This window comes from Haliotis asinina, chromosome 8 (genome assembly GCF_037392515.1).
Source record: "Haliotis asinina isolate JCU_RB_2024 chromosome 8, JCU_Hal_asi_v2, whole genome shotgun sequence".
In the NCBI taxonomy this organism is placed as follows: domain Eukaryota; kingdom Metazoa; phylum Mollusca; class Gastropoda; order Lepetellida; family Haliotidae; genus Haliotis; species Haliotis asinina.
The window spans coordinates 59,384,481-59,444,584 of NC_090287.1; the positions used below are offsets into that span (position 1 = coordinate 59,384,481).

General features: G+C 39.3%; 4 protein-coding genes across 4 annotated transcripts; 2 read left to right on the forward strand and 2 right to left on the reverse strand.

Annotated features, from left to right (window-relative positions):
• Nucleotides 1-5,349: 5,349 nt before the first annotated feature.
• On the forward strand, nt 5,350-11,465 carry LOC137293967 (leucine-rich repeat-containing protein 73-like). The gene is made up of 4 exons (XM_067824869.1): nt 5,350-5,742; nt 6,595-6,755; nt 7,467-7,690; nt 9,587-11,465. The coding sequence occupies exons 1-4, from the start codon at nt 5,471-5,473 to the stop codon at nt 10,031-10,033; spliced, it is 1,104 nt and encodes a 367-aa protein (XP_067680970.1). The 5' UTR covers nt 5,350-5,470; the 3' UTR covers nt 10,034-11,465.
• LOC137293966 (tryptophan--tRNA ligase, cytoplasmic-like) lies at nt 11,413-30,732 on the reverse strand. Its single transcript, XM_067824868.1, has 8 exons — nt 30,365-30,732; nt 26,063-26,171; nt 23,878-23,997; nt 19,001-19,183; nt 17,501-17,714; nt 16,535-16,708; nt 15,294-15,434; nt 11,413-12,878 (listed from the first exon to the last, which is right to left on the reverse strand). The coding sequence occupies exons 1-8, from the start codon at nt 30,501-30,503 to the stop codon at nt 12,720-12,722; spliced, it is 1,239 nt and encodes a 412-aa protein (XP_067680969.1). The 5' UTR covers nt 30,504-30,732; the 3' UTR covers nt 11,413-12,719.
• Nucleotides 30,733-32,247: 1,515 nt separating this feature from the next.
• LOC137294862 (WD repeat-containing protein 25-like) lies at nt 32,248-44,731 on the forward strand. The gene is made up of 5 exons (XM_067826001.1): nt 32,248-33,059; nt 34,399-34,568; nt 37,029-37,166; nt 42,712-42,852; nt 43,630-44,731. The coding sequence occupies exons 1-5, from the start codon at nt 32,279-32,281 to the stop codon at nt 43,849-43,851; spliced, it is 1,452 nt and encodes a 483-aa protein (XP_067682102.1). The 5' UTR covers nt 32,248-32,278; the 3' UTR covers nt 43,852-44,731.
• Nucleotides 44,732-52,138: 7,407 nt separating this feature from the next.
• Nucleotides 52,139-52,690, reverse strand: LOC137295322 (protein FAM133-like). The gene has a single exon (XM_067826638.1). It carries the CDS (start codon nt 52,688-52,690, stop codon nt 52,139-52,141), a length of 552 nt encoding a protein of 183 aa, XP_067682739.1.
• Between the last annotated feature and the right edge of the window lie 7,414 nt (nt 52,691-60,104).

Sequence of the window (60,104 nt, forward strand, 5' to 3'; positions counted from 1 at the left end):
CATCATTAACTGTTTCCTAACGCAGGTACAATGGCAGTTTAACTCTGCACAATACTATATAAAACCGCCCTGATTTATTTGATCCATTAATATGTGCACGTATAGCATACATACCGACTATATGTCTTACTTAGACACACATTCAACGCCATCTGGGTCTAACACTCTTAGCAACGACCGTTCAGCATCCTGTTTCACCCCACACTGTGAAAATGACTGTTTATATGTTATACACAAAATTAAACGCAATTTTTCCCTACGTTTTTGAAAAACGTTATGTGTTTATATCTAAACGCTTTTACGTTTTAATAGTTTATTTTCTAAAGGGTACTGGGGTTTACAATTTAATCACCTAGTGGCTGTTTAAAAAAGATTAATGTCTCACCATTTGAAACACAGAAAACTGTTTATATTAAAGCTAGTGTTCTGGGATTAAACAACTTGCGATTAAACACATCTAAAGAATAACTGACAAGATTCCTGCATATGCATATGGCAGTCTAAGGGTTAAGGTAAAGTGTGATTTAGAAGTTTGTATTTATTGAATATCTGTAGGTTGGTCTTTCAACATAAAACAATGAAACAAAGGTCAAGGTGACGTTTAATGAAAAAGACATTAATTCAAATGTCATTATGAGGATATCTATTCATAATCTATCATTATCGTTGGTGAGATATATTGCAGAATAATTACATCCCATTAGCTTAAAGGTCACATGCAACGCAAAACACAAATATGCAGATTATGATACCTTTCCATATGGCGCCCATAGAGCATACCAGAGATTAGGTTCCCCTGCTTGGACCAGAAAGGAAAGGTGACTCGTCAAAACACAGCAAGTGATATGTGCAAGGTTTATCCCTGTGGTCGAAGATGAGAACAAAAGATATTTCTTGTGATTACAAGCATCTTTGGCCTGCAGTAATCAAAATACATGTACACTGGTCCCCTACTTGGAAACGAAGTTTTCAAGAAACTGCAGCATTAGAAATACAGTACTAATTTCATTGTTAAATATTAGATATTTAAATACATTTCTTTGGAAACATAGAAAGATTTGTTGATTGGCAGTCTCAGACAAGCATGACTACTGACTCTTTGTCTTTGATAAGTTCTGGTCCTAAGTTACACAGGACTACACGCACTTTAACTGTCTTATCCAACTCTTGACCGGCATAAAGAGGTAGCGAAGAGTAAATCTAAAAACTCGTGTTTAATATAAGCACAGTTTATGTTAATAGTTACTTTTAATGGCTATATAAGTCCATAAGCAGTAAGTCTGCAGAAATATTTATTACTTTGAGATATATGTAAAACTTCGTGAAATGTTTTGACGTGTAAGTACAAATTTCATCGATTAGCAGAACAATGACATTAAACAGATACGTTGCTTATAATAATATAGTGCGTCATCAAAAGTTAAAATCATTGCTCCAAGACCTATTTGGCCTAGCAGGCTCCTCGCATAATGTTTTAGTCATCGGTGTGCTAGTTATCGGTGTTTAAAGGTTAAACACGGAGCCGGAGTTAATAAACAGATGTACGCGATCTAACTAAACGCATGTCGTAAATTTCATGAACAGAGTTGTGTTTAAAATTTTAACACGACACATTTAAAACATTAAAACCCTAAACACCTATTTTTTCAGTGCATTGGATACTTTTGTATATATGCAACGATGACCATGTTGTCCGCAGTGAAGTCTGAGACCAAATCTGGTATCTGTTACGAAAAGAGGACGTGCACATAACAATGCGCTTCAAGTAGCGTACAAGCAAATATTTGATAAAAATATGACTTTTGACAAGGAGCATTACAGCGCGGTGGGCGAGTTGGCTAAAGCGCAAGGCTAGTGATCCAGCGAGGTGGCGGTGTCGGGATCGAGGCCGCCTGTGACTGGGTGTAAAAACCTTGAAGTCAGCTTTGTGTGCAAACTCTTTCAGTGTTGTCACGACAAGTTAACTAACTTCAGCGCTTAATATATTAACTTGTGCAATGAACATCTGTGTTTATACTCTTATTCACATAAACACGTCATCAGTTTAATTCAGTTTGTCGATTCATGTACAAATGATACAATATAAATATAATCATATAACATTAAAGGTCGATTTCATTGCCCCATGCAGTGCAAGGGCACAATGACATACACAGATGTTTCACGAAAATCGCTTAATACTGATCCAATAATACCTATTGCAGTGCGCGTGGATAGAAGCTAAAGCTCATTGATAGTATGTGCTACAACCTTCCCAATCTTAGCATGCGATCTTCGCAAACATGTATTGACAGGACCAAGGGTGGTGATATCGGGCGAAAATGGTTGATATCATTGTTTGGGTTTGAGTGAGTGAGTGAGTTTAGTTTTACGTTTCACTCAGCAATATTCCAGCTATATGGCGGCGGTCTGTAAGTAATCGAGTCTGGACAAGACAATCAAGTGATCAACAGCATGAGCATCGATATGCGCAATTGGGAACCAGTGACATGTCAACCAAATCAGCGAGTCTGACCATCCGATCCCGTTAGTCGGCTCATATGACAGTACAGTTGCATTTTGTGGCAAACATTGGTTGCTGAAGACCTATTCTATCCCGGATCTTCACTGGCTTTGGGGGTCTGGTGCTGATCATGGTTATGCTGTTGTTGTTGTTGTTGCTGCTGCTGCTGCTGATGATGATGATGATAAAATACAGACTTCATTGACATAGAACATGTGGTCAAGAAGAGCAAGCGTTGTTTCTCGCCTGTACTGATTCATAAATATATCTACTTAACTCGTAGTGTCTGTTTTGGAGCATTTTTTGTGTTGAGTGAGGGAATTTAGTTGAACGACGCACACAGCAACATTCCATTTATGTGGTTGCTGTTTGTAAATAATCGAGTCTGAATCAGACAATCCAGTGATCCGCAGCATGAGCAATTGGGAAACGATGACATGTGTCAACAAAGTCAGCGATCCTGACCACCCGATCCCGTTAGTCGTTTTTTTCTTGAAATCAGCTGTACAAAGTTCCATATTTGGTCTTCTGTATAATGATATGGCTCGATATAACGAGATCATATAAGGAAATATGGGAATTAAATGACAAAATAAGACTGATCTTCTATCATGATCATGACACTCCATGAATAATGTTGCTTCCCATTGGATTCTCTCACTACAAAGGCAACTAGTAACTGTAAATAGTGAGATAGAATTACATCTTAATCTACTAATAGCACATCTAGTGAGAGATATATAGATCCCGTTCCTGTTATTTTGAAAAAAAACATGAAGTATGGAATCCTGGAAATGACATTGTCCTGTTGTCCAAAAAACCCCCAAATGGCAAAATTAACCGGACTAAGACATAACGCCATTGCAGTAGATCCAGTGCTGCTTTTAATATAGGTCTGTTGTTCAAATTCCACTTCAAGGATGTAAATGGTTAATCGTTTTTACCATTGTACAGTGTTAAGGGGTTGTGGCAGAATCCCACTAATATCTGCTTATATGAGTAAAACTATCACGTATTCATTTATTCATTTCCATTTTCTACATAACATCTGTCAACCTCAAGTTTGCTATGTACCAGCCTCGTGATTCCCATTTTGTTTCACTCCATCTTGCACCCTTCCACCAAATCAAGCAATCCAAATCGTTGACTGTTGATTATGACAGGAATACATCCAATACCATTATGAACATATTTTATATGATATTATCTGAGGACATACCATTATGAAAGAGATACCAAATGAGATATCAATACAGAACAAATTTTATGGATTGCAACTTCTTGAGTTTATTTTCATGACGTTTCGGAGATTATCCTAGTGAAAATAAACTCAAGAAGTTGCTATCCATAAAATTTGTCCTGTATTACTACGCCAGCTTCTAAATGCCTTTGAAGAATCAAATGCCATATCGTTCTCATTTTCGACAGAAAGTTTCACAGATTTTACATTTCAATGTGTTGTGATGACATATCTCATGAACCACATTTTTCACAAGTATTTTACACCTTTGTTTAATCAGAGACTCTGTAATAACCTCCAGTAAGAACGGTTGAGTGATTTATCAAATTCCACAAACGGTATGTACTATAAACAATTCATTTCATCATTGAACGTTGAATCGTATCTCACATGTAATATTCCATGAAGACTCGGATCCACCTTATCAAGCTATCGATGTAGTAATTTTGTTTTGACAGTAGAAATTGGGACGTATTGTGATACTTTGTTCCCTGAAAGGCATTGCCCAGTTTGTAAACTGAATAACAAATAAATTTTATATAAAAAATGAATACCATGTAATGTGTATCTATAAAAGTTACACTTCACTTAGAAAGACTTACTTTTGTAAATTTACGCTTAAAGATTATCAGTCGGTACAACACTTTGTAAAGTTAATGTCCTCAACAAATAATAACGTTATTTATAATTTTTATATATGTCATTGTGTGGCGATATTTTATCTTGACATGAAAAATATTTTTCGATCCGAAGCGAGGAAAGTACTTTGCCAACCTTTGCTTGCTTCCCTCGCATATAAGAAGACTTGTCATACTCTCTATGCTGCGCAACCTCATTTGCGCTACAGCACCAAAGGCTGATGAGAAAGGTTACAACTACATTATTGCCATAACATCCTGTAAAGACTGTGTTTTGGGCCTGTGGTCTTTGACTGAAATAAATCTGTCTTTATTTTCAATTTCATGGAATGGGACTATGGAGCCCGTAAGCAGGGCTGTCTTAACGCATAGGCTCGCTGGGTGGGCAGTTGCCCAGGGACACCAAGAACATAGCGCACCATGCTGATATTTTTATGACATACCTATGGGAGGCTGTGCAGATACGTGCATGATTATAGCTGTAAGCCGCTTTTAGCAATATTCCAACAATATCACGACGGGGGACACGAGAAATGGGCAGCACACACTGTACCCATGTGGGGAATCGAACACGGGTCTTCGACGTGACGAACGAGGCCCCTAGGCCACGGCTGTGCCCATTGTTAAAATGCAAAAATCACTATCTCCCCTATATCATGTATAAGTACAAGTACAGACCCCCTAATCATAAATTATGAACAAACGGTCCCTACAATGCAGGTTGTTTGTACTTCTTTGGTTCAGAGAACGTCAAATAGTTCCAGCTCTCAAAGTCAGCAATAAAACCCACCCAGACACACTGTTCATACAGTCGCTCTAAAACAATGCGATGAACTGGAAAATTTACCTCACTCACTCTCGTTAGATCTTGTCAAAAGTAATCAATACACTGTGGGGAAGGTTTTCATGAAGCTCCACACAAAACCACCCCAACGCAATCGATGTATGGAGCTTCGGTAATTTTAACCAATCCAGGATAGGCCATGACTTTGCTGCAAGTCTGTATTGTTGTAGAAACGAAAAGATGGCGGCAGGTGCCTGTCAATAACTTCATTCATAATATTGCTTTCTTGCTATCACTCAAACACAATGCTTGTGAACGCTGCAGAACATTCAGATGTGGAACTGACTAAAGAACGCATCAAGGAAATGAGTGATTTGCTGGAGAGCAATCAGCTCAGAGTATTGTCCTTGAGAAATTGTAAGATGTCAGATGTGAACTTTAAACGACTAATGAAAAGTTGCGGCAGCAGTAAATCTTTGCTACAGATGTCCCTCAGTGTTGGAGTCATCTCCGACCAACAAAGAATAGAACTGCTTGCACAGGTTTTGAGGAAAAACAAGCTGCTGAAATCGTTACAGTACGTAACCAACAGTCTCTGCAGACAACAGTCCGTAGTCTTCTTACTCTTAGTTTCTTAAAAGAGCACTTATATTGGAAGCGTTTTTTGTGTGTCTAACGTCACAATCAACGATGTTGGAGCGACACGAAATTTGTCTATCTGTAATGAAGTCTTGATCAGACCAACCAGTGACTGATATTATGAGTGTAGATCATGAGGATTAGATTATATGCATCCACCAAATTCACTTTGACAACCCAATCCATTAATTACCACTCACAAGCACTGGTCGCCCATTCTGAACCATACCTTCATGAATTGTTCACCGCCCATGTTAATCAGATTCAACATGGTTGTCAAACTGATATGCTAATTAAACGTTCTTTTCCGTATAAAGGCATAAACTATTTAAAACAAAAAGGCAATGTGCAAACTGAATCAGGACAGTATGCAGATGAATATGCAATCCATAAAAACAAACACACATTCATGTTAATTCCTATGAATGTAGGAGTAAACATGAACTTCAGAACTTCTTTTATCATTACAACAGAAACGCTGCATATTACAAAATCAGTGAGACCTTTCAGCACAGTAATGCATCCCAATCACATCTCTCTGTTATCAACCTCTCAAAATTTAGTATAGATCTGCCTGCCTGCTATCATTCTAAAGCGTGAGACTGGAGCAATTTTCTTCTAGTCTTGCATCACCCATTAAATTCCCCCCAAAATACATTTCCAAATAGGTCAACTTGAAAGGCTAAGTGGTTTTTCCATCACTGTTTTGTTGTACTGTTAACTACTTTGTCAGTCGTACATTCATGTCAGTATTGAAGTATTTCTTGAGTTTAATGCCTGTTTGCTCTAGTATCCATGGTAACCCTATCGGTGATGAAGGACTGAAGGTGATAGCAGAGGCACTGTCATACAACTCTCATGTAACAACCCTGGATGTTGGTGACTGTGACTTGGGAGATCCTTCTATACAACATCTAAGGCTTTTGCTGTTGCCAACAGCAGAGCAAGAAGGTGGGTCAGCCTAAAAGCAGAAACCTGTTTGCCAGGGCGACATAAACATAATTCACACCTGGGTGTTCATTAAATTATATATATGTGTTATGTTAAACAACAAACATACATGAAATAGGTCCTTGAATGACATTTAGAAGTGGTGATTTCGATGCTTCTAAAGCATGGAATATAACTGATTTACCAGCAGTTTCTTTGGTAAAGCTGCCTCCATATAGCTGGACTATTGCTGAATGTGGCGTAAAACTCACTCACTGACTCTGGTATAAGGGCAGATGTTAAAATACTACATGAAAACACAGGATTACATCAATATACATTGTATTTTTTGTAACAGCAAATGCTGATAACAAAAATAACAAATTAGTTATCTATTAAATTGATCTAAAATCTCCTGTGTATACTATATATATATGCTAAACATAGCATCTTCCACAAATACTAGTATTTGCAAGATGTCAGCTTCCCTGATATTTGGTAAACCTACATTCATCTGGATGTCAGTAGAAGACACAGGACCCTTTGACAGAACCAGTTTTTACAATTCACTTGTGCCCATGGATTGCACTTAATTCATAATTGTGGATTTCATTCCACAAAGGAAAAACTGTACAAAGCTACAATCACTCACAAACAAGCTACATTCATTTGACCACCCACCCGCCCCCCTGCCCACCCAAAGTCACTCACTTGCTCCCTTTTCTACTGAAGGTTTGTCTGAACTGGGCCTGAGCGCCAACACAAGGATCACTGAAGCAGGATGGGCAAGCCTTGCCATGACAGTTGCCCACTCTCCAAACCTGAGGCGTATCTACCTCGACTACAACAATTTGGGAAATATTGGAGCCAGCAGCCTGTTGGTAGGAGTGGCAGCCAACCAGCAGATTGAGGTCCTCGATCTTGAGGGCACTGGATTCACAGAGGTGACAGCGCAGGTACACTAGTGCATGTTAACCTCCAATAAGCATTTTTGCTCCAAGGTCAAAGGAACAATTGAAAAATTTTTTGATCCGACTCCTCAATTGCTTACCAAGCAGTAAGAAGACCAGCTGTTGGTGAAGTAAATCCTCTAATTTCAAGAACTTTGTTCACCTAAAATATTTCCAGGTCTCCTATGCCAAAATAACTACATCAGTTTAGGCTGCAACTGAATCGAAAATTCTGTTCCAGATAGTTCCAAAAATATTTGCCATCTACTAATTCCAAAATAACAGCTACCTTAAATTATGGAAACATACTGACCCACTATGAAAACACATTTTTAACTGATTTTGATATGGAATAAAGTGACAAAAAACAAAGGTTTAGATGCAAAATCACTTTCAGTTTATGACATGGGTAATGGGCAATTATTATGGTTTTGAAAAAGTTGGATATAAGCAGATGCAAGTGGTACAGATATGGTCTAACAAGGTCGCCCCTTTAGGCACTGCCAGTATGTTGTGTGCCCTCCATTCGTAAAACACGGCATTGAGATGATGGAGCAGTGTAGCCATGGAAACCTTCCTCCATTCTTCTGCAAGGCCAATTTGAGATCTGCCACGTTGGCTGGCGGTAGCTGATATCAATGAAAATAAGGTGAAGAAGAGCACTGTTGCCAGTTCATCCCACAAATGCTCAATAGTGTTAACATCTGGTGAATATGCTGGCCAGTACATCACATTAAGTCCAGCTTGTTGAATGAATGCTTGTGTCAACCCAGTGGCATGAGGACGGGTGTTGTCATGTTGGAATGCTAGTGGACATGGTGACAGCGCAGCAAAGGAACCACTACGAGCCTCAGGATGCTGTGAAGTCAGATTACCATGTAGGACAGGCAGATCACACCTGCAACGTGCATTCATGACCACCACCCCACCCTTCTCCCAAACCATCACACTACCACCCCAATACCCCAAGTCATTTTCTCTGTCTGACACAGGATCCAGTGTTCCCCACAACATCTGTAAACATGCTGTCTTCCATCCACAAATGACACACAATGCCGTGACCTGTCTGATTATACAAGCCTACGGAAATAGATTGGTTGTTGTTGCACTGACATAGGGTTTGACAGTATTGGGGCTGAAGAAATAGGGTGTCTATAGTTCAGTCCGGCCTGTCTCAGGTGTCCAATGACTGTTGATGGGTGGATCCTTCTCCCATAGCTACCAATCTTTGCTGCTGGTGCTGTTCTGAAGTGATCTCGAAGGTGCGACAGTCACGTCTGTCAGTCTTGTCCAGCCATCGTAACCCTGGTCATCTGGTGACAACTGACAAGACGCTGGACTAATGGTGGACTGGTTGGCATTAAGGCACCTAGCAACAACATTTTGTGAAATACTGGCTTCAGGGAGTCCCCAAGCATGTGCACGTTGCTATAGATTGAGTTGTACCATGTTCAAATCTGGCTACTGAGCTTTCTATACATGTGCACCATGTGGGAAAGACCTAACAAGGTGCTCGAGCATTTGTTTTGTCCAGATGGCCTTGCTGTGTTTCAATGAACGGTAAAACATGCATTTTCACAACGGTTTCATTATCCAGAGGCATGAAGTGGACTTGAACTGGAACAACTGTTCCGAATCAAGTCTTGAACATTCGTTTCAAATATTCTGTGTATCATTAGTACTTTCCATGTTTAAAAAAACGATGTGAAAAAAACCTCGTGCATTTTCCATTATGGGTCTGTATATATTTTCACTGTCAGTACTGCCTTAAAATAGACTCTTTCAAATGTGATTTAAGTAGCATAATATTCCTGTAAGCTGTATTGGACCTTCTCATTATTGCCAAGTGAACCTAATAAAACCTGTTATATATCACTTGTATCAAATAATTTGTGTTTTCAGCTTCTGTTGGATCTGATGCAAAACTACCCAGGTAAATTACGAAAAATAACCCTCCGTGAAAATAAGGTGAAGAAGAGCACTGTTGCAGCGATCAAATCCATCCTGCGTATTAATGTTCCTGATGGTGCCAGTACTGATGCCAGTGAGGACGACTTCCTGTCAACCACTGCCAGTGTTACCTCCTCACAGGGGCCCCCTTCCTGTACCAGTGATGCAATGAGTGAGACGAGCACCTCTGCAACTGAAGTTACCGATACTGAGGACAGTGTACGAAGTGAGACGAGTACTGTGAAAGACCTGGTGTTGACTGATATCGAAGAGCCAATCGAGAAAACACAGGTGGAGAAAGTTGATGCTTCTAAGAAGAACAAGCAGAAGAAGAAAGTGAAAGAGGAAGAAGATGAGGATCTTGGTGAGGAGCTGAAGGAGGTGCCAGTATTTTGGTGATTTTCCTCTCAGGATTTGGGGAAGTTGGGTACTCTTTGTCAAAACATTAGCTGCTCAAACCAAACACCTAGGGTGATTGCCCACGTGCGTGCAGCCAATTTCTAGCATTTCCCACCATGATGCTACTTGAATGTTGCTATAAATCAGGCAACCATATTGTAAAAGCCAGCTCACACACTCACCTGGATTCAACCAGGGTTTGAATTTACTTCAGCTGATACATGCATTATCAGTGTCCTGGAGCAAAGCATTTCCTCACAGACATTTATTTGTCTGATGATGACATTTGAACATGATGTCTGAAAATTCACCTCACTGCCATGCTGTCTTCATGTAAGATTCTGTTCAGTCAAAAAAGAGGCTGATACTTCCAGCGTTCACAGTACATATTTTCACCAGTATTTGCCAATTATCAGAGGTGACTTTAAATGTTGACTTACACAGTTGTCATAAAATATTTGAAACATCACTATGACATCAGCACACTATTTAACCTAGCTGTGTCCCATGGGTGTTGCTATTATTCAGCAATTCTTGTGAAACAATCAGAGTTTAAAACATGGGTCCTTATGATATTTACACTTAATGTGATGACTGTTGTTTAATACATGCTTGAGGAGCATGGTTGTCCACCCCACTGTTTTTCTGTCATGTCACAGAGACCTGCATTATGCAACAGCTAAAAATCAAATATAGCTTCTCTCCCATGCATGCTGTCACAGTGACCTGCATTATGCAACAGCTAAAAATCAAATATAGCTCCTCTCCCATACATGCTGTCACAGTGACCTGCATTATGCAACAGCTAAAAATCAAATAGAGCTCTTCTCCCATACATGCTGTCACAGTGACCTGCATATGCAACAGCTAAAAATCAAATATAGCTCCTCTCCCATACATGCAAAATGTTATTAGAATGTCTGAATGCATGTAGTATTTGCTAATGTTTATTTCCTTTAGTTGTGCCAAATTATTGTTATTTCTTACGTTTTTTGTTTAAATGCCTTTGTACATGTATGTTAAGATATATCAGTGAGAAGAATAGAATAATCTTGTTCATACATCTTCTCTCAAGTACACTGTAGTCTTTCTGCAGGTACAACTGTTTTCTGAAATGTTTAATCTACACATTGGCACATTGTGTGAAGCCCATTTTTGGTGGTCCCCACTGTGATATTGCTGTAATATTGCTAAACGAGTGCTAAATTAACTCAATTTTTGTCATTATTTACATCAAGAATTCACTTACCATGAATCTTTTATGGTTCCCACTGACTCCTAAAATTTAAAATGGGACGAAAATGTTATAAACCGTATCACTTGTAGTTAAATTAGCCAATTCTTTAACTACCTGTATACTTTATGTACTTCAGTTGTAAGAATTTTAGTTTCCTTTGTTTCTGAGATGTAATAAATGCTCATGTTGCAGCAAGTATTTGTTGATTTGATATCAGTGTAACAGATGATGAAAATGTCATGGCTTGCTATACATCAGCTGCTTAATGTTCAAGATTCTTGCACTTAAAAACGTGCATGCGTTTTTACACTAGTCCATACCATGACTAGTCCACTAGAAAAATCCATACCACAGTTTGACATAGATAATCCACACACATACTGTATATTGATTTCCAGCAGACTAGTCTTTGTTTTGATCACTGGGTTGTCTGGTCCTGACCTATTATTTATAGACCACTGCCATATAGTGGAATATTGCTAAGCAGCGAAAAAGCCATGATTACAAAATGACAGAGCACTGGTTGGTATTTATTTTGTTTAAATTTGGAGTGACTAATAATGTGGAGAATCATCATTTTGGTGTACCCTCCATGTTGCCTGCAGCTGTTAGGTCTATAGTTCCCATAAATCAAAGGTGCTTGGCCATGTGTCTTGGAGAAGATGGTGCTGGGCCTACAGTTCCAGATGCGTCTGATGTTAGGCCAATAGTTCAAGAAGAGGCTGGAATTGCGCCTATATTCCCAGAAAAGACTGTTGTTGGAACTATAGATCCAGAAGAGCTTGGTGTTGGACCTTTAGTTACTGAAAAGACTGGCACTGTCAGAAAAGTGCAAACATCACTTCCCCCCTTGTGCTCAGTGAAAGTCTTGTCACCAGTTATCAGAAGAGTTATCTCCCATTTGTTAGTTGCCACACTTGTAACAACAGGTAACACATACATAACAGGACAGTGTGAGGTTGAGTATGCTATTGCGACAACTGTCATTGATATTTCACAGATGATCTGATTGACAATGTCATTGTTCCCCATGAACTGCCCCTCAAAGGTATGTACAAACAACCTTGAACAGTAAAATGATCTCCCACAAACAACAAACCTTCCCACTTCACTGGTTATTCTCTGATGCTGACGTAAAATGTTAATGAAAACTGATTCAGCTCAATATCGTAGCATGGTGAAAAATGTTCCCTAGCATCTGACATAGCCTTAACCTTCTTTGAGCATACCATTCCAAAATACAGGACAGACAGCATTCTACATAGGTAATCAATTTTGCAATGACAGGTTGATATCAACTTACTGACAATGGCATGACTAACATATGGGAAGATACCATCCCTAATAAATATTATTAAAATAATCACATTTTCAATTTTTGTCATCAATATCCAATGACAATTTCAATCAGTTCATGTTTGTGCAGGATAAAATTGCACAACTAAAGTGTCAATAATCATATTTGAGCTTCCGTGGTTTCATAAAGAGCTTAATGTCATCTTCTGTGATCTTGGCCCTTCTTTCTCGATGTTCTCCTATAAGCTTCTGTAAGAGTGTGATCAGTTCCTTTTTCAGTTCCCCTGTCAGAATCTGGCCACTGGAATAACCCTGAAAGATACAACACCATCGTCAAAGTCACTCACAAAGTCACTCACAAAGTCACTCACAAAGTCACTCACAAAGTCACATTCCAAAATTTACTTGATATATATATTTATGAAATACAATCAATCATACGATTCAGTAAACCTCATTATCAGTGTATGCCCCATCCCCAGCATCATACGATTCAGTAAACCTCATTATCAGTGTATGCCCCATCCCCAGCATCATACGATTCAGTAAACCTCATTATCAGTGTATGCCCCATCCCCAGCATCATACGATTCAGTAAACCTCATTATCAGTGTATGCCCCATCCCCAGCATCATACGATTCAGTAAACCTCATTATCAGTGTATGCCCCATCCCCAGCATCATACGATTCAGTAAACCTCATTATCAGTGTATGCCCCATCCCCAGCATCATACGATTCAGTAAACCTCATTATCAGTGTATGCCCCATCCCCAGCATCATACAATTCAGTGAACCTCATTATCTGTGTATGCCCCATCCCCAGCATCATACGATTCAGTAAACCTCATTATCAGTGTATGCCCCATCCCCAGCATCATACGATTCAGTGAACCTCATTATCTGTGTATGCCCCATCCCCAGCATCATACGATTCAGTAAACCTCATTATCTGTGTATGCCCCATCCCCAGCATCATACGATTCAGTGAACCTCATTATCTGTGTATGCCCCATCCCCAGCATCATACGATTCAGTAAACCTCATTATCAGTGTATGCCCCATCCCCAGCATCATACGATTCAGTGAACCTCATTATCTGTGTATGCCCCATCCCCAGCATCATACGATTCAGTGAACCTCATTATCTGTGTATGCCCCATCCCCAGCATCATACGATTCAGTAAACCTCATTATCAGTGTATGCCCCATCCCCAGCATCATACAATTCAGTGAACCTCATTATCTGTGTATGCCCCATCCCCAGCATCATACGATTCAGTAAACCTCATTATCAGTGTATGCCCCATCCCCAGCATCATACAATTCAGTGAACCTCATTATCAGTGTATGCCCCATCCCCAGCATCATACGATTCAGTAAACCTCATTATCAGTGTATGCCCCATCCCCAGCATCATACGATTCAGTGAACCTCATTATCAGTGTATGCCCCATCCCCAGCATCATACGATTCAGTAAACCTCATTATCTGTGTATGCCCCATCCCCAGCATCATACGATTCAGTAAACCTCATTATCAGTGTATGCCCCATCCCCAGCATCATACGATTCAGTAAACCTCATTATCAGTGTATGCCCCATCCCCAGCATCATACGATTCAGTGAACCTCATTATCTGTGTATGCCCCATCCCCAGCATCATACGATTCAGTGAACCTCATTATCAGTGTATGCCCCATCCCCAGCATCATACGATTCAGTAAACCTCATTATCAGTGTATGCCCCATCCCCAGCATCATACGATTCAGTAAACCTCATTATCAGTGTATGCCCCATCCCCAGCATCATACAATTCAGTGAACCTCATTATCTGTGTATGCCCCATCCCCAGCATCATACGATTCAGTAAACCTCATTATCAGTGTATGCCCCATCCCCAGCATCATACAATTCAGTAAACCTCATTATCAGTGTATGCCCCATCCCCAGCATCATACGATTCAGTAAACCTCATTATCAGTGTATGCCCCATCCCCAGCATCATACGATTCAGTAAACCTCATTATCTGTGTATGCCCCATCCCCAGCATCATACGATTCAGTAAACCTCATTATCAGTGTATGCCCCATCCCCAGCATCATACGATTCAGTAAACCTCATTATCTGTGTATGCCCCATCCCCAGCATCATACGATTCAGTAAACCTCATTATCAGTGTATGCCCCATCCCCAGCATCATACGATTCAGTAAACCTCATTATCAGTGTATGCCCCATCCCCAGCATCATACGATTCAGTAAACCTCATTATCAGTGTATGCCCCATCCCCAGCATCATACGATTCAGTAAACCTCATTATCAGTGTATGCCCCATCCCCAGCATCATACAATTCAGTGAACCTCATTATCTGTGTATTCCCCATCTACAGAATTACATGTGAATTTTATACCGAAAGGATACAACTCTGTATAGCCAAATGAAGGATCTTTGATGATAGGACAAGCCTAATTACTAAGCTTATGGAGTAATATATTGAACCACATTGATACAGTGGGGTAGCCTAGTGGTTATTGATTTGTTTGTGATGCCGGTTTGATTCCCAGCATAGTTACAATGTGTGAACCCCACTGCTGGTGTCCATGTCATGATACTGCTAAAAGCAACACAAAACAACACTCACTTTCTCACTTAAAACCATATCAGCATGTTGCATTTCAACAAACAAATTGACAAATATGCATGTCAAAACCATGGATACTTACTTGTCTTATTTCTTCTAGCCTAGCATCATCTTCTAGGAAGAATGTGAGGTACTGGTAGGACACATCAACACTGCAGTCGCCTCCCTTTTCTCGATGCTCCTCAACAGTAGCCTGACCTCCAGAGAATGCATACTTGTTGATCTATTCATGAGAAAAGAAAACCTCATATAAAACGTGATAGCAAATGCAACACATTACTGAAAATCTTTTTTAAATTAAAACCTACATCCATGAATATATATGCACATGATATGACAAGATGTTATATTGAACCACTGTTCTAAAGCAAGGAGTAAGTTCACAAAGGAAGACCTGGCTCTGATTTCTCGAAAGAAACTTAAGTTTTTACTCAAATTTCAAACTGAGTTTGACAATTTGAAACTGATTTATTTTTAACTTAAATGCATTTTTTAAAACAGAAAATGCCCAAACACCTTAAGCAATATAATCACAAAACTCAAACTGTCATTTTCAAATTCTGTACATTCTTGGAAATGTATTTTCTCAAATTTGAGTAAAAACTCGAACTTAAGTCAAAACTCAGACTTAAGTTTGTTTCGAGAAATGGGGGCCAGTTTCCACTACTATAGTCTGTTATCTCCCTTGCCTCAGGGATCTCGATCTAACCATGCTTACAGACATGATTTACATTCATTGCTTTTCTGGTATCAAAATTGTGATTTTAATCATTCATAAGTCAAACAGCTAGACATATCAATATAGATCATAGAAATCAATCAATGTTAGATGCATATCAATTGATTATCACTAAACCATGGAGAAGCAACTTTGAGTAAATCTGAAATAAATACAACACATTTCACATCAGTGGTAAGTGGTGACATATATTGGCTTGGATTACCAACATAATGCCATAATTTTAGAGCAGCGAATGGATAAAGACCTAACTTTGTGTAGTTTCTGAGTAAAATTTTAAAAACATTTCATTGCAATAGTTCATGTATGATGTGTTATTAACTACTAAATTTTCATATAGATAAACATTCCCATCAACAATATTTCCCATTAACTATCTTTCAGCGAGCCCTACAAACAGTAACAAAATTGTTCATCTGTGTCCTGCTGTATGAGAATCTCCAGCCATATTTAATGATATTTTCAAATAAGGAAACACAGAAATAATTTCATGAGGTTCTGCATTCTGTCAGGCAACAAAATGTAGGTAATCCTGTGATGTGAATAAGGACTTTAAGATGGACATTGCAACATCACAAAGTCACCTTTGTCTTGATCTGTTTATCTGTGTCAGTCAGGAATATCGATGAGTTGGTGTCACTGGCACTCATCTTGCTTTGAGCTCCTTGCAGAGCAGGGAAGAAAGTGGAGTGTATCAGAGCTGGCTTCATACATCCCATCCTTGGTGCAACATCTCTTGTCATTCGGAAATAGGGGTCCTGGCAAAAATTTAAAACACTCTGTACTTGAAAGGATGATGTTCACTTTGTATAATCAGAGATGTGTAAAACTGGAAATGTTGGAATAAAAATTGACTATTAATGATTGTTGACCTGTAAAGTTGAACATAAGTTGAACTGTTATATCTACATCTATGATATTGATAAATCAGTTTGGGTGAGAAACTTGGTTCAAACATGCACCTGGTCCACAGCCCTGGGTCAGACACAAAGAATTCACCTAGTCAACAGCCAGGTTAGATGTGATGAACATAGGTCAGACAGTGACCAACATATGGCGAATTCACCTAGTCGACAGCCAAGGTCAGATACAGAACTACCTGATCAACAGCCCAGGGTCAGAGAGAAAGATTTATCTTGGTCAGCTGCACAGGGTCAGGCAGTGAGAACTTACCTGGTCGACAGCCCTGGGTCAGAGCGTGAGAACTCACCTTGTCAAGAGCCCAGGGTCAGAAAGGGAGAATTCCCCTGGTCAACAGCCCAGGGTCAGATATGGAGAATTCACCTGGTCAACAGCCCAGGGTCAGAAAGGGAGAATTCCCCTGGTCAACAGCCCAGGGTCAGAAAGGGAGAATTCACCTGGTCAACAGCCCAGGGTCAGAAAGGGAGAATTCACCTGGTCAACAGCCCAGGGTCAGAAAGGGAGAATTCACCTGGTCAACAGCCCAGGGTCAGATATGGAGAATTCACCTGGTCAACAGCCCAGGGGATTAGACAAATGCTAAAGTCACCTGGACAATAGTGCAGGTTATCACACAACTGTCAACTCACCTGGTCAATAGCGCAGGGGATCAAACAGGGGATGTTGCTCCTCCCATTGAAGATGTCTGGGAATGAGGAGCTGAAGCTGGGTGCAGCCTGAATGGAAGGGAAGCAGATCTTCCCAATGCAGTCGCTGTCACCAAAACCAAAACAGCCCTTCACCTGGTTGAATGTCACCAACTTTTGAAACCGACACATGTTCTTGTAAAACCCTGTGCTGTTTCTGTTGAAGAGAAGTTACATACATCTGAAGTGGTTGATCAACTTAAAGTACAAAATATGAATAAATGGAAACGGAAATAACCTTGAAAAAAATTAGTAAAATTCATGTAACTACAAGACAAATTTCACAACTGAACAAACCCATCACACAGTAATTTCATTGGTTTCACTGTTAATATATCCTGTGTGCACTGTGCAGTCCTATATGTGCTTAATAATATGTAATAATATTCCTCTACAAAGGCAACATTGTATAGCCTAAACCTGTATAAATATCCATAGTTAAAATTCACTCACAATTCAGCAAATCAAACTATATTCTTTCATGAATCCAATTTGATATTCACAATCACTGGATTTGAACATTTATGAATTTTGTACAAAGAGTTTTTTCACTTCAATATGCTCAATTTGTCTGTCTTTTCTGAAAACCATATATGCAAAGTGTAACATATAAAAAATAGGCAGGAATAGTCAACACTCTTGTATATTTAATTTGAGAGAAACATGCCCAAAACATGCCATATACTTCATTTTGTTACTTTTTCATTCAATATGGTGCATAAACCATCAATTGGTTGCATGTTTTGGCAATAATGAAAAATATTTGCTTATTTTTTAAATGAATTTTATTTGCCTCATTGTGGCAGCTCAACATGGCAGTTGACAAACACATGGAGACTCTCTAAAGACAATTGATAAGTAGGTGAGTTGAGGTGAGGTAATGTGAGGTAAGATTATATGGTCTTTAACGCTGACTGAAGATTATTTGGCTCATATGACGACATGCATGTGTGTGCATGAGTGGCTGCTTGTACTAGGTCAGACTTGTGCTGGTTTCATAGTGCTAGCACTGGAATACCATGCTGTAGTTAAGCATGAATACTCCACTCAGACATATTATACCAAGCCGACCTGTCCTTGTACCCATTAATGCCGAGCACCAGGCAGGGACCATCCTCGATATCTCCAGGGTATACGTTCCGATAAGTCTCCACTATACCCTGGACGCATCTACGGCTCTGCCAGATAAATTTATTACCTCCCTTTGCTGGCTCCGCCTTCTCACAGATGCGTCCAGGGTATAGTGGAGACTTATCGGAGCGTATACCCTGGAGATATCGAGGATGGGCAGGGACCAACAAGGACCATATTTTAACATGTTTTGTTAAGATGCAGGCTGAGATCAAACCTGCGAAATTCCACTCTCCGAGGAGATGCTCCAACAACTCCACAACACAGGCAATCTATTATTATTACTAAGTAGTATGAGGTAAGCAGTATTACCCAATGTACTCAAAATCACTGAAGACAAACGTCTTCTCTGGGTCAAATCCACAAGCTATAATGTCCTTTGTGTTCTCATATGACAGCCTGATCGCCTCTTGAATTGAGAAGTCCTTCCACAAGAACTTCTCATCATCCGTCATCTGTATGACCAACGGGACATCGAAAGTCTCCTGTAGCCACCTAGATATACAGAAAAGGAAAGAATGATATTCAAGCTAATGTAAGGAGTGGGACATGAATATTGGGCTTGATACAAATAAATGAAAATGAAAGTGTAGATTTTCAATATATCACATGATAATTTGCTATCTCAGGTCATCAAATCCCAGGGTTCAATTTAAAAGACATTAACCTAATTGCACTAGGTGCAACCTATGATAAAAAAAACCCTAACTGCACCAGCCAAATTTCAGTTCCGCTTTTATCATTTTTTATTGCAATGTGCAGATGCAATTATTTAGATGTTTTATTCAGAAGTGTACCTGGTCAAAAATTGGCATGCACCTTGTTCAAGCTAGACTAATAACTACTTTGCACTAACGCAAGTAACAAAGCACTAAATCTGGCCCTGAATCAAGATTTAGCAATACAAAGCAAACATCTTAATAAACCACTATGCTACCACTATTTCTTTCCTTATCCTGACTCATGCTTAATTGTTTACAGAATCCAACGGAAATGGCGGTGGGTCAGCCTACGCTGGATTATGCTGGCTGTCAAAATTACGTCCAATAATCCCTCCCCTCCCCAACGGGAACTTGTAACGGCGATAATTTGGTCCTGCTCTTCTATTATTCATTGTAAACTCTGGGGGAATCACATCCAGTCAAACTTGTCTTCAAGCAGAAGGCTTTGTTGACTGGAATGTTGTGACATCGAAAGTAACTGGCATCCTGTTAGTTTCTGATGCAACTAAATGTCAAGATGTTGTGATCCAGACTAGTTGCAACACCTCTTCATGTACAAGTATCTTCATTATGAGTACAGGGTCATAATCACTCATGCTATTCTGTTTAAAACGTGTCCATGGACTTTCCACCATTATACTCCGCAGAGCTTCTGGCTTCCACAAGTCACATGATAAATCAGGTGAGTGAATTCAGCGCCTTTAGTGAACTGTTAGTTGCTGAGCAACGACAAGAGGCCCAAACTGATAAATGCCAATGTCGATTCTGGCAGGATCACATCCAGTTGAACTTGTCTTTGACTGGAACGTGATGATATCCAAAATAACTAGCGTTCTGCTAGTATCTGATGCATCTAAAAGTTAAGATATTCCTACCAAGACTAGTTGCGACCCTTCTTATGTACAAGTATCTTTACTATGAGTACAGGGTCATAATCACTCATGCTAGTCTGTTCAAGGCGTGTCCATGGTCTCTCCACCACTATACACCGCTGAGCGTCTGGTTTCCACAAGTCATGCGATCAAATGGGTGAGTGAGCTCAGCGCCTCTCGGGAGCTGTTAGTTGCTGCGCAACTATAAGAGGCCCAAATTGGTGAATGTCAGAGACTTCCTCCATGACTCTGTCTTGTAGGTAATTGTTGACAAACACCGCGTTTGATTCCCAAAAGCAGCCCTCCATTATAGTTGATAGCGAGCAATTTCCATGTAGCGCTAGTGTAGAGGCCAAGGCTCTGACTTCATGTGGGTTGGAGGCTTGCGAGGTTTCAATCCTACTGTTTGTAGGCTCCCCGTATTACAGCTCTGATCCACACTGAGATAGCGTTGCTGAATACTTCCGTAGGCATCTCAGTAGATATATGGATGAACAGGCGCTTGAAATGTTGTCTTCTAGACTTGTTACATGCAATGTATATCTTATATGCTCTGACTTGACATAATGATAGGTCTCGCATATCATGAGGTCCAAGGATTGAAGACAAGGCCGGTATACGGAACTGTCTGCTCAGTTGACTTGGCAGCTATCCGATTTTCTCGATGACTCTCGGTAGCAGCACTGGAGGGGGAAACACGAATGCATTTAGTCCTTCCCACGAGATACTGAGAGCGTCTGATGCTCAAGTTAACGGATCTGGTACCAGTGACACTAAGGTTGCTGTCTGTTAGTTGAACCTTGTTGCAAATAAGTCTATTTGCAGTGATCCGCACCTCCGACTGATTAGTTGAAACGTCTCTCAATGCAGCATATACTCTGTTGATGATGGATGAAGAGGACGAGAAAATATGTCTGCCATGATGTTGCAGGCTCCTGGTATGTGAGGTGCTTTTATTTGGAGATTCAGACTGTTGACCACGTCGAAGAGTAGAAACGTCAGATGAAGGTTTCGGCGACACTTTTTTACGTAAAAGGCTACTGTTGAGTTGTCTGTGTGGATCATCAGTAGCTTTTCTCTCAGTGTTGTTGACCAATGATGGATAACATGCATCACCATTTCACATCACCACTCCCACTTATATATACATATAAGTTGATGAGAAGAGCTCGATCTTCCTTCTTCCAGAATCCTGCTGCAAGCCCATTGTTTAGATGGGCAATCCATCCTTAGAGAGACATGACTACCTAAAGATGGTTGCTGAATGCTGGCTCTCACATGTAACTTCCTGCGCAGATACTGACTAGTGAGTCTACCATATCGGGTATGGTCTCAAGATGTCCAGCGTCGTAAACTGGTCAGGACGTGAAACCATGACTCAGGAACCACTGTGATAGACGCAGTAGCAGGCGTTTTCCTGTGGTCATATCCTGAGGTGACGTGAGCAGATTGTGTAGATATTGTCACTGACGTAGTGAAAATGGAGAGAGTAGAACTTGTTCTAATCATCGGCTTGAACTTTGACCCACCGATCCTCTGGGACAGCGATGTATTTCAATGTAGTGATGAATCAAATCCCAAGGAATTTAGATTTTTTTAGTCATCCGAGCTGAGTTAGTAGCCTGATAGTGAAGTCCAACTGTAGACTGAGTTGACTTTTCTCATGATGAGCTTGTATGCCGTGAAGATGCGTCATTCTTCGTCTTCAGATCATCAACATTGTTCATTATGAACAAGTTTTCAGGTAGTCTATTTATAGCTGTCTGTCTGTCCGATCAGAAACTGTCATTCATCGCTGCAAGTCTCCTGATAGGCAGTGTTGAGCCTGAAGAATCAAATGACGCTGTAGACTGCTAATCTTGTGTGTAAAGAACACCTTTCCCTCGTTGAAAAAACTTTAAGTCAAATGTAGACGACTTCTTGACACTGGAATAATAAAATCATATTATGCGTAGGGTGTTGTCTCTTGGGGACCAATCAGATTGTAGATGTAACGTCCCGGGCTTTCTTAGCAGGGCGTTGTCTCTCAGGGACCAATCAGATTGTAGACGTGACATCATCAGATTTGTTTGCTGGGCATTGTCTCTCGGGGACCAATCAGAGTGTAGCTATGACATCACTGCTGTAGCAGACAACTGATCATCGTGAAATCTTGTTCAAACAGTGATACCCTTGCTAGCATTTAGGCTTGTCCGTTACCATGCTGTTTGGTGAGCACGTGTCTAGATGAGTAAAGCGCGCGAAAAAACTTCTGCCACTTGAAGCTGATGTGGACAATTTGTCTTCCAGGTAGATGTGTTGGAATTTTTCCACTGAAGATAATACAATCAGCTCTTGTGATCAGAGGTGTAGTTTGCAGTAGTATGTTGCAGTCGTCTAGAAGAATCTTCGTGGCGTATTCATCTTGGTTGACAAAATACGAGCTGTATCAACACACAATAATCACAAATAACCAAATTGTTATACATATATCGCATACGACATAAATATAGTCAAAGGACCGAAATAGTTGAAAAACTTATCGTCATAGTGGGGACTCCAGGTAACTCCAGCGCCCTCGTCGGGCGATAAGGATCGAGTCAAGAGCATGGCTGGTCACATGACCATTTGCACAGGAAAAGGGAGGCTAGACATGGGTGAGTGTATTTCACATCTGCTTCTTTTTAGAAGGGAACTTCAAGGGATTTCAGGTATTCCACTACCTTTCGCCCGGGAAGAGGAGATAAACAATCAAGCATGAGTCACAATAAGGAAAAATTAATTATCTTACCAACAAATAGAAATTACTGGGTTTGGCATGATGAATGATTCCTGCCATCCTCAATTTATCTCCATACTTTCCGATGGATCTTCACTATACCCTGGATGAATGTATAACTGATAAATTTATTTCCTCCCTTGGCTGGCTTTTTATCCATACAGGGGTCTATGCTGGGAACCAATCACAACTCACAATAGCTTTTTAAATTATCTAGCCGATTACACTTGGCAATACAAATTGTGCAGAGGTTCCCTGAAACAGGTAGAAGGATTTCTTGCACATATTTTCTCCACGTTTCAGACCTATCAATTTCTTTGTATTGTTCCCCCAAATCTGAGTCACACTGTAAACAAACCTCTGCAGCTATGAAACGGCAGCTTTGCTGATTGCCTAATGTGAGAATGTGGAGCCAGCAAAGGGAAGTAAAAAAAAATCACTGGGCCAGCCGGTAGATGCATCCAGGGTATAGTGGAGACTTATCGGAACGTATACCCTGGAGATATCAAGGATGGATTCCTAAAGATACCAGCCAATAGTATTTGAGTATGTCATTAACCATATTTAGGCAGCCGATAGCAGTTGAATACATCTTTACAACAACAAAATCTTTGGAAATCTCTTGCTTTTTGATACACACAAAAAGATATTATACTAAATTTCCATGCTTCCCAAATATTGAAAATGATTAAAAAAATAAATACCGTGAGTCACCATGACTCCCATTTCTCAGAGTCTACGGTACACCCTGAAATTATTTACTTAGACTTATCTTGCTGCATGAGTGAGTGAGTACAGCTGTACACTGCTGAATGGAATGTACGAAGTTATACTTACTTTGTAATGACAAATGGTATAAGGTGTCCCAGATGCATGGCTTCTGATGAAGGTCCGCGGCCCGTGTACAGGTAGAAGGGCTGCTTCTTCTCATACATGTCTAGTATTTGGTGCAAGTCCCTGGAATTGTCAGATTCCACATTTTAAACCTACAAGAATACACTGAGACAAGTTGTTTGCTTTGTAGTATTTATAAAATCTAACAAAGAACAAATGAAAATCTATAAATAATTGATATATGCTGTCAGTATTTAAATGCGATATGCCTTATGAAGACTTGATCTTGCCACTATATGGGTGCAATAATGTAGATGTGACATTAGAGCTGTGATGATACATCGTAGTATCGATAATCGTGATACTTTATCGAACGATAAATATATCGATACTTTTTTTTTCGTATCATGATACGTATCGTTGACCTCAAAATTGTTAACTGATACTAGAAACTGATGGTTATGCCACAATTTACGCTGTTACTTGATATCACAATATAGGTTTCTAAAAAAAATAACTAACGACAGCAAATAATGATGTGTATCGAATCGTTCCAAGATATCGCGATACGTATTGTATCATGAATTTTCTGTATCGTCACACTCCTATGTGATGAAAAAAACCCAACTAAACTCAAATATGATATGATATGATATGATATGATATGATATGATATGATATGATATGATATGATATGATATGATTCAGATTTGATTTCTTCATAACAACAGTATTGTATGGTAAGACTAATTTTATTTTTATAACCGTTTTAAGCATATAATGATCATTGTGGTTCAAAAGAACTCCCTATCAGCTGACTGATTAACAGATATACACACAATTATGACGACATCAGTTGCCATTCACATTTTGTACATATGTAATTATAACCAAGAAAAAAACTGGAACAAAAAATGTGCCAATTTCATGTTATCTTTACGATTAAAAAAATAAACAACATTTTTCAGAGTGTGTGCAACTATGGACAGCACATATATTTATGAAAATCTATTATCAGCTGATCACATAACCTGAGATATCAGCCTTTATTACACTTGTGGTCAACGTATGAGTAGTAGCGCTCTAATCTTGTATGTCACATGAGTGCTGTATTGTGTTAACCTGTGTGGTAATGACAGAGAAGCCAACCCTGAATCAAATGAAAGTAGAGTCATGCCTTGCCCAAAGCAATTCTCGAGCCCTGAAGGTGCGAGTTGGGGGTGAGCGTGAGAGGGGGATAGGGACCTCTTTGACTTGCAGGGGGGGTGGGGAGGGACTGGCTCCCCAACAAAAATAGATTTAGTCTGCTGGAAATATGTAATTTCTGGGCATACTTAATCAGATAATACTTAACTCAAATGAACATCTTCAAATGGCTATTTACTAAAATTCTTTCAAACATTCTAAATTTATAAACATATTTTTATTTTCTATAAAAATTGGAGTTTTTTACAGACAAATCGGAGAGTAGATTTTGTGTTTGAAAATCAGAATCACTCCTCCAAAATCAGAGTAGTTGGCATCTCTGTAACGACCTGACCTGAGATTCTAGCGATTTGATTGGATAACCAATGACCTCACTATAAGGTCACGTTTTGACATAACTACTTTTTCATTCATAACAAACAACACATGAATTAATTCATTCTACAACATATATGCATTGTGGAAACGTAAACATTGCAAACGTTGCTGCATCGCTGTTGAATTGTGAGTCAAACTGCAACATTATATCCATGGGAAAACATAAACACAATGTTTCCACCAGTAATGTTATTCGAGTGAAGCAAGTGCAAACCAGGGAACGAGATGCTGCAGAGTAGTTTACTGTATGAGGCTGTATGATGCGATGACAACTGACAAGCATCGTGACATGGGTTATCAAGCTGGCCAATGTGAAACAGCGTATTGATGTCATTACAGTGTGACGTCATGCAAAAAAGTGTTCTACAGTACAACATTCTTCCGCAAAGTCTGTCTGAAACCAGTTTCGGTTTTAAGCTATAAAAATAACAAAGACGCTATTTCATCAGTTTAATGCATAAGAAATATGGGTAATAAACAAAATACCAAACTCAGTCTGATATCTGATATCTCAGTATCTGATGCTCGGTCAGATACCATAAGACGGACACTCTTTTCGTATAATTTGTATGTAATGAGACCTCATGTAGTATGCTCTGTTTACCTGTGCGAAAAGAAAATCCCCCTTCGTATAAAATGATGTACTGGCTTCCCTGTTACTCTCTCCATTCTGTCAATGAGTGCCTGGTCAATCTTGGAGCTTCCAAACCTTACTGCAAAAGGATTGTCATTGAAATAATCATTAAAATAATGAGAGGAATTCACTGAGTATATGAGAAATATTACAGATCTATAGCAAATATCATTACAACTGTCAAAGAAGGATTATAGAAAAACAATTCAATGGTAATATACCACACCAAAAAGGATTAGGAATAACAAAGTTTGAGGGAGGAAATGTTTTGCAGTGAAAATTTACTAAACAATTTCTTAGTACTACACTAAATGTTTGTAAAGAACTAACTTGTTATAAGACAAATTGTGCTAATAGCTAATACTATATGTAAACATAGGCTATATTGGTGAGAACATATGTATGACACAAGACAAATAAATGAGTTTTCATGATTCGTTACATGTTACTGCACTGAACGCAGAATGAGAATACAATCTTTGACCAGGGAGACCATATACAGAGGGAGAGGAAGCTCCTTGACAAGCCCTTAATGTATGCCGCAGGTCATTACGTAACCAGTGTAGACCATGGTAGACACTAGACAAATGGTGGCAGCTTAGTATATAAGATTGAGCACTGTTTATTTCCAACAGCTGTTTAAATTCGCTGCACAATGTTTCAGCTGAAATCCCAGAAGATAAGTTAACTGCTCTGTCACTTCAGTTAATGTCAAATAATTGCTATTAGTGTCAGAAATAGGACAGCAGATTTCTAGAAAAGTTTCAAGCCGGTATGTTAAGCTCACTGGCTTCCATTCTCGATTCACTGTGACTAAATTGTGCCAATAAAACTTCTTTCACACAATCATTTAATTTTTAGAAGGGAAACATGCCTTTACTTGAAAGATATTTGCATGTAATAGTGATAGTTTTATGACTTAAAAAAATTGTTAGGGTGATGGTTTCATAATCTTAAATAAGATGTTATGATGTATGTTATGTGTGTGAAAAAAATGATACATCACGAATCTGATCTGATCCACCTTTGATGCTTGTGATGCTTGAGAGCTATTGTTCCATAACTTCTTTTTAACTTGTTGATCTTATTATTTGAAAACATTGGAAAGGTGTTTCAGTACTTTCACACTTTCCGTTTTTGAAGGATGTGTGACAGTGTCAGTAATAACAAAACGTCTTGAAGTAGATATTTTGAAAAGGACAGCTGACAGCTGTTAATACATGTGTTCTTGCGATACTTCTGCACTCTTTAACATGTTTTGGGAGGGAAGGCTGTGGTGTATCATAAATTCTTTCATTCATTCACATGTTCTTCTTTCTTTTATTCTTATTCTTTCACTCATTCACATATAATTCTTGCTCTTAATTCTTACTATAATTCATTCATTCATTCATTCATTCATTCATTCATTCATTCATTCATTCATTGTAAAATTCTGACAGATACAATAAACTGGCTGAAGTTCTGTTAAACACAGCTGAAGTTGTTCTGGGAACGAGCAGAGTCACTGTGTGCATTGGGGCATGACAAGGCACGCGTTAATTAGTACAAATGGTAAAGAAAGCAAGCGAGTGACCTTTCCCTGTTGTAGATTATGCCTGGTTGAACATTGAACTTTAGAAAATAGAACTTTAATTTAATCCCCTTGTTAAACAAAATAATGACTGTTTTCAAACTTGTTTGCCAGGGGCTTTCAGTAAGACATCGAATACACCAAGAAAATATAGGGCATCAGTTGTAGACACCTCATTTCTCGTCAAACGACTTTTTGTCCACATGATCACTAAGTCTCTCATATCAGTTTCTCTTATTCTATCATGAATTCAGTAAACTGGGGATTATGATTGCTCAATGGAGGTAATTCAGAAGCATATAATCACATTATATACAGCTGATTTTCACAGCATGCATTGTGTTCAATGTTTAAACCATGGTTATACTTATAGTAGAATGAAGATAAACATACTGAGCTGAAAAAGGCAGTATATAATGAAATTATGATAGCTCCATGGGTTTGATTTTAAAGGGGCACTGATGCGGAGCGAATAATGTTTCTCGCCAACGGTCTAATTACGAAACCAAACCGCAAATTGGTCAGCGCCCGCTCCTTCGACCGTGACGGACAAAGGAACTGGGCTCCTGTCCATATTAGCAGAATTTCTTCACCTAAACAGTCGGGAGGCCGGATGCCCATCATATGCCATTTGTTTAAAAATATCCATGGTATTCCTTGTCTGATCGTAACCAAATATCCCAGCAGTGTAGTTCTTTTCGGATGCTTGGATGGTATAGTTACTGATCCAATTTGATCCTATTTTGAATGTTTTTAACCTCGATATTTAATCATTTTACATGAAAATATGATGTCTACAGGCACGTAGCCATTTGTTTAAGTACGGAAGATTGCAAAGCTTTATATTTAGGTAATTCTGAGTGTTGGTTCAGCTGTGAATAGCAAATATCTTACGAAAAATTTGATAGCTATGGTAGCTACAATGGTTTATTATTTATGACAATAAAAACACACAGTTGATTTTTTTGAATTCGTAAACAAACAACGATGATTTTGCCTTTGGTAGAGAAATCTGAAAATTTTCTTACGTCAAAAAACCTTATTTCACCTATTTACCAAAGTACACAGCAAATGCCCGTGTGTATTCCTTATGTAACGAAATTCCGTTGGTATCCTCAAAACAGTTTCGGCCCAATAGTGTTTTCAGGATGCATGCGACACAGAGATTACATCTTCCTTGCTGTAACTCGCGTTTGATGGTGTAAACCTACACGTGTTATTTGTCATCATTCTCTGGATGGTCAATAAATGAATTTATAACAGGTATAATTAGTAGTAACACAACTTCGGTTACTTAACAAAGGTTCCCATTTGGCATTTCTCCTGTCTGGAGTAAATACTCAACATTATAAATTAAGGTCTGTAATGGCAAATGTATTGTATGTTATGTAATATGTGCATGTAAGTGATGCAAGAGGGTTTATCAACTGAGTTACAAAAACAAACACCGATCAAAGGATTAACCGATAACTCACCGATTGATTAATTACTTTTATCTTCTAGCGGATTTGTCAAAAGGCAGTGTGTGTAGATGACTACACCCTGTCGTAAAGTGTAAGTGCAAAAACAACATCCTCCCTTCAAAGAATTAACCACCCTTGCGTCGATTGATTGATTGCTCATTATTGGTTAACTAAATTACTTAGAATAGTGGACATCATACAATTAGTTGCCAGGTGTGCTATCTTGGGAGACCAATGAGAGGTTTATCTGGTTTTCACCAACGAAAGAGGTGAAACGATGTGTTACTTTTTCGCAAATGAGACAGTTGTAAGACACGCGACACAGAGCAGGATTATTTACCAGCTGCAGATGAATGGAATACGATTTCTTTTACGTGGATATTGATGGATACATTCCTGAACAAGGTAGTAGCCTGACATCGTTGCTATAAAATTAGTCTGTTTTACATTCATTTTTTGCATTTTGTTTTAATTTATTTGTTGTAGCATTCAGCAGAATCTGTATGATAGAAAAAACACACTAGATCGCGTATGTGTGTGAAATAGGATCCACATTGGCATTCTATACAATGTATAAATGTTGCTGTTATGTTAGAAATTTACTATGAGTATAAGCAGATCGTGTGTTCTTTTATTTATTTTCAGAATCATACAAGTATGACAATAAACTAACTAGGGTTATGTGACAAAATATAGAGACTACATTGGCTTCGTTATTTTTCCGTCCTAATAGTTTTTTACCATTTCTACCACGGGCAGATGATTAACCTTCAAAGTGTTTCATTTGTTTTCATAATACATTTGTAATGAAGTGAAAATGACTTTACCTTAGTTGATCTATCTATAATTAAACTCTCAGTTGCGCCTACGGACTGCGCAGCAGAGGTCACGAACCAGTCACGAATTCTGGGATATCATCCGGGTACTCACGGGAGAAAAACAATAACAAAAGTTTACACCAGTCCACGGAAATTGCTCCGCATCAGTGCCCCTTTAAAGCAAATTTAGGGCTAAAATAATTTGGTTAAATACACTGGATTTTCCATCAGTTTAAACAGTATGTTTAGCTCCAAATAACTGGACCCATAACTCTTATGGATTCTAATAGTCATTTGGAGTACTTAACAATTTATCAGAACATGACAAATCCAACAGATCAATAATTTCATATTTTTTTTAACTGACAGTCTTCCTGATTCACTGTACTCGATGAAATAGTAGAAAATAATAACCCACCTATCAATTTATCATAATCGATACCCTTCGCAGATGAACTTGCAACATTCCACGGATCAACGAAATCTTCTTCTTGAGCCTTTTCCTGGCCATCACCGATAGTCATGTTCTGAACAGCTGCGGATTGTTCATCAGCCATATTGGCTTTTGCTCACGTAAACAAACTAAACAGTGTTTTTGGTATGAGATATAAAAATGTAGATCACTTTCTCTTCACGGCTGTTTCGACCATATACTGAACACCTCTCTGATCCTTTTATATCATTTCCAGTGTGGAAATATTGTAGGAAGTATACTCGGTGAACCGGTACCGACATACACGTGTTGCATCATTCGTGCAGACGATGGCGAAGCCTGTAACACGTACTGTGATTGGTTGGCCACGCCTATGTGATTTGCGAACTGTATCATCATTGGTTATTAATCGGCGGATTTGCAAAATGGCTGCGCCCATGTCCCTTATTGAATGATGTTTCTCACCTGCAATGCTCACGGTTTAGCATGGCAGTAGGTTGCAACAAAGACATGTATGCGTCTTTTGTTGTAGTAAATGATGAAACTCTCTGGCAATGTAAGAAAACCTCAATCGTAGGCAAAAGTTTCAAGTGATATCAGCCTTCTGTTTCGAGTGACCAGGAGGCTTTTTGGGTAGTGTATACGGTTATCAATATCATTGTCACCCGCGAAAGTCCGGGTTAGAACCAGTGTTCAGGATGGTGTTTCAAAGTAACAGAACATTGGGTCCTGTAAGTTTCAGATGTCTGTCTGACCCACTGAAAATTCACTGGACCCACAGAATAACATAAAAAACAAACATTTCAGATTTGACATTTCTTATAATTGGCATTGAAATTATTGACATTGTATGATAACAAACATAAGATTTTTCAAACAGCAAACAAGGGTCACATGCCGCAAATAACAACTTCACACAATGACATTGTGAAATATTCAGGCAGACACGGGGGCTGGTGGGTTGGTGATTTCTGCCTGACCACTGGTAAATCTGCCAGATTTGTCAGAGGGTCAGACGCTATTTGTGAACACTGTAGAACTGGCGTTCAGCATCCCACAATTGTCATATGACGCGACCAGCAGGATTGGGTTGTCAGAATCACTGACTTGGTTGACTCGTCATCAAATCGAAATTGTTTAGATCGATGATGATACTGTTAACCCTTGGGTTTGCTGGTCCACAATCTACTGTTTACTGACCTTCGTCATATAGCTACGGTAGCTGGCCATAAATACAGCTACAACAGTTGGCCTTTAGTGAGTCATCATTAATTAAATTCCATATACTTGCATGTTCAGAGACCTTAATAAATTTAGTTTTGGTCATATTGCTTTCAATACTTATCTGCCAGCAGGGAAATAATCTCAGCTATATAAACATAATTTCCATTCAATTTTCCGATGATTATTTTAAAAAACTGCAACTATTTAAGTAACATATATTAGACATACCAATCAAGCTTAACATGGCAGTCTATAGGATAGATTAAAAGTTGTACTTATATATGGGGCTTAGTCAGGTGTCATTCAATAGCTGATCAACGAAGAGAAGAAAGAAAATCATGTACACACAGCTGAAGATGATTTCCAAGTTTGCTAAATATGAAAACAAAATGACTTCTACTTGATCTATGAAAATCATTGTTGCAACAGTTCATTAACATGCATGTCTGCGGAAATTTCATGATTGATGACTTACTTATGGCCAGCTACTGTAGAATGCTGCTGAATGACCTATTAAACAACCCAAAAATTATTTACTTTTCACCCCTATGTAGCAGCTAGAAATATTGCTGAGCATGCCGTAAAACAGCAAACAAACAACACTACAAACAAAAATCATTAAGTGTCTCCATTCTCTTCCATAGGTGTTTGTGATAGAGGCATATCATCACCAGAATGGAACTTCTTCAGTCATATGATATTAGTTCTGGAGAGAGTGAGGAAGATAACGAAAATGCCAAAGATAATAAATTAATGAAGGACAATATACAAGATATTCAAAAGGAAACCAACTATTTTGGAATAGAATTAGAAGAGAATACCAGCTACAGCAATGACAGTTCATGTGATGACAGCAACAGCACGGACGAAATGTTGGAGATCGGTGGATCGAGAGTTGAAATACCGAATAGTTCTTTCTGGAGGGAATTTAAAGCTGAAGATGTCAAACAAATAACATCTGATACAAGCAAGAAATTGTCACATCTACCAGTTATAAAATCTCAAAGTTCTGTAAAACGGAAATATGATTGTTCGAATAACAGTCATACAGTACAACAACAATCTTCAAAGGAGACAAAGCTGGATTATTCCACCAAATCAAATGAAACTGTAAGCTTGCAAAGAAAAGTGTTTTATATTCATTCAAAAATCCAATCCAGAATGCATACCCTTTCCCATAATTTCCCCCCAGAAAAACTTGACAGACACATTGATGGTCACGGGGGTGTTGTAAACAAAGTGAAATGGAATGTTCCATCATTTAGTCACCTGTTCCTGTCAACAAGCATGGATTCCTGTCTGAAGATCTGGAATGCATTCTCTGCAGAAAGTGCCTGCATAAGGAATCTGATGCATCATGGGAAGGCTGTAAAAGATGCAGAATGGAGCCATGATGGTCGGAGCATACTCAGTTGTAGTTATGATAGAAGCGCCATCGTCACCGATGTTGAAAGTGGTAAAGATGAAACTTTTTGTTTATGATTATTAGTTCTCTTGGAGTATTTGTTGTCGTCTTTTTCTTTTGTCTTTTGGGGTTTTTTTTTGTCTTTATCTTCACTATTATTGGTGAAAATGATTGCTGCTGATGTATTCTCCTGAGGGAGCTGAGAATGTAATCTGGAATATAAATATAACATGAGCACCAGAAGTACATGAAAGGGGCGGTGGGGTGGCCTAGTGGATACAATGCTTACTCCTTCATCAGGTGACTGAGAATGGGGTACAGAGCTATATTTATGTGTACAGGTAAAGCAATAACAAAGTAACAAGTGGAATGACTTAACGAAAGCTGGAAGCCAGTATAAACAAGCGCTGATTGGAAACCGACAGTTATGATAACAATGATAGAAGCCAATGGTAATACATTACAGATGATGGGATATGTTTACATAACACAGGTAGGGGGTAAGGACGATGTACATGATAGGGGAAAAGGGTGGAAGCCAATGGTGGATGATGTTTACATAACACATGATTGGGGATAAGGATGATGTACATGACTGCATGAGGGTTGATGGGCATGTTTACATGGGGGTAGATGATGTACAAACACAAGTAGATAAGGATGTACACGGGTAGATTGGCTATACATGGATTACATAGATACATAGATAGAATGTACACAGATAGATGAGATTAATTTATCAATAAGTCCCAGGCACTTGGTAGGTACAATCCTTGGTCACGGTTGATTGCTGGTTTCTGTCTCCGGATCTCGATGGCTTCTTGCAGTTTCCTTTGGCGCCAGTTGTTGTTGGTAGTGGATACAATATGTGAAGCCCATTTGTGGTGTTCCCACAGTGATATTGCTGGAGTATTGTTAAAAGGTTTTGAAAAACTCACCCAGTTCTTAAAAGATATATTAATGGTAAGAATGAAGATTTTATGGATGTCAACTTCTTTATATGAGAACACAACGTTTCGGAGTTAATGCTTACTCCTTCATCAGGTGATTGAGAATGGGGTACAGAGCTATATCACCTGATGAAGGAGTAAGCATTAACTCCGAAACGTTGTGTTCTCATATAAAGAAGTTGACATCCATAAAATCTTCATTCTTATGCATTTCACTTCTAAATGCCCTTCAAAGACTATATTAATGGTGATATTCCTGAACAGTTACTCTTGTATCACAGCCTACTAACCGTATAATATCTCAATGCTTAGTGAAAAGAAAATATCTCACTTTCAGTTTATTACTCTGGTGTAGACATATTCAATTTTTATTTTGATAAGAGTCTTGAGACATTTGGTGATGTTGTTAGTCCTCTTCATGTGTTTTGACTGGTTGTCAGGAAAGCAAGTTTGCAAGTTGGAGCATGCTGGGTATGTGACCTGTGGGAAATTCAACCCTGTGAGGAGATGTCAAGTGGTGACTGGCTCCACCAACAGTCTACAGCACTGGGACATCAGAACTCCTCACACTGCATGTAAGAACTTCCAGTACCATGATGACTTGGGGCAGGTATATACCTTACTGATCATGCAGTTCAATTTCACTTTTCAGGAATATTGTGTCTATTCTAGGACGTGTGATTCGCGCTAATAATGATCAAATCACGCCTCATAAAATTAAGACAGCGTGAACTGTCGCGCTTAGTAATTTGCTCCCTAACTACCTTTCAAAAAACATACGAAAAAAGCTTTATATTGACAAGGAAGGACTTTTTAAATCGGAGTCGGTCACAGAGTCAAGTTCGAGTGACAACATGTAAACATACCAGAGTAACTTCCCTTGGTTAAAACCACTGTGGGCACTGGGGAAACAAAATTCCGTTCATATCAGTATGAAAATCGATAACATTTTTCGATGAAGTTATGATTTGATTAATTAATTAATTGACAGTGTTAGACTAAGAACTCTAAACATAGTGCTTGTGTACAGCACTTGCAAAACACAGTTTTGTCGATCTTTTTTAGAACAGTTCGTTTTAGCTTCTTTTTTGAAATCAGACAATATTATCACTTGAAGTTGCAGATGACAAATGAATACGAAATTCTTACTTACATTCTTATTTATTTTTTGTGGTAATTTGGTGTGAATAATGCCACGCAAAAGAATGAAAATAACTGACATTTTTGCACAAAATACCACTGAGAAAGCAGCAGTGTCCGCCATGTCTCCCCAGACCGATACGTCTGTTAAGGATACGTGTGAATCGAAAGGCGAGCAAAACCCTGAGACTGACCCCGGTCCCTCTGACTCTAAAAATACCCAAACCAAGTGTTTTTCAGAAATAAATGGTTGCAAGAATGGCCATGGTTCTCTCAAAATGAGCTTGGTGCTATGATATGTGACTATTGTAGCCAAAATAAAAGGAGCAATATTTTCACTGGTGGTGGTTGCAATAACTTTCGTACATCCACACTATTTTGAAAGACGTTAATACAGCTATTCCCCCCTACATTTTCCAAATCCCCCTCCTTTTTTTGTAAAGGGGCGACAAATCCCCCCTAGATTTTCAGTTCTAGAATAGACAATGATTACAGGTTACTTTGGTAACTATACTCAAAGAAAAACATTTTGAAGGAGTAAGAAAACAGTAAATGTCTATTCTGACCATGCTTATGCCTATTCGTATGTTTGAAACTTTGTAGTGAAAACATCATTCTTGTTAAGACTATTTGTTTTTGCTTTAAATGCTTCGTGCAAAACATTCAGGTTCATAAGAAGGAAGATTATTGATGTGATAGCAGTGCCCATCCGGCCACACAAGACGGGCGAGATTTCGGATAGACGGTCGAAATTACAGCTATTCCAGCCTGATGGTCTGGAAAGCATTGTAGACATGTTCCGTACATCTGAGTAAATCAACCATATCTTAAAATCTATTTTTCAAACTGAGCCTTACATTTAGACTTGATAATTACTGTTTGAACACTGAACTATTGTATCACAAGCTCAAAGCACTGCACTGACATATATTATCACTGAAGCAGCAACACATATTGAGTGAGGGAGTGAGTTAAGTTTTACACCACACTCAGCAATAGTCCAGTTCTGTCTGTAAATAATCGAGTTTGGACCAGACATTCCAGTAATCAACAGCGTGAGCATTGATCTGCACAACTGGGAACTGATGACTAGTCATCTAAGTCTGAGAGCCTGACCAAGTAAACTTAGTGTCAGTACTTTTCGTTACACTCCACTACTGAGTCTGACAAAATCTAGGAGGAGGTCACATCATGTAACCTTTCAAACATACCTTTTGAACTTTAACTTCGGAAAGGTTTGTACCCAAACAATTCCAAATGCTATTTTCCATATGATTGCTACCAGGTAGTACACATAAAGCACGCTACAATACCGTCAACAGTGTGTAAACAGTTGCTGAAAGTAGCGTTTTTTGGTCAATATTCAAGGATGTCAGCTTGCGGAAATATTAGCTAATGGTAACCATGCCATCAGAAAGCCCTAAGCATATATACTACAGGTCAAATACCTGTGTTTTATGCAGATTTTCGTTCATTGATTGATCAGTGTCAATGCCTAGCAAATTTTTTAAGTCCCTCCAAACCCTAAACAGGAGCCATCTAATTGGTTAATCCATTCGGCCTTCTTGCGTTTGATTTGACAGTCATAGGACACTCAAAGGTTACCTGACGCAAATTCCTGCTAGGGTTTGTTAGACTCAGTAGTGGAGTGTAATGAAAGGCACTGGTTACTGGTTAAAGCGTTGGCTTGTCCTACTGAAGACCTAGGTTCAGTTCCTCACAGCAGCACAATATATGAAGTCATTCTCACAGTGATATTTGCTGGAATATTGCTAAAAGTGGCGTAAAACCATACTTACTCACTCCCTCTGTATTTACTGCTCAGTGTTTCGTCCCGCGGTAGTTCATCAGAGATTGATTGCTCATGGTGTGGTATTGTCTTTAGTCTGTGTCTGAAAGTGTGTAACACTGAGTACCTGGTTGTCTCCAGATACAGGATGTCCTGTTCACTAAAGATGGGAACCAGTTCTTCTCCTGCAGTGACATGGTGACACGCGACTCCGCTGACCGCAACATCATGGCCTGGGACTACACCTCGGGGGTCCCCCTCTCGAACCAAATATACCAGGTATGGGAGTTTGAGAACAAGGAATATTAAAAAGACATTATCGATAGAAATTTCATTAATATATTCATAATCTTCTGTACTCTACACTCCTGATTTCATTACCAACTTCATTGCAAGATCGTCTGTTAGAAAGTATGAAAGCTAATAATTTTTCCTTATCCTGACTCTTGCTTAATTGCTTATCTCCTCTTCCTGGTGAAGGTAAGGGAACACCTGAAATCCCTTGAAGTTCCCTTCTAAAAGAAGCGGACGTAAAATGCATGCTCCCCTCCCATTTATTGTGTAAATTCGTTCTTTTCTCAGGTGTGTGAGGGACAGGCAATGTCGACTTTCATTGGTCATGTCTAATGGTGATTTAGCTTCGGGTAATCGTTTTTCATTAACTGCTGAATTTCAACCCAGTTATCAGTCAGGCGTGTCTCTGGGGTTATACCTTGGGCCCAGCAAGTCATCCCGTAGACCACAGAAGAGTACTTCATCGGGAACATGGGCGTTGCAACCTAAGAAGTCTAGATCACCATTGTCATCGAAGACGAAGTCATCACAGAATCAAGATTCTTCAACGAAGAAGTCCTTCAGTGACGAGATCGTCCCTCTACAGGAATGACATGTCTACGATGAGCTGGCGTTGATGCTACACTTCGAACAGTCAGCTGTTGCTGTACTCAACGCAGCCGTGCGACGCAGATGCCTTTATGCAACATGATCGTCTTCTCCGAAGGAAGTTCTCGTCTCTGATTCGGAAGTCATAGTCTGGACTTAGTCTCAGCACCCAAAGACTCCAACGAACCAAACACTTATAGGATGAAGAAGGAAGACATGCGTTGATATTTCTGCCGATAGCTACGATATCTAAGATTTCTGAAAAGCTATTTACGACATTCAAGTCAGCAACCAAGTTTCAACAACAACCTTTGTTGAAACCCTCCATCAGAGAGAGACCTCTACGAGATGCACCTTCTTCGGACAGGCTCGATTTGAAGCCGCCAACATGACTTCCATCTCAAGTTCAGCAATCCTGTGAACGAAGAAGAGTGAATGATCCTATCAACTTTCATCACTCAGAACAAGAATCAGTAGTTTACATCCGAACACCTTGTCTCAACTGCTCCAGGACTCAATCTATGTTCTCGACAAGATTGTAGAGATAGTAAGGATTATCGGCCAAGACTTCAGAGAAGTCATGATGATCAAGTCCATTGTCTTCTTGACAACGGTGCTCAAGCAGACAAGTCAGCGTTACAGTAAAGAGTCCAGAGAGCGAGAGATAAGAAGTTTAATACCAGAGCATCCAGGATTTAAACATTGAAGATCAGGGTCGGAACCACTGGAGTTCTCCACCCTCAGCCGTTCCCATACAACTGTCTCCAGTGGGTGGAAGGGGAACTGGGGAATTCTCAATGATGGATAGGTCACGAAGATTTTTCGAGATGACTACAACATACCACTGCAGACTACACCTCTGATCACAAGAGATTTTCTTCATTGAAAAATTCTGACACATCTACCTGGAAGACAACTAGTCTACATCAGCTTCAAGCGGCAGAAGTTTTTTCGCATACTTTACTCATCTAGACACGTGCTCGCCAAACAGCATGATGGCGGACAAACCTAAATGCTAGCAAGGATATCACCATTTGAACAAGATTTCACAATGATCAGTTGTCACCAGTGACGTCAAGTCTACAATTTGATTGGTCTCCAAGAGACAACGCCCTGCAAAGAAAGCTGGTGACGTTACATCTACAATTTGATTGGTCTTTGACGCCCTGTGCAGAATGTAATGTTATTGGTGACTTTCGAATAGATGTCGATTACACACTAGATTAACAGTTTGCAGCGTCATTTGATTCCTCAGGCAGCATAGAGGTCTTCTAACAGCAGACTCAACGTGGCCTATCACGAGGATTGCAGCAATGAATGACAGCTCCTGATCGGACAGTCAGCCAGCTTTAAATAGACTTCCTGCAAATGTCAACACGCTCATAATGAATGGTATTGACAATCTGGAAGTGAAGAATGACGTATCTTCACGGCATACAAGTTCTTCATGAGAGAAGTCAACTCAGTCTACAGTTGGACTTCACTATCAGGCTACTAACTCAGCTTGGATGGAATGTGAATCTAAAGTCCTTGGGATTTGATTCATCACTACATGGAATTAGACCGCTGTCCCAGAGAATCGGTGGGTCAAAGTTAAAGTTGATGTTAGAACAACTTCTACTCTCTCCGCTACCATTACGACAGTGTCAACGTCTACTCGGTCTGCTCACGTCTTCTCAGGATATGACCAGAAGACGCCTACAACTCTGTCTTTGACAGCAATTCCTGAGTCATGGTTTCACGTCTTGACCGGTTTACGATGCTAGACAACTTGAAACCACACCATGGGGAACTCGCCAGTCAAATATCTGCACAGGAACTTATACGTTACAGTTGGCATTCAACAACCATCTCTATGTAGACATGTCTCTCCAAGGATGGGGTGCCCATCTAAACAAAGACGTTGCAGCAGGAATCTGGAAGACGGAAGATCGAACTCTTCCCATCAACCATTTGGAGATGAAAGTGGTGATTCATACTATCCATCACCGGGTGACAACACTGAGAGACAAGCTACTGATGATCCACACAGACAGATAAAGAGTAGCTTTTTACATAAACAAACAAGGGTCAACAAGATCACTATCTCTACTACACCTGACATTTCAACTTTTCAACCTAGTCGACAGTCTGAATCTCCAAATAAAAGCATCTCACATACCAGGAGTCTGCAACATCATGGCATATGCCTTATCTCGTCCTCTTCATCCATCACCAACAGAGTGGATGCTGCTTCGAGAGGCGTTATAACTAATCAGCTTTTGGATCGCTGCAAACAGACTTATTTGCAACAAGGCTCCACAAACACAACCTTTGTGTCATCGGTACCAGATCCGTTAGCCTGGGCAACAGACACTCTCAGCATCCCAGGGAGACGACTAAAACACATTTGCATTTCCCCCTCCAGTTCTGCTACCTAAAGTCATCGAGAAAATAAAACAGACCGAGAGGCTACTACTGACATTGGTCGCGCCTTACTGGCTAAGGAGACATTGGTTTCCAACACTGATAGAGGAGTAGAACAACCAACACTACAACTACCAGATTGGGGAAATCTTCTCGTCCATCCACACACGAAACAGGCACACAGCAACCCATCTGCGTTCCGACTGGAACGTATCAAAATCTGTTTAAAACACAGAGGCTACTTGATGAGAGCAGCGAAAGCAGTTACCTTAACCTTACGGAAATCCACTCACACCCATTATGATGACAAGTGGAAGCGGTTTGAGACATACGCCAAGAAGAAAGGCTTCATTGCAGAATATTTATGTCACCTACGACATTCCAGAGGTCTGAAAGGCTCTACATTACCTACATCCTTGGCAGCTCTCAGCTCAGTTGTCACCATGGAAACGGGGACCAAGCTGACTAAAGTACCCGAGTTACTTGCCTTGCTACACTCCTTCAAGTTGGAAAATCAACAACGTAGATTTAGAGCTCCAGCATGGGATCTAAACATCATACTCCGACATCTCACAAGTGATGTGTACGAACTGCTTGATTGGACCTCATTTTAACTGCTAACTCAGAAGACTCTGTATTTACTTTACATGGTATTTCATCTTCACGTATGGACCGTATTAAGACTTGCTTGAAATGCAGAGGATATTCAGCCAGAGCAGCGAAAGCAGTCCCCTTAGGCTTACGGAAATCCACTTGCACACTTTATGACGACAAGTGGAATCGGTTTGAGACATATGCTGGGAAAAAGAGATTTTTGGTGAACAAGGCAACTCATCCTCAAATAGCAGATTATTTATGCTGTTTACCTCATTCTAAGGGTCTGAAGGGTTCTACATTACCTACATACTTAGCTGCTCTCAGTCATCACCATGGGAACAGGGACCAAACTGACTAAAGTACCAGAGCTTATTGCCTTACTTCGTTCGTTCAAATTGGAAAATCAGCAACACAGATTTAGAGCTCCAGCATGGGATCTAAACATCATACTCCAACATCTCACAAGTGATGCATATGAACCACTTTGTCGAACTTCAATTGAAATGTTGAATCAAAAAATGCTATTTTCACTTGCCCTAAGTATAACTGCACGAATGTCAGAAATTCAACCACACAAGCTTTGGTGCAAGTCATCAACAGACAGCTCATCTGGGTCTACGATGGGATTTTATTGCACAAAATCAACTGCCAGGTCAACCGGATAGACAATTCCACATACAGGCACTATCTTCAGTCCCTAGACCCCATGATACTCCAGATTTATCATTTTGTTGAGTCAGAGCATTGAAGATATGCATCACAAGTACCAAGTCTAGACGGCAACGTTTCAAGCGCCTGTTTATCCCTATATCTACTGAGACACTTACAGAAGTATCCTGCAACACTATCTCAGTGTGGATCAGAGCTGTTATATTGAGAGCCTTTAAAGCAGCAGGATGGGAACCTCCGCGAGCCTCCAACCCACATGAAGTCAGAGCCTTGGCCTCTACTCTAGCACTACATTGGAATTGCTCGCTATCAACTGCTTTTGGAAATCAAACAAGGTGTTTGGCAACCTCTACCTACGAGACATTGCCACGGAGGGCGTCTCTGGCATTCATCAGTTTGGGCCACTTGTCGCTGCTCAGCAACTAACAGTTCCCCGACGACGCTGACTTAACTCACTCGATTTATCATGCGACTTGTGGAGGCCAGACGCTCTGCGGAGTATAATGGTGGAAAGTCCATGCACATGTCTTTAACAGACTAGAATGAGTGATTATGACCCTTTACTCGTAATGAAGATACTTGTACACCAAGACGGGTCACAACTAGTCTCGATTGCTATACCTTGACATTTAGTTGCATCAGAAACTAGCAGGAGGCTAGTTACTTTTGATGTCATTACTTGGCAGTCAACGAAGTCATCTATAGAAGACCAGTTCAACTGGATGAGATCCCCTCAGAATCTAGAATGAATATTAGAAAGGACAGGACTGAATTATCGCTGTAACAAGTTCCTGTTAGTGGGGGGAAATTATTGGACGTAATAACAACCAGCAGAATCCAGCCAGCCAGGTCTGACCCACCGCCGTTTCCGCCAATTCTGTAAACAATTAAGCATGAGTCAGGATAAGGAAAGTTATGTGATTTTCTGAATAGAATTGATATTTTATACTTATCCTGACTCAAGACGAAAGCCCTTCCTGCCGGCCCTAACAGACATGCTCAATTCTCATATTCTCGTGTGGGGTGATTATAGGAGAGAGTGAGTATCATGGCCAATCAGCTGACCATGTGTGTGGGAGGGGAGGTAACTCATGGGTGAGTGTGAATTTTATGTACACTTCTTTTAGAAGGAAACTTCAAGGGATTTCAGGTGTTCCACTACCTTCGCCAGGAAGACGAGATAAGCAATGAAGCATGAGTCAGGATAAATATAAAATATCAATTTTATTCAGAAAATTACCTTTTTTTTCTTTGTGTTTGTGATCTGTAGGAGCGGTATGCATGTGTTCGACTGAAGTTGCATCCTACAAGTAGCTACTTTATGGCCCAGACCCATGGAGGCTATGTGGCCATATTCTCCACTAGCAGACCCTACAAGATGGTCAGATCGAAGAGGTTTGAGGGACATACTGTAAGTCATCCAGCTAAACCCGTCTACTGTCTAGTAATAGTTACAGTAATTTATAGAGTCATTCCTGTCATCCTTTTTGTATGACATTCAGTGTAGCAATCGTTTGTTGATGTGTTATTACTATTCGTATCTTTAGCTCCTTGTAGAGATTTATAGGGGTCACAGGTAAGTTCATATGAACAGATGAATACAGGTATAGTTTTCAGTTTTAGTTGTATAGGTTTCTTATCAAGTTCTTACATTCATGTACATTGTTAGGGATTGAAGACATTTATTTCAGGATTTTTAGAGGTCTTTTGATGCCCTATTGTTCTTAAAATAGTGACCCTTCCTTATTTTTGGATGAACTTGAATATATTTTTATGACTCCCCGAAAGGTACAATGCAGATGCATTGCCTGTTTCATATGTTTTTATAAAATGCCACTTTTTCTATGACCAATCCAAAGAAAGTATAATGTCATAAAATGTAATATGACCCTCCAAGACGTTTTTTTTTTAGTTTTTGTTTTTAAATTTTGGGGATGATTCGCCACAGAATCCCTCTTGACATCCCTCTTCAGCCACTTCATTAATTCTTGATCTCATCAAGACTTTCTATAATTGACTGAGTAATCTTTATGCACAAACTTCAGATTAAACAGTGTCCCATCTAGCAGCTACATGTTTCGTTTTGTTTGTTTGCATGTTGGGACAAGTCGTCTCTTACAACTAGCATGGATTGCAGAAGACCAATTCTAAATCTGCACACTGACTCATTCTTGTTATTCTCTTTCAGTTGCTGGGATATAGCATAGGGTTCGATGTGAGTCGTGATGGCAGCCTTGTCGTCAGTGGGAGCTCCGATGGCAAGATTCACATCTACGACTACCAGACTGGTAAGCTAAAGAAACAGCTCTCTACTGGCCTTGATGTGTGTATGGACGTCATGTGTCACCCTGTTCTAGCCAGCACTATTGTGTGTTGCAGCTGGGGTGGAGGCATCAGGATATTCCATTAGATGTGACAGATTAATTCAACTTTAATCATGTTAAAGTTTGCAAGCAGCTCTCAGGGAACAAACAATGGCAAAATATGGACTGAATATGATGAGAATCCCTCCCTCGGATCAAATATGCAAGAGGTGATGAGATATCTTCACTCTGATCAATGATTCTATTGCATTTCAACTGGGAGGATGTTGGTGAAATTCTGTTTATAATCAAAGTCACTCATGTCATCTAATTCTTTGTGAACTGTTATCACCATAATCTTCAGTATGACTAGAACAGCTACACTTTGAATAGTACAGCTACAACTTTGGTGGCCGAGGGATCAGTGATGTCATTTGATTGTGATACCGTGGTAAACTGATAATGTCACAGTGCGCTGCAGACCTAGAGATGCCATGTTGGAGTAAGACATCTTTCTATGACTATCATCAAGATCCAATGATATTTGCAACTCAGCAGGACTTAAATTAGCCTGAGGACAGTTGGGAAGGTTAAAGGTTTGTGTTCACCCATCACACCTACAACTTGGGTTCGATTCCCTGCTGGAGTTCAGTAAGTAGTTACAGTTTTGACAGTTTTAGCGCAGTTATCCAAATGAGATCTCCTGTATATAATTGTCAACTACCACCCATCCGCCAACCTCTGATGGCTAACGTCACCTAGTCAGTTGTTAGAAATATATGGAATGCCTCTGATTTGGTGGAATTATAACTGAAAACCATTTCTATGATGTCCCCTCTGCCATGTGATCCTTTTGGACCTATCAGCATATGCCAAGTGTCAGATAGAGTTGGATAGTATTGGAAATGTCAACAGTAACGATATGATTTATCATTTATATACATTTTATTGTCCCTGTGCATGCAGAATAAATGTGGGTTGAGGATCTGTCCTGCGTTCACTCTAACATTAGATCAAAGAAATACATATCTGTACAATCACAACATTACACAAAATCAGATGCTTTGATTGAGGAATGGAATTTCATAGGCCAGTGAAACCATTTATCACAATGTTGTTTACTACTGACAAACAAGGATAAGTTGAGCGTCGACTTGACAATTGAGCCGTGTTAGCATTTATTACTCACCTGTGGAAGATGCTGCAGTGTAATATTTTCACGGCAATATTGTACTAGTGTAGTACCACTAGATGTATGATGTCATAATGGTTGACAGTTATGTCACAATGCTAATGCCGATTTTGGGATGGGTTGTCTCCCTTTGCTGAATATGTCTATAAGGTCTTAGGCTCTGTTACAGCCTTGTTTTGTTTTTCTCAAGGGTCTTAGCCAGATTTATTAGAACACATTGATGACCACCAAGATATAAATGATTCTCAGTTTTATTTTGAAAACTTGACCATATCCATGAGATCAGCTCACCAGTGATCATCTCTGCCAGTAATGGTTATTCTGTTTCTGTTAAAAGTAGGATGTTGTAAACTGTAGGTTTCTGGTCTCAAGGCCACTTTGCAATGTTATATTTTGCTCAAAACATATTTCCCAGCTTTTCTCACATAGCATTCAACATCTGTTGTTGCATGTAGAGCATTTTATCATCACTTGTCACATTGTCACCTGCCACATCACACGTTCCATCCACGATGCTATCTTGACCCTATTTCCATACCTGCTGTTCCTGTTGATTATGTTGTGACAAGGTTGGATTATCACCAGTATCTAATAGATAAAACTTCCAGCGTGGCCACTCCTTTGCCAAAGGATCTAAGCGCTTATCCTCCTTTGTGTGAACCTTGCCCTGTACTAAGCCATCACGACTTAGGCCTGTATCCATCCCTTTTTTGTGAGATGCTCCTTCTTATTTCTTGCTCTTCTGCTTCAGCAGCAGCTATGTCTGCCTCTGTTAGAAGAGTTTTATGTAAGTGTTGTAACTCCAGTTGTTTGAGCTTAAGTTCATGTTCTTTCTGTAACGCTGCTGCTCGCACACGCAAAGCAGCTTTTTTTTGCAGCAGCCTTAGCCCTTGAACTCACAGATGAGGTATGACTTCCACAAGCCTGACTTGCAGAGTCTTCTGGCGATACATCATCTTTGTTATTTCCTGGATTACTTCTGAATGTAGCCTCCATACTTTAATATCAGTCATTAACTGTTCAGACCTTTCTTTCACCTGTCTCAGCTTGACTATCTTCATCATGGTCATTCCTAACAAGCTAACAAGACTGGTCATTATTCCTTCAATATTGTCTTTTTCCTTATCTACTAAGTCAACCAAAACCACAGTGGCCTTTTCATGACTTTTGTCCCTCAGAAAATTCTCCAACTTAATAAATGAAGACATTATTCCTCCTCTTTGTCTTCTTAAGTTTGTAATTTTTTCTGCAATCTCACAACCTTCATTAGTGTCAATGCTAACAGTTTCCATTCTAGTACAAGTATTAGTACACTCTCCGTTATCACTTCCGTTGTCAAACACCCTGACTTAATTGGCTACTAATGCTTGAAAAAAATTTTAACTTTTGAACTTGTTTATTGTCCACAGACTTGAAACACAGCATTGACTTTAGCTTCATATGATCTTACTGTTTAAACAGAACAAAACATTATTTAGACATGGCTAAATAGTTTTGAATCCTACATGAGTATCTTACTTGCTTTCATTAACGCCATGTACAATGGCAACATAACAAAAATAGGATACACAAACCCAAGTGAGTGCCTTGAGAAAACCGAATGTGTTCCAAACTCATATTTTAATTTGATTTTCTTACTGGTGCAGCTTTCAAAGATGTTAGATGATAATATTCTGATATCTGTCTCTTCTTATATCTACCTGCAAAGCTCTCTGATGGTCTGCCTCAACTCTATGCACAATCAGAAACCTGGGTACACCCAAAAGGGGCTTCATATGTTGTACCCATGTGGGTTATGTATGAATAGTAATTTGATTTAGCAGAGGTAATACACAATAGTTAATGACTATGGTTTTACATCTTTTAGCAATATCCCAGCAATATCCCAGCGAGAACACCAGAAACAGGCTTCACAAACCATACCCCCACAATGATGTGGGCAACTATTACAGATACTGCATACCATATTGTATGCCATATACCATATTGTATTGTATATATTGTATACCATACTTGCACAAGGTGAACTACCATATATCTTGTACCTGCACCATAAATATGTCCCTGTAAATCAGAAACCTTTTTCTGGGACCATCGGAATCAGTGTCACATAGTGCAGTTCACTCAAGTGGCTTGCGTTTAATACTGCCATGTTGTTTCCCTTTGCTGTCAGTCCAGTGAAGATGGGATTCTTCAAAGGCATTTAGAAGTTGGCGTAGTAATACAGGACAAATTTTATGGATAGCAACTTCTTCAGTTTATTTCCATGATGTTTCAGGGCTTATCCTAGCCCCCTCATCAGGTTGAGCTGAACTGAACAGGGAGGCGTTTTTGCGACTTGCAATACCAGCAGTACTGCTGGCTCGCTGAAGCGTGATGCAATTGTCAATTCTTCATGATCACTCTATTTTGATTTGGATATTCCTGTTCAAATACTGGGTTCATTGATACAGATGCAATTAAAACATTCTGAAATGAGTATAAATAGACATATTACTCTTGAATGAATGTCAGCCCTATTTAATACAAGCCTGCTATGTTATTCAACAGTCACTGATAGTTCAAGTGTATAAAAAGTGACAACATTTTGAACAAAGTGTTGAAAAGAAACTTCAGAAATAAACATGTGAATATTTTATTTGTTTTGTTACAAGATTTTGTGGTATCCTGAAGAAAACTATCTGCTGCAATCAGCAAAATCAAGTACCCATGGAAACAGCCAGGTAAATTAACAGTGCAAATAACTGGAGGGAGAGAGCACATGTTATTTCCAACAATATTTGTAAATATACATGTACTTAGGATAGGTTGAACAATCAAGTAGAACATCAGAATCGACTCCTACACAAATACATGGATTTGTGCATAATTGATTTGGATATATAGAAATATTTATGTTTATTTTTCAAGGCATCAATTAGTGCATAAATGGCCTTCGTACAATCCTGATGCAGATCTATCAAAAGTGCTTTAAGATCATCAAAACGAGCTTGTTCTTTATGTTCTCTGTCCATTTCTAGATGTAGATCCTCCTGTCTGTATTGATGAAGCAGCTCAGAAATAACTTCCTCTTCTTTGCTGTAGTTTTCCCTGTTGATGGTGCTCCTTGGCAGTCAGCATCCTTGGCCTGATTGTCATCTGTAACAGCTTTTCTCACAGGTGATGAGTTGTTTACAGTTGTGCCAATGTTCGTCTGTTCTGATGGGCCAACAGCTGGAGAAGTGTCACTGAGTGCCACCGGACTCACAGTGTGTTTCTGTCCAGTGATTGCATACATCTCCTCAAAAAAATCTGGCTTCTTCTTCTTTCTTGCCCCTGTCTTGTTTTGGTGGAAAATATATTCTTTAAAAGATCTCTAAAGGTTTCTCCATTTTTGTGCACATCGCTCCCAAGACTTTTCAGCCTTGTCTGAAATTATGAATCCTTTCTCTTCCATGCATTTAGCAATGATTTCAAACAGATATTTAGACTTTGTTTTTTTATCTCCAAATAAGTGTCTTATTTCTGAGCAGCCATAAATCTCAATCATGGCATGTGAGGCTTCTTTGTCCTTGGGTGTGACAAATCTGGGATTGGACCATACCGGTTGCACTTTAGGATCACGTGATGATAATCTGTAAAATTAAAAGAGAACAAGTGTAGAAGCGAGCACGGCTCACATACCCCCACTTCCCTCTTTTGGACATAGAGTGTGTGAGTGAGTTGGGTTTTACGCCACTTTTAGCAATATTCCAGCTATATCACGACGGGACACCAGAAATGGGCTTCACACATTTTATCCATGTGGGGAATCTTCGGGACATGGAAATTACTGATAATGATGTACAGTATGGTTCAAAATTATTGAGAATAGCTAAAGCATTTCATATTATTAAACGAGAACAAATCAGATAAAATTGAATGTATTGTGAAAGTGAACTGACCTTTTCATGTTGTGTAGGTAACAATTTAATATTTTATCAAGTCTCCTTGAGCTTCACGGCACAGTCTAAGACGGGTAGGCATACTTCCTATCAGAGAGGTTAGTGTCTCGTGGGTTATGCTGTCCCAGTATCGGACCACTTCTCTCTTCATGTCTTCAATTTTTGTCAACCCCTTTTGATTCACACATTCCTTCATCATCCCCCAAATGTTCTCAATGGGATTTAAGTCAGGACTATATGCAGGAAATGGTAATGCAGTCACATTTTTCTCCTGAAACAACTGCTTGGCATGTTTTGCGGTGTGTTTAGGATCATTATCTGGCTGCAAAATCCAGTCATTTCCATAAAACACATGTGCACTTGGAAGGAGAAAATTATCTAATATGTTAGTGTAGCGTTGACTTGTCAGATTTCCCTCAAACACACACAGCTAATATCCTAATAAGGATATCCCTCCCCATACATGAAACTTTGGGCTGTATTTAGGTCATCGATAAAACGGTGCTGACGCAGACTTTGTCCATATTTTCACATTATTGGGATATACCCATATTGAGCTTTCATCAGTAAAAATCACATTTTCCCAGTCAAAATTTTCATGTGCCAAACACCACTCAACACACCTGTCTTTATGTTCTTGTTTCATGAGAGGAGAAGGAATTCCAGTCTTTTTCTCCCGTCCAAGATCAATCAAATTTCTTCTAACTGTAGATTTTGATACAACTGTTGATCCCCTTTCTATCATTTCATACCTGATGTTGGAGATGCTTGCCCTTTGCTTTTTAGACGCTAAAATTCCCAGCTGGACGCGATCTGAGAAGTCCAATTTTCTGGGTCTCCCTGCTCCTTTCTGGTGCCCCAAATCCTTTCCCTCTTTAAAATTCTTCCTAATCCTATACACAGTAGAAAGAGGAGTTCCTGTTCTCTCTGCCAATGTATTTACATCATCAATTCCTTGATTACACAACTCAAAAATCAACCTTCTTTTATCTTCAGCAGACATTGTTGACAGTGCTGAGGAAAATGACGTCTGCTACAAATTCAGGTAACTCTAATTGTACTATACTCAGTAGGTCAAGATGAGTTACCTCCCGTATACCATTACTTAGTTTTAAGTATCAGTGAATCAGTTGAGGTGTTAGGATAGCTCAAAGTAAGAAGAAAAATTCTCAATAATTATGAACCAGACTATATAATGTTACAAGGATCAACAGCTGACAGTCAAAAACAAACTTCTGAAAAACTTCAAACTAGTTAAAGGCACATCTATGGGTAATGATTAACATGTGTGTTAAGTTTGGTGAACCTAGCATGTAAACTGTAAGAGATATGCTGCGGACAAAGATTTGGGACGGACGGACAGACGGATGGACAGCATGAATGCTATATACCAAAGTTGTATATCTCCCAAGGCAAAAGCTACAATTGAGGCCTGAAATCAGAAAGTTACAATGCTGTGGTATATATAGCGTGCACACACACACATGCTAACACCAACACTACATGGAAACAACTAAAATAACTTTAGCCTCTGCTCCTGCATTTCTTGAATTTATAATGAGTTAGCTGACATTTCCTAACGCAAGACTTGGCAACTCGTAAAACTTCCTACATCTTATTACCTTTATGACAACAATATCAAACTTCATATATATATATAAAATGTACCAGACAAAATTTAACAACAATAACAATTTATTAAAGCAGTAACATATTTACACTTATATATTTACAATTTTATCAGTACTTAATAAATTATCCTATCTCCGCTAGTGCATCTCATTAATTGAATGAATATCTTTAAACTACCCTATATCTGCCAGCGCATCTCGATCTCACTAATTTACGGAATTACCATCCCCAAAATTACTTTTAAAAGATCCCTAGAAGTCAAAGCTTCATTTACAAGTTACTGATATATAGAAAAATAACTAAATCCTGGTGAATGTTCCGCCATCCTCACCTTAAATATCCCTTACTGCTTATTAGGCTTCTACTGAAAAGTGTAGGCAGACGCACTGTAGCGTCTCTCTTTATCCTTAATTGAAGTCAAAGCTTCATTTACAAGTCACTGATATATAGAAAAACAACTAAATCCTGGTGAATGTTCCGCCATCCTCACCTTAAATATCCCTTGCTGCTTATTAGGCTTCTACCGAAAAGTGAGGCAGACGCACTGTAGCGTCTCTCTTTATCCTTAATTGAAGTCAAAGCTTCATTTACAAGTCACTGATATATAGAAAAACAACTAAATCCTGGTGAATGTTCCGCCATCCTCACCTTAAATATCCCTTGCTGCTTATTAGGCTTCTACTGAAAAGTGTAGGCAGACGCACTGTAGCGTCTCTCTTTATCCTTAATTGCAATGACGTCACAATCGAGATGCACCCGCTGCAGTGACCATGTGACTATGCTACAGATTTGTAAACAAAGACGGCGGCACCCAAAAAACAACTTGTCATCCCTACGCTGTTTGGCTATTCTAACAAGTATAGGGTGTGCGCAGGTATTTTATTTTGACGGTAAGGTAATAAACATAATCTCTATATATCTGGAAACTAGTTGAAAGATGTACAAACACTTCCTAACGTCCTGACATAACCTAATACTCTACCGGAAGTATGATGTACATTCGATTCAACAGTTACGTGCAAAATGACGTAATGACTAGCACGTTTTAGAATAAGTTAACGATCCCCTATTGCACTTCAACTTTCGCCCCCTAAGAAAAAAAAATGCGTCCTCGCATAAAATATGAAGTCACGTGATCACCTGATTATATAATCTTAAAGGACGATCTGTCTTTGGTTGTACGTCCAGTGGTGTGGATCTGTCTTGGGTTGTACCAACACCACCTACTTAATCCTAAAATTATATATATATATTTTGGACATTATGTATATAAACATATATACATTATTTATTTTATAGTTACGATTTGCCTATTTACAATCATGAATATTTATAATACATATTTACAATCAACATCATATACTTATGAATTTCTTAATTACCATTCATTCAAATTACTATTCCACCCTTCATTCTTCTGCTGGAGTCCACCATTCTATGACTGTAATGGTGACATGGCAGATGCCATGGTCACCAGGGATCTCTTCTTTCCTCTCTTCGTGTCTGTGTCTTTTGACCCCCGGCAGTCCGTTAAACAGGTTGTTTGGGTCTTCCCTATGTCTCCTTTGCTCTCTTTCCGTTCTGTCTCTCATCTCTCTCACGCTCTCTCCTTATTCTTTCCATCTCCTTTGCTCTTCTTTCCTTCTCTTATCTCCTCTCATTCCACTTTTTCTCTCTTTTTCTCAACTTCTTTCTCCTTCCTCTCTCTATCTCTCCGCTCCTTTTCTTTTTCTTTCTCCCCTTTTTCCTTCTGTTCTTTTTCCTTCTCCACCTTTTCTTTCTGTGTTCTTTTTCCTTCTGTTCCTTTTCTGGTTCTTCTTTTTCTCTCTTCTCCTTCTCCCTCTGCTCCTCTTCTTTCTCCTTTTTCCCCTGCTCATTTTCCTCGTCTCTTTTCTCAATGTTCCTCTTCTTTTCCCTTTCTTCTTCCTCTTCTTCCTCCTCTTTCTTCTGTGCTTTGAAGTTTCCGGATGATGTTGATAAGGATGAGGAGCATGATGATGATGATGATGATGGACTTCGACTCCTCTTCCTTCCCTCTTCTTTCTCTTCCTCGCTCTCTGAGGATGAAATGAATTCCTTAGATGTGAACTTCTGGGCCGACCGGGACTTTCTGACTGTTAAGTCACTATGGCTCTCACATTTATGGAGGTTGAGCTCCGATACCCGGTCGGCCTTGAAGTTGCACTTGTCACATTTCATGAAGTCTTCATTTCTGTGATTGGTGGCAACGTGGTTTACCAACCAACTGATAGTAGCAAAGACCTTTGTACACTTTGTACACTTGATATTTCTTCCCAGCGCTAGCATGTGGAAAGAACAGAGTTCAATTATAGTTCTGTTGTTCCTGGTGTATTTATGAAACTTTAATCATTCCCCAATCAGTTCAGTTTGTACTTGCTGATCTTTATAATATATAATCCTCAAGATATCTTGGGCGTCTACAAGCACGCTTAAACCCATAACCACAAGCCTCTTCCAGTGGAGAGTGATCTTCTACTAAGGTCCTCTGCAAAATCTTCACTGTTGTTTTAGGTGAGAATTAGGTGCTGGTATTGTATTAACTTTACTTGTTTCCTCACAGGGAATAACTGGTTTCATTCGGTCAACATGTATTATTTGAGTTTTACCTCTTAATCCACAATTGACTCAATAATTGACTTCACTGAGTTTTGCTGTTATTTTAAATGGTCCTCTCCAAAAGCATTGTAGTTTGGGGCATATGCCTACTTTTCTATGGGGAAAGTAAACCCATACTTGATTCCCTACTTTATATGCAGAAGCTTTTGTATGTTTGTCATAATATTTCTTCTGTCTCAATTGATTTTGTTCCGGGTGCTTCCTAGCCAGTACAAATACATCTTCTGTATGTTCCTTTACATCATTCACCCATTGGTGCAGCGAACTGCTACACTGAGTTGGAGTCCTATGCACCTATCACATATCATGGAAGATTCTCTCCCTAACATCAGTTGATTTTGGGTGAAGTTTGTACTTTCATGAATTGTGGAGCGGTAAGCCATAGTCAGATAAGGCAAATAAAAATCCCAATCTCTCTGATTTTCGTTTACGAAAGCACTTAGTCTAATGTTGAAAGGCCAGCAGGTTTCTCCAATTTCTCCTGTACAATGAAGATGGGTTCATTGGCGATTGGCGTTATTACTCTGATCGTGACCTTATACAGGTTAGCTGTTGCCTGCAGAATTATGCTGTCACCCTATTTTCCAACTATTTTCAATTTGCTGATGTAGTTCCTGAATGTTAGATAATGTTTCTTTTGCAGAAAGTCTTTGAATGCATGCTGTTGGCCCTGCAACAAGTTGAGTTGGTGTTGGAGAGCTTTTTCCTTAACTACTTTCAAACAGACATAGCTAGTGCTGTATTAGTGTTATCACACTTGACACAGCTTTGTGTTATATGTTTTGTCCAAGTTTTCATATTTATCGGCTTTCAAGGAGGAGCAAGTTGAACTACAAATGACAAGAAACACTGACTGTCACCAGATACTACTTTGCATGAAGTTCCTTTTCTGCATTGAACTCATTGTAATGACTTCACAAATATGTCTGAAATGTTTTAATACTCTTTGCCCAACATTATAAGCACCCTTTGATGCTGGTACTGTATCTCCAGGCGGTGAAAAATAATAATCAAAATTAAAATGCGCCTAAATGCAGAAAACATACACTACAACACAGCACCATGTGCTTAGGCCTGGAAAACACAAGGGGAGACAACCCCCATGGTGCCCCTCTTGCCTGCAGTACTGCTAGGCTGTTTGTTGAGAGAAGGTAAAAAGATCGAAGCACTTGTAAAATATTACATCAGTGACAAAAGTACAAACCTTGCTTCAGAATGTGAAACAAACTAAAGTCAAAATGTGAGACATCACACTTCGTGACGCCACACATATAAACTGGTATTCAATACAATGGCCATATGCATACATCACCACTAGAAAATCATCTTCATTAGTGAAGCTGTGGTATACATCAGTTATGATACATAGCTCAGTCAGTGGTTTTAGGTTTGTCAAACCCAGGAGGCAGTCAGTTTCAATGAAATAGTAATGTTTTCTTTTGTCAGGACACGCATACAGAGCTCCAGATAAGCTTTTGCATATGTGGGTACTGTACCCACTCAATTTTTCTGGAGTGGATATTATGTAAATTAGGTGGGTATTTCAGTTTCCATTACCCACTGTTTTTTAAATAAGTGGGTATTTTACTTACCGGATAACCCATGCAGGTCCCAGGGTAGAATAGACCTTCAGCAACCCATGTTGCCATAAAAGGTGACTATGCTTGTTGTAAGAGGCAACTAACGGGATCAGGTGGTCAGGCTTGCTGACACATCATTGGTTTCCATTTCCGCAGATAAGATGCTCATGTTGTTGATTACTGGATACCCACATTCTGCAGTCTCTGTTTAGCTCCATTCCTGTAAGCTGAGGTTCCAGTTGGTGTGTTTTGGGGTCATCATGGCTGTCATCTGGGGTCAAAGGTGACTGGACTCTGTTTATGTTTCTCCTGCCAGAGGCTGTGCATGATCTCGTGCATCTGGAGTGTAACAATGATTAAACAATAGCGAGACAGAATAAGAGGATGGTCACTTGGTGAACCTAGTGTATGTATAGGTACTGTGACATATTTCCAGTGCTGGTGAGCACAAAAACCAAAGACGAAACATGGACGAAATAATAGGTACTGTGACATATTTCCAGTGCTGGTGAGCACAAAAACCAAAGACGAAACATGGACGAAATAATGGGGTGACTTATTATGACAATGAACGTAGTTGCTGCACAAACTAAAATATAAAATTTACACTTATACATCCACTGTATTTACTCTGTACCAGTATGTACATGTTGCATTATTACACTCTTACAACATGTAACATCTGCATGTCAGTACTGATCTCTGCTGGTTGTATGTACCTGGTATGAAAGCAACATCTCATGTGAGTAATAGTAGGAAAACTTTCTTGCTGCAAGAATTGGTCGTGAATATCGAACAGATGTTTGATGACATCATTCTTGCTTGATCCAGTGTTTTCCAACAAGCTGTTGAATATGTCAAAGTTGATTCCTAAGCAGATTCGAGACTGTTCCTCCTCTTTCCTTCCTCCTGTATTCTTCATTTTTCAGAGTAAAAGTAAATCCATTTTGCCGAGTGAAAGGCTTTGTTCTGGAGGTACACAGCCTAGGTGGCGCTGCTCTATTGTATACAGTGGTAGTTACTCGCGATAGGTGACGCTACACTATTTGCGAAATAAGTGCATTCACGAGTGGCACAGCGGAGATCACGGACCAGTCAAGAATTCTGGGATATCATCCGGGCACTCACAGGAGGAAAACAATAACAAACAAATCCACCAGTCCAGCTCCGCATCAGTTTCCCTTTAAAATGAAAAAATGCAGCAGATAGAGTTCGGGTGATCCTTGCACATTCAGGCTGGTAAGATTCATCATCAGCTCAGGTCCATGCCCCATTTTGTTATTCATCAGTTACCTGCTGTTCTTTATATTAATCAGAACATTCCATGTGAATCTGATGTTCGTCAAAACATAGTATATGTATGTATACTTTGATTCTAGTCAGTGTTGATCCAGTCACTTTCAGAACCAACTGTAAGAACCTACTTGCATTCGGAAACATCACTGTGCAATTAACAACAAGATGTTATCCATTAAGTTTTGTGATTCTTAGTGTCCAGATCTTGTAGTGGGTTCACACTTTTCTATGTATCTATAGCCTTGCCTGCAGTGTTGTTAGGCCTTCACGTTTCAACTAAAACTTGAGTGATTGAAATTCATGTGAGTCATTCTCAAAACTTGCAGCTATTTGACATACAAAAACAGAATATTTGAAAAGTAACATAATCATTTTTTATTTCCACAAACCTCAAAATACATTGTTCATCTATAAATGTCAACATGATTTGGGGCTCAATCAACTTTAATTTTTCAACAACACTTTGCAATAACAACAATATTTTGCACATTTTTATTAGAAACAAATTTTAAAATACTGATTTCTCTTTTGTAAAGTGCTGCTTACTTATAAGTTTTGTCACCCAAGTTTTAAATTATCTTCAAAATTTATTTATTTTTTAAAAAAAAACGTGTTCTATGTTTTGTTCAATAAAAAGAATGATTGTCAATACTTATATTTATAATGAATACACCGGCAACGGGCTCCCCAAAAATCGATGCACTGAAATTGATTTGCAGTGAACATCTAAACACCATATAGCCATTTCTTATGATATATTATCCTTTAGATCGTAGAAAATCTACTTTTTAAACCTGTTATTTGAAGGACAATATTGTTACATCAAAGACACAAACTGTTATTGGAAAGACAATCTGCAACATAAATTCTGTTTAAGAATTTTTAATATTGTATTCAGCTTTATACCATCTATCAACATTAGAAAAATAGTTGTTACTATTATGCTGAAGGAAATATTAATTATCTCCGTCGTGTCTACATCTTGAAGACGGTTGGAAACAATTACGCTTGTTACAGGAAAGACCATGAAGTGTTACAGAACGGACAATTTATCAGCATAACTGACTTAAGACATTATTAGTTTTTGCTTTTGATGAAAAAAAAATAGCTTGAGATCAACAAATTATAAAGAGTATCATTTCTGTCACAGCGAATACGTAGTGTGATTACTAAATTGTGTACTAAACCTGTCTGTTACTCCAAAGACATGCAAGTGTTACAGGAAAGATAAAATTAGAACAGGTAAAAATGGAAAAGTCAAACAACTATGAAATTGCTATAAAACACAACAATGATAGCAGTTATTGCTCTAAAAATTTGTTTTGCAACTATAAAAGACATAACAGTTAATATGACAGTTCCTGTCATGAATATCAAACAGCCTTTAGATTAAGAAACCAGCGAACACAAAAAAAACCCACTCCAGATGTCCTTCTTCAAGCTTATCTTCAAACTTCCATGAAAATAAGAATCATAATCTTTTTTAACAATAGCTAACACCAACTTCATTTGTAAACATCAAACAGGAACATAGTTATGTCAGTACTTGGACATTTTTGACCAAATGTCAGGGTCAATCTTGTAGTGTGACGTATGTTCAATAGGAATAAGTGGTGGAATGATTTTCAGTACTTTCTCCAACTCGTACCAACATTTATCTTTAATCTTTTTGGGCCAGAAGAATCTGTTATCAGCTCTGCCAATCTTTGCCATACAGGACACAAAGACTTCATCTTCATTGGCATCTTCAACAAAACCAGGAGACAATGACATACTTATCCAAATAGTCAAAGCCACTTGTATGGCCCGGATCAGCAGTGTCTGGGGTAAGATCAGTAGTATCTGGGGTAAGATCAGCAGTGTCTGGGCTAGCATCATCAGTGTCTGAGTTAGGATCACCAATATCTAAGTTAGGCTCCAGTTCTTCAGTGTTGCTCTTCAACACTTCAATGTTCAGCTCCAGTTCGTCTGAACTGGGCTCCACGAACTCAACACTTCTCATTATTGGCTCCACTATGCTTGCGTTGAGTTTGTCCTTGGACAGCACTGCCACGAAATGATTTGGTATCCAGTGTTTTGTGGACATGTCATTTCTAGTGCTTGTCCACATTACGTAAAGTGGGAAAGTACCTGAGGACTCCAATTGCCTTGGAATGATCACTCTCTGAAGATCTTTGCGAACACATGGGGCTCCAAGTTTGGGATACACTGAGTAAAGAGGACATCTTAGAACACTTGATAAGGCATGGATCTGCCAGATGCCCATGTAAGCAAAATTGGCTCTGATTTTCATTATTTCATGCCTTAAAATATCCCTGACAATGTTGTTTGTGAGATGAGTTCCAGGGATGTACATGTCAGAGTATTGGGCATAGATATAAGGCCAGTTCTTTGCATTTGCAGGACATCTTCCTCTTTGCAAGAAGTTTCTGTCAAGGTAGAAGTCTTCGTTGAGGGCAAGTTCAACCACAATCCGTACTCGCATTTCGGATGTTTTCTCAGTGGTTCCATACGCATATAGACTTCCAACAGAAGGCAAACAGTTTCCATCTGCTTTCACACTGCAAGGATATAACTCCCTGACATCATCCAAGTCATTTGGAAATAGCTTCATCGAAGGGGTGTCAACCTTGAGGTTTTCATGTGGCAGGGTGATGGTTTCCTGTATCTCAATGTAGTCTATTCTAGCTGCAATCTCTATGCATCGTTCTTGAAGCTCAGTGAAACTCGTGCAATGCTTTAAAGTATCTAGATATTCATTGTAGACATCATCTTTGAGATTTGGAGATGTTTCTGGACCTGACTGAATGATGTGCTTTGTCAGTTTGTGATCTGAACATTCATTTGGTGCTTTACAGATGCAACTGTGGTTCCTGTAAAAGATAACATTTTGAGACCCAAACCAGCAAACCTGGTGAAGCTTCATGGTGCCTTTGATTGGTCTTGGCTTCATTTGACTCAGTGCCTCCAGTCCCTGAACAATGTTCTCTTGTGGAATGATGATCACATTTACCTCACTCTCCCTAGTGGCTTCAACAAATTGTTCTGCAGATGTTATGTCTTGTCCATATTTCACCTTTGAGTCTGCCTTTCTTTTGAAAGTTCCAAATGCAGATGCGAATCCAAACTGGGCTGATTTTTGAGAAAGAAGTAGAAAGTTTCTCTTTTGTCTGTATTGGGTTGTAGGCCCGTCACTGAATATATGTAATGTGTCAATAGTTGGATACCATGTTTTGATTTCTTGCAAGACAGGTTGAAGGTGTGCCCAAATTGCTCCAGGACTATGGTCAAGGTTCTCTGATACAGTACAGAAAGTTTGTGGACCACTTTGATATTTGACAAAGTACACTCCAGTGTGTAAAGAGAGCTGCTTCTTCGAGGGACCAAAATGCATGCTATGAATTTCAGAGGCCAATTTGCATACATAGTTCTCAGAGAAATCTACATGAATGACACATTCATTGTCTTTCAGATTGTCCTTTTTTTCTTTGAAATACATGAACTGATGTCGGATATTGAAGCAGTGTTTCTTGTATCGATCAAGATCCTTCTCCAACTGCTGGACGAGGTCACACACCGACCCAGTTTGAATGCCCTTCACAGTGACAAGGACATCTTTTTCAATAATTTTCTTGTTTTGTTTGATTTGTCGCTTTTCTTTCTTTGTTGTCCACGCAGACCATTGGACGGATTCATCTTTGATCTTCTTATCATACACCAATCGTTGATCTTTGCACACAACACAATCACCATACATGCAAGCATGCGAGGTCTCATCACAGACCATTTCTCTGATGATAGAGTGAAGGTTAGCACTTGTAGTTGCACCTGAATTTTTCAATGAAGTAGCTATGAATTGTGTATTTTCACATAGTTTGCAGTGGCATGTATTTCTGTCGCTTGGTTTTGGAAATGATACCCAAAATGGCCTTAATCGACAAAAAGTTGAAAATCCAATGGACATTTTAGATTCCGAGATATATTTCAGATGTATGTTTTTCAAACTGTCTTTCAGAATCCTTCTTTGTTTCTTTTCTTTTTTGTGTGTCACCGTCTGTTTGCTTCCTGTCAACAGTCGGGAGTTGTCGTCTCTTTCAAAG

Bases quoted from the DNA above. Each gene is read 5' to 3' on its own strand.
- LOC137293967 (XM_067824869.1), top strand. From the start codon at position 5,471: ATGCTTGTGAACGCTGCAGAACATTCAGATGTGGAACTGACTAAAGAA. The intron at 5,743-6,594 runs GTACGTAACCAA...TGTTTGCTCTAG, and splicing joins AAGCTGCTGAAATCGTTACA to TATCCATGGTAACCCTATCG. The intron at 6,756-7,466 runs GTGGGTCAGCCT...TTTCTACTGAAG, and splicing joins GCCAACAGCAGAGCAAGAAG to GTTTGTCTGAACTGGGCCTG.
- LOC137293966 (XM_067824868.1), bottom strand. From the start codon at position 30,503: ATGGCTGATGAACAATCCGCAGCTGTTCAGAACATGACTATCGGTGAT. The intron at 26,172-30,364 runs GTGGGTTATTAT...ATCCTTTTGCAG, and splicing joins CGATTATGATAAATTGATAG to TAAGGTTTGGAAGCTCCAAG. The intron at 12,879-15,293 runs GTAAGTATCCAT...TGTATCTTTCAG, and splicing joins GGCTAGAAGAAATAAGACAA to GGTTATTCCAGTGGCCAGAT.
- LOC137294862 (XM_067826001.1), top strand. From the start codon at position 32,279: ATGGAACTTCTTCAGTCATATGATATTAGTTCTGGAGAGAGTGAGGAA. The intron at 33,060-34,398 runs GTAAAGATGAAA...ACTGGTTGTCAG, and splicing joins CGTCACCGATGTTGAAAGTG to GAAAGCAAGTTTGCAAGTTG. The intron at 34,569-37,028 runs GTATATACCTTA...GGTTGTCTCCAG, and splicing joins ACCATGATGACTTGGGGCAG to ATACAGGATGTCCTGTTCAC.
- LOC137295322 (XM_067826638.1), bottom strand. From the start codon at position 52,690: ATGAAATGTGACAAGTGCAACTTCAAGGCCGACCGGGTATCGGAGCTC.